This window comes from Cricetulus griseus, chromosome 6 (genome assembly GCF_003668045.3).
Source record: "Cricetulus griseus strain 17A/GY chromosome 6, alternate assembly CriGri-PICRH-1.0, whole genome shotgun sequence".
Lineage (NCBI taxonomy): Eukaryota > Metazoa > Chordata > Mammalia > Rodentia > Cricetidae > Cricetulus > Cricetulus griseus.
In genome coordinates, this window is record NC_048599.1 from 152,052,759 (window position 1) to 152,124,847 (window position 72,089).

A 72,089-nucleotide genomic window follows, 5' to 3' on the forward strand; every position below is an offset into this window, starting at 1 on the left:
GAGAGAGAGAGAGAGAGAGAGAGAGAGAGAGAGAGAGAGGTCACACAGTAATCCTCCTCTGCTGACTTCACCTCAGGCCCTGCAACTAAATAAAACTAGAAGACTCTCCTGAACCTCAGGCCCTTGGCAACCCAGCTTTGGAGCATGCAGGACCTGCTACCTAAGATGTCTGAGTTTGTGGCTGCAGAAAAGGGACAGATCACACAACCAGGTAAACCAGGCAAGGCTGTCTGAAGGGGGCCAGGGCTTCTAGAATGGAGTATTTGAAGTATCAGTTCCAGCTTGGGCTTGGGTGTAGCTCAGTGGAAGAGTGCTTGCCTAGCATATACAAGGTCCTGGGTTTCCTCCAGCAGCAGGGGTGCTTGACTCATCTGGGAATGGCATCACAGACCTGTAATTCCAGCTACTCAGAAGGCTAAGGCAGGAGGAACACGATTTCAACCCTTAACTGAGCTACCAAAAAACCCAAGCCCAGCCTGGGTTACTTTACTGAGACCTTATCTCAAAATGAGGAAAGGAAAACAAAATATGAGCAAGGATGAGGCCCCAGGTTCAATCTCTAGTACCAAGTAACAACAAAACAATAATAACAATGGCTACTATTTAAAGGGCATTTTAAAATCAAGGCTTAAAACCAGGACAGATTGTAACTGATGAGAAATCACAGCCCTACTGGGGTGTAGAAGCATAAAGGATGGGCAGGGGGATCATTAAAAAAAAAAAAAAGATGGCTCCAGTCATCTGCACACATGCTTTGTTCTCCTGGCTTCAAGGCCTGCTTTCCCAGTACAGATTCTTCAGTGCCATGCTCCTACTGTGGCCAGGCATGAGAGGTCCTCATTGGTAAGGACCAGGTCACCTTTCTGTGTCAGAGGCTGGGACATGGAGAACAGGCACACTTACCCAGTAAGAACAAGGTAGAGGCAAGGTTTATCTTATCCATATAGTACCTTGTTATCCCTGGGACTCAGGTGAGTGGGTGAATTAGCCCCTGCTCCTCAGGAGAAAAAAAGCCAAGCACTTTTATCTCCAGTCCTCTTTCCTCAAGACTGCCATTTGTTGCATTATGATTGAGATGTTTCTGAGAGGCCCATTCATGTGACTGCAGAGCCACCTTTAGGACAGGTGATATCTGTGTCTGCTCAGAGCTCTCTCTCTCTCTCTCTCTCTCTCTCTTTCTCTCCCACCCTCTCTCTACCTCTATCTCCTTCCAGTTGTCTGTGCATAGAGGCTCCCAGAGACATGAGTCAGGACCTCTGCAAAGCCGGCAAAACCCAGGCCATGTTTTACTGGGGAAATGGAAGTCGTTAGCTCCCATTTTAATTTAACAAGCCCAATTTTATAAATAAGAGTGAATTTTCCCAGGCTATTATTTCTAATTATGCATTTACATCAATTCACATTATGTGGTTGATGAAATGTTAATACCAGAGGCAATTTTCTGCTGACGGGTGGCCTGGAGAAGAGCTTTCTTCACATTACAAGTCAATATTTTTGGAAATAATTACCAAGTTGCTCACCAGAGATGGCACTGACTAACCCAGTGGCTGTGTCTACATAGTCCCCAACTCGAGATGCTAAGAGAGAAAACGTTTCATTTGGAAGAAAGGAGAGAAGAGACAGCAAGCACACCTATGCAGGTCTGGAAGGTAGCCTCTGCTGTTCAGCGGACAGGCTTAGTGTCTGCTCTGAACTACTCCTATGTCCCCCAGGGACCCTACTACATGGGCCTGGAGCTCATGTGTTCCATCTGTGAGGTGGAAGAGGTTGTGACTCTCTCACAAGCAAGTTTAAAAATGTGCCCCAAAAGGTTCGTGTTTGAACACATGGTCCCCAGGCTGTAGGAGTGTTTGGGGAGGATCTGAAACCTTTGGCACTGCAGCCTAACTAGATGAAGTGAGTCACTGAGGGCAAGCCTGGAAGATGACGTCCAATCTGTGTCTTCTCGACCAAGATGTGAACAAACCATACCAAAAATTCCTGCCACTGTGGGCTGCCCACCTTCAGCCACTATGCCTTCCTTCAGTTAAACTGTAAGCCCCAAATACCACCCCCAAGCTGCTTCTGTCAGCTATTATCTCCCAGTAATGAGATAAGCAACTGGTTCACAAGTGAATACCCATATGTGCACACTTTTTTACTAATTCAAGAATTGCTTGTTGTGGCCGAGCTCTGTCAGGCACACTATGGATGCTCCACAACAGATTATTCTGAGGGACAGTGAGCAGAAAATGCAACAGGATTTCTAATGCATCAGATAGGTAAGTCACTCTGGCCCCAAGTTACAAAGTATCTAGGAACTAAACAACAAAGAGCAGCAACAGAGGCAGAGAAATCAGAGATGTCCATCTGTAGTCACAGCCAAATCCCAGAGAAAAAAATGCTACAAAGACCCCTGCCCTTCAGCATATATCTCATTACTCCAATTGACCACTGGAGCATTGTTTAATTAATTTTTTTCATTTATTTTACATACCAATCATAGTTTCCCCTCCCTCCTCTCTTCCTGTCTCCCCCCCCCCATATCTCCTTTCTACCCTCCCCCCATCCACTCCTCCTCCTCTTCAGAAAGGGGCAAGCCTCCCATGGGAATGAACAAAGCATGGCATATCAAACCGAGACAGGAACAAGCTCCTTCCCGCTTCATCAAGGCTGCGCAAGGCATCCCACCATAGGGAATAGGTTCCAAAGAGCCAGCTCATGCATCAGGGACAGGTCCTAGTCTGGCTTCTAGGGGCCCCACAAAAGATCAAGCTACAAAACTGTCACCCAGATGCAGAGGGCCTAGGATGATCCCATGCCAGCTCCCTAGCTCTTCATCCAGAGTCCCTGTGCTCCCACAAGGAGCAGGTGTCTCTGTGGGGTCCCCGTCATGATCTTGCCCCCCTTTTTCATATAGTCCCTCCTCCCTCTCTTCAACTGGACTCCCAGAGCTCGGCCCAGTGCTTGGCTGTGATCCTCTGCATCTGCTTCCACCAGGTACCAGATGAAGGCTCTATTATGACAATTAGGATAGTCACGAATCTGATTACAGGGGCTGGCTAGTCAGGCACCTCCCCACTATAGCTAGCAGTCTTAGCTGGGGTCATCCTTGTGGATTCCTGGGAGTTTCCCTGGCACCAGGTTTCTCCCTAACCTCATAATAGTCCCCTTCTCTCTTTCATTACTCCCCCTTCCATCCCTCCCCCAACTCAACCAACCAGATTCCTCATGTTCCCATCCCCCATTTCTTTCCCTCCACTTCTTCCCCCCAACCCCTAGTTTACCCAGGAGATCTCATCTATTTCCTCTTCTTATGGAAATCCATGCATCCCTCTTAGGGTCTTCCTTGTTTCCTAGCTTCTCTGGGGCTGTGGATTGTAGCCTGGTAATCCTTTGCTTTACATCTGGAGCACCTTTTAAACAAGAAGTTCAGTACCCAGTGCCAGAGCAGTGGGAACCCTGGACAGCAACCAGCAGACGATGGAGATGGGAGTTAGGGTGGTGGCTGAGCAGTAAAAATAAAAGGATGGAGCTCGGGACATCCAAAAGGTTAAGCACAGCTTGTGGCAATGGGCCCAGGGGAGGGACAGAAAGGGGTCATGCATTCTTCCTGCTGGCCTCATGGGTATCAAGTAACCTAGTGAGACATAGGAATGTTCAGGTTGGCAGTGGATCAGGTTTGGAAGGTGGGCAGACTTGCCAGCTGTGGTGGCACATGCCTAAAATCCCAGCATTTAGTGTTCATGAGATGGAGGCCAACCTGGACTACAGAGCAAGATCCTGTCTCAAAAATAAATAAATAATAAAATCCCCCCACCTCAAGAAAAAAAAAGTGTTGGAAGACAATTCCTTATTCTGAAGTGTAGATCCTTCTGGCACTTTCCTCCAGATCCCAGGGGTATCTGCAGACAAACATCTCTGATTTCTCTGCACCACCAGTATTTCTCAATGAGCCCCACCCTTTCCCAACTAATCTTCACAGGTCTTGGAATCCAGTGTGCTCTAGGCTTCTGGACTATCTCAGACAGACAACCTTCTAGGCATCTGGAAGGGACATAGCCCCCAAACTGTATGGGGAGTTGAACTCTCTTTTGTGGCTAGGGAAAGGCCTAGGTACAGATCATTAGGCCACCTGAGTCTAGGGTTACCATCCACAATAGCCCCCCATGGGCAGCCTAGCATGGCTGTGCTGAGTGGAGGTCAACAGAGAAGCAGACCTAGAGAGTACACTACCCAACAGTAGATATGGGCTCCTTGAGGGACAGTGGAAGTTAACTGTCTTAGTGATTGCCATATATAACACGTTGGCAGCTCTCATGTTACACCTTAAAGGTTGATAAGAAATCTCAGCCACCCACCCCTCTTTTGATAAGTGAAATTATAGGGTAACTCTGAAGGTACCTTAGGCAGAATTATAATCCGTTGACTCCAAGAGCCACTAAGATTGTACAGAGGGTTTAGTACACATTTCTTCCCTGAACGTGGGGCTTCTGGTAAGATTCCTATAAAACTGTAGGTTTATATTTGGAAAGGATGAAAGGCCTTCAGCAGTCAGCAGTTAATTGAACTGGAATTGTTGCTACACTGTTAGTGAAAACAGCCCGATTCTTGGGAGAGGGGCTCCTCTCCATTCTTGTGTCCCTATAATGTTCCTTAGTTTTCTATCCCACCTCAGTCCCCACTCTTTCCTCTATCTGATCATGCCCAGTCCAGGTATACTCTGAAACTTGTGCCACATACATGGCCATCTGCCACTGGGCAGACCAGGGGATGATGCTTCAATCATGTGGGCTGGCTTCCCCCTTCCAAGGAAAAGTGAAATCTGAGCCCACTGACACATTTGGTCTAGGTCTATATGTAGTTCCTGCTGCCCCAATGCTAAGTCAAAGAGAGAGAGAGAACAGAGGCACAAGCCAGCATGACCTGGCACTGGGCTTTCCCCACAAAGAGAATCTTATTTGGTACCTTGGTTTTGCTTCCCAGAAAGAGGAAAATTGTATTTTAAAATACTGTTGAGAAAAATTAAGTCAGATCTGAAGCACCAAGACATTCTGCAGATGAGGCAGGATTTTTTGTTGTTGACAACTGCATATCTTAGACCTCCAGGTACCCCGGCCTTGACAATGTCTCCACGAGGCCAAGTACTGCATTCACCTGACCATGCTGCAGGGAAAAGCCTTGAGGAAGAGCAAAGGTGGGAATGCCGGGTCAAGGCAAACCCTCTCCCATGCAGGGTGACCTTTTGTCAGCTTCAGACTGGAACACAAATCTACCATCATCTGGATCAGCCTTGATTGGATCAAATCCCATCAGAAAAAGGGGAAGAGGGGAGGTAATAAAACCTCCAGAATTGATATTAAACCACTGACATTTCTCAAACTGCCCAGCATTGGCAGCTGCCAGTCTACCAGCAGGACAAAGTCTAAGGGGGTGATTCAGCCGTGAAGGTCACAGCAGTGCCTGGGAGCTCCTCCAGTACCTGAGCATAAGCACCAATAGAGCAGTCAAGATGACCAAAGTCTGGCCACTTACCCCAGGACAGGTGCCCTGATGTAATACTCCTGTCTGTCCTGGACTCTGTGCTTTTGCCTGCGACTATTCCAGTATAGAAGTAAAACTGACACAGCTATATCCAGCAAGGCCCTGAAGCTAGAGATGATGTTAAATCAGAGCTTAAGACTATCCCTACTCCCCATGCATAGTCTCGCAATAGAGATGGGCAAACTCCCAGAATGAGACCATGAAGGCCTAAGTTTCTTTGAGAAGTCTGGGAACTCAGTAGGGGCCACACAATGGCTTTGGCTTCCTGCCACCCATCACCCATTGAACACCTGCCACATGCTGAGCAATGTGTCTGGGCAGGTGTAAGGATGAACTGGGCACAGTTCCCACCCTGAAAAGGTTCAGGACAGCCACAGGTCTTTCACTAACAGCTGTCCCTACTAGATAGGTGAGCAGCAAGTTTCCTCAGGTCTGCTATCTCCAGGCACAGACCCATACAGGCAAGTGGAGCTGTCCCTATGCTGGCCTTGAAGTAAAGATAAAAAGACAGAAACTCATGCATTAGTCAGAATGGCCCAGGAATCCACCCCAGATGTTGGGAAATCCTGCCCTGTCACCTCCTATACCAACAGTGGACTACTAACCACTCCACCCCCATGCTCAGCCCAGATGAGGCCTTAGCGTACTCAAGGCAGAGCCCCAGAAATTACCAGACCCTTAGAGATGGACTGGCAGATGTAAGCAGACCTGGGCCTTCCAGAGTGACAACTTAAAGCTACACTGGAGGGCCCTTCTGGGTATGGGAACAAACAAGAACAGAGGAACATGAAGACAGAGAAATCACCAGGAAGGCTTCCTGACAAAAGATACCAGCCCACTGAGTGGACTGAGCATCAGGACTGTCTAGGACTGGACCATGGAGGACTATAGTTGGCTTCCAGGGCCCAGCCTTGAAGTTCCTAGATAAGGCCAGAACTAAGCCTTCTGCCAGAACTGCAGGGACCACACAGCCCAGGACAGTGCTGCTGGGACAAAGGAACCTTCTGCTTTATTACACTTTCAGAGCTACCATTGGGGCAGAAGAATGAGAGGTGCTCAGACAGAAAGGCATACCCAAGTGTAGATATGAGCTCTTCAAGGGAGTGTTGCAATGAACTGTCTAGAACCACCAGAGTGTCTCCTATTGGCCCAGGACCCTATGGAGATGCTCTGTTCAGAGACTTCTAGGTGGTGGTCCAGACCATCCTAGAAGGATGCTGCAAGCTTGGGGTCCTAGATCTGTGGTTGTCCTTTAATGGAACTGGCACATCCAGAGCTTCTCCTGAGGTCAACATGATGGAGAAACAAGAACATAATCCTGTAGTATGTATTCACCCTGGCAGCTTACATAGATACTGCCCAGACATCATTCATCCATTCCACAGAAGCTGAGAAGGCATTGTCCCAGCATCTTCTAACAAGAGCAAAGACTCAGTCACTGCTCCTGAGGAAAGACTCCCTGGATGTTCTGCTCTCAGGCCTGGACTTGTACATCCCTGGATCCCCAGTTCCATGCCTTGAGTCCTATGCTCACACTGGTTTCCTGAAGTGAGGTCAGCTCTGCAGAAGGCTGGTTACTCACACGGAGATCACAGCTGGCAGGGATGAACACTCAGGAATGCTATAGGTGCCTACAGCCCTGCAAAGCACCTCAACTGCCATGTTCCAACATCTTGCCAAGGAGCTGACCTTCAACTGTCTGTAAAAGACTTGGGAGTGAGAGCCCTGACACTCTGGCCTACTCATGATCAGACAGTGCTGTGTTTTCCAATCACTGTCTTCACCATTAAGGTGAAGAAAGCATGTGGGGAAATAATAGAGTTTATCTCAAGCAGATCGATCAGCTCCATTTATCTGGCCCAAGCCTCTTAATTCTCCATAATGTCAAAGCATTTTTTTGGTTAAGTACACAGTCTGTTCCCTACTAAATTAAACTAATAGATCTAGTGGGGAAATAAAACCCCAAGTGCACTGAGAATATTAAAAATTAAAAAAATAATTCTCTATAGGTCTACAAAGTTTATTTTGGCAAGTGATTAAATAACACACACACACACACACACACACACACACACACACACACACGGTGAGGGGAGCTAAAATCCATTAGGGGTGCTCAACTCTCCTGGTCACTTCTTGTTCTGTTTCTGCCTGTCCTCAGAACCCAGGTTCAATATTCACCAGGCAACGACTGCAATGTCCCACCCTACCTGCCCACAGCACCCAAAGCCAGCCTTTCCAATGTGGACTGTGGCTGTCACTTCTACACCAGCAGCCGAGTCTTCAGCTCTCATGGTTAGTCTCCCTCCTGCAGACTTGGGCATTGTGGAGCTTTTACACCTGAATATGATGGAGGTGCTTCTGCTTGCCAGGACCTGTTCTCAAAGGTTACGAGGAGTGGGGAGAAGAGAAAGGTGGCAAGCTGAGGACTCACCTGAGAGATCAGTCCAAGAGAGCTGTCTACAGCAATGTATTTGCCTCTTCCTCCAATTGTGACTAGTTCTGCTGATGTCCCTGCTCCTACCTAACCCTACAGACAAGCCCCAAAGTCCCTACTAACTTTTGTCACAAATCCAAAGCCTGGCCTGTCTCTCATCTCCGCCCATGATCTTCTTACTCTGGATTCCTTTCTGTCTCAGTCATATCCCTTGGTCTCTTGTCCCAGCATGCTCTTGTGGACAGCACTCAAGATAGTAACACACCCTAACTAGGCCACATAGGAAGCCATCTCACTCATGCTCTGCACACAGGCTCAGCTCTGTCAGGAAGCCTGCCCAAGAGGTCGCCAACTTTTCGCTCATGACTATCCCCATCTGGGGGCATCGCTCCATCACATGCTGATCTGTTTCCTGCAAGACTCGGCCCTGACACCATGTGCAGCTTTCAGCCTCTCTCTTCTAGGCACAAAAATCCTCACAAGGGATGGAGGTGCAAAGCCCGGGATTCAAAAACTCAGGAAACTGAGGCAGAAGGATGGCAAGTTCCAGGCCAGCTTTAGCTATGAGATTCTGTGAATTTAAAATTGGGACCAACTTCCCTCTCAAGGGCCTTGCGCAGGGCCCCTTCTATGTCTTGCTCTCTGAAGTGTTTCAGTGTTGAAAAGCAGTGAAGCAGATCCTGCCTGGGGCACTTCTCTCTTCATACCCCTTCTCTGGGCAGTTGCTAAGCCCAGTAAACTATAACTCTGATAGATTCACAAACAGCCCCAGCTCTGTAAACCCAGTGAGGGGTCACCACCACTGTAGTGAGCAAAGGCAGGTCAGACCCTGGGGCTTGACAGCTGTGTGTCCCTTCTGTAAACCAGCTGAGCACAGACTGAAAGCTATGTCCACTTTGCAGAAGGTACAAGGACAGGGCCAGGCACCCTCTGTGACAGCCCAAGGTCTGATGAACATACAAGAGCCTCTCTTGTCCTCCTCCTGGAATCTGACACTCCAAGTTGGTCATGAGGCTGGACAGAAGAGGGCAAAAGGAACACAAAATGAAAGCTTTTTCACTTGCCCTCCTCCTGGCTCAGAAGCAGTCCCCCCATCCTTTCCCTCTCTAGCAATCTTTGTGGATCCTGACCTGATTGTGTCCTTGAAGTAGGGTCCCCCCCCCCAGGGAGGGGCAGACTCCAAACCTTAATTTGCTGACACTGATGGCAAATGAATGACTATATTTCCCAAAAATAAAGGTCCCCATAAATCTGATATTTTGCTTTCAGCTGTCTAGTACCCAGAGTGTGCTGGGGTTATTGATAGAAAAGTTTATGGATGGGCTGCATCTTAAAATCAAAACACATTACCCAAAATCAATGTTGCTGCACGTGGCAAGGAAAGGACAGGAGAGGTCAGCCGAGACAAGAATATCGAAGCCTCAACCTGAAAATGGAACATTAAAATAAATAAACTTTGCAAGTGACTCTAGGAGGCACATTTGCTAAAGCTGTGTTAAAGATATTTTCAGAGATCACCATCCCCAGAACAGCATTGGCAAGGGCTTCTTGCTCAACTCCCAGTCAAGCTACAGCAAAGATAATCAGGGCATGCTAGAAAGGGCACCCAATGCACACCGGCCAGGTCTAGCAGGAACAAGCCCATGGAAACAGCCAGTTCAAAGGCCACCAGGCACCTTATGGCAGGCCCTTCAACACTGCAGCCCCACAGACACTTCAGATCTGTGACTGTAGAGAGAGAGAGGGAGGGAAACCCTGCAATTCTCCACACCACTGATGAGCAATCATGGAGGGGAACCAAACACCCATGGAATGCTCCCACAGATCCATCACAGGAAACTGCTTCTCTCATAAAACAGGATGCATGCCAGCAAGGCATTTCTGCAGGTGCTGGAGAGATATTTGCAGTGGGTAGGACTGAGTGGCTGTGTCCCCAGAGAGAAGCAACCCCTTCGAGAAGATATATACACACACTCTACCACAGTACCTGCCTCTGGCCCATCAGGACAGGTGAGGAAGAATCTGACTCCCTTTTCAGAGGTGGTACCCAGGCCAAAACAGATTAGGAGTCCCAGAGTTCCTGCCTACCAACAGGGAACTGTGGCAAAGGGGAACAAGAGCCCTGCCCAATGCTCCCAAACATGTTCCTTGCTCATTACTGTCCCTAGTGAGGACAGTGCAAGTCTCCACTCCAATCTACATGGACAGGCAAGAAGCTCCTCCAACACAGAGCTAACCAGGTGGCTCTGCCCCTTCTCAGAAGCTCCAGGTTTTCTTGACTTGGAAGAGGGGTGTGGAAGTTTTGTTTTGTTGTTTAAATAAAGACTGCTGAAGCCTCAGTCACCCACTAGCCGTGCATCCTTAGGGAAGTTCCAAAAGCTCTCTGAGCCTCAACTACCTCATCCATAAGGTAGGCTGAACCACACTGTCAAACTCAGACTCTGTGCTAGACCTCTGTGCTAAAAGCCAGAGATGCCCCAGTGATGAAAGTGGCAAAAGCTTTAGGGACTTTCAGCTGGAAAAATAGTAAGTAAAGACATTGAACTATATGATGAAAGAAGGTTATTTGAAAAGAAAAGAACTGAAGGACAAAGGAGGAGTGCTGGGGGAGGGAGCACCAGACTGCAGAGTCAAACATGAGTTAGAGGTGGGTGGGCCTAGCTAAGAAAGCGACTCCCTAACAAAAAGCAGAGGTACATCCTAGCTGGACCAAGGACAGCTGATGCAAAGGCCCTGGGATGGGCCTAGTATGTTGCATTGCACAAGAAAGGACCTTGTCCAGGGAGGAGAGTGAGCCTGGCGAAGGACAGAAAGGCAGAAAAGGCAAAGGGAGGGGAAAGTAGAGATTGAGAAGGCCACCAGTATTTGTACTGAGTGGAGTAGGAGTCACTGCAGACTTCAGAGTAGGGGAAAGATGATCTGATTGATGTTTGAGAAGGAACTCTCGTTGTCATCATGAGAACTGATACATGTAAAGTGCAGCCAGTGTCTGCTGTGTGACAAGCACATGCTGGTAAGCAGCTATTACTATTATGCTACTATTATAGTCACACCAATTTATGTCACAGGCAAAAAACAACAACAACAAAAAACAGCAAAAAAACAACAAACAAAAACACCAGGGGGAATGGGTGGAAAGAATCCACTAATCTTCAGAGTGACCAAGGTATACCTCCTTCTAGTGGCAGGAATTCCCTACAGTAAGTCTACACACTGGCCATCAGTCCTCCACTGGCTCTGGTACTAGGAAAAAGCTCACTACCTCTCCAAACAAGCCCATGCATAGTGAGCTAGCTCATGCCATCAGATCCCTGCTTGGAATCAATTCCCCATCAGCTCCCTTAGAATTCTGCTATGGCCCTGCATCTGTGTAGCATGATACAAGTCTGCCCCCTCCCTTCAAAAGCTGAGGACAGCAAGGGGCCTGCAAGGTCCTCCATTCACAGACCTATTCTGGTTTCTAAAGGTGGAATGTCCAGGGGAGGCAGACTAATGGTGATGATATGTAGAGGGAGCAGGCAATGGGGACCCTGGAGGAAAGGTCTACATGGTTTTCTGTTCCCAAGAGATTCAGTGAACGACCAGAGGGTGGAAATGGCCCACTTGTCACATAAGGAAGAGGAGGGGCAGAGGGATGCAGTGCCCATGGTCTTCACTGTTGCAGGCAAAGTTTAGAAAGGGCTGGCGGCCTCTTCTCTAGGATTGTGTCCTTCTTGTTTTGGACTAGGATGGCTACTGGGAAATTATTTTCCTTCTGGGTTTCCTTTTTTCACTAGCCGTTAGCCCACTGGCAGAGACACTAGGAGACTGGCCCCAGCCTGCAGGGAAAGTTCACTGGGATGTGCCACCATAACTTCAGGTTTGTTAAGGGACCAGACCAGACCACTATGGGAATCCCGAACCCTTTGGAAAAGAAAGAGAGGAGGTCCAAGGAGAGTTCCAGGGCTCTCCCCTAAGCCACTGTGCCTGGACTGAGCCACTCAGCCACCCACACTTCCCTTAGGAAGGCAGACAGCACTCTCTAGGTGGCTCGGGAATGTTTAGGGACACAGAAGATGCAAAAGTGGGGGATGGGCTGTGAACGCGACTGTGTATGCCACCTCTGCCTCCTTCCGCCTGGGGCGGGAGGGGACCCCTTTGCAATGGATACAGAGTTGGGCAATGTCGGGGAAGAGCTTGCGAGGGCACAGGGACAGGCTCTCCTCCGGCAAGAAGACCGCTCCCACCCAGAAACCTCCGGAGCCTTGAGTCGTGCCCGGCGCTCCCCATTCCACCCCACCCACACCGCCTCTGCCGTCACTCACGGCCGCTGCTCGCTGGCTCTCTGGTGCGCTCCGCGCCACAGGCACCTGCTCGCTGGGCGCACACATCTCTCTGACACACTGCGGACTCCTAGTCTTCACTGTCACCTGGCCTTGCTTCTGGCCGGACATTGCGCTCCGCCCTTTTCGCAGTCCCCTAGCGCCCATCCACCCGCCATGGCCCGGGTCTGGGCCAAACAGTGGTGTGGCTCGTGGCCCAAACCTGGGTAAGGAGTTGAGGCCCTGGGGGCTGCGGAGAGTATCGGGGGACACGCAGAAGCAGGGTGGAGCAGCTGTCTCCAAGGATGGACACACTGGGAAGAAGCGGGAGTTTGGGTGGGAAGACCCCCTAATCAAAGCAGAGGCGGGTGGGGCTACGCTGCAGGCAGAAAGACGGTGGTCGCTCCTAGTGACCCCGCGGAGGGATGGGGGGCCAATGGGGTGGCGGCGGGGCGGACTCGGAGGGAGGGCGGGGTGATGCTGCCAAGGAAGCTGCTCGCCGCCCAGCCACTGACCCCCCCTCCCTTCCTTTCCCCTCCCCCTCTCCCCGCCTCTCTGTGGCTGCGGGTCGGCCACGCCGGACCCGCTCTCCCCGCGCTGCGCTGGGTCGGACGCCAGGTCTGCGCGCCGCGGTTGAGCGCCCACTCGCCTTGCGGAGAGAACCGCGGAGAAACCAGCGGGGGCGGCGGCGGGAGAGCTCGGCGAGAGCCGGAGGAGGTGGCAGTCGGGAGCCTAGCCAGGAGACCGGGAGGCAGAAGCTGGTGGCTCTCAGACACTCACCCCCTTCTCCAAGGATGGGTCCTGGAGCAGCCCGTCCACTGTCCGGCCCTCCGGCCAGAGACTGAACTGCGGATCCCCAATTTCTTGTGGGCCACCGGACCGAAGGAGGTACCGACCAAAGGAGCCTCCTGGCCAGACCTCGCCTCCTGCGCCCCCAGCGCAGCGCCCCCCGCCAGACCCGCGCCGGGCCAGCCGGCAAGAAAGCGGGGCTGATTGGCGGCCGGCGGCGGCCAGGGGAGGGGGCGCCGTGCGGGGGTCATGGCAGGCTCCGAGGAGTCCTAGCCCGAGCTCGAGCCGGAGCCAAGCCCACGCTGCTGCCACCGCCGCCTCTCCGCGCCGGGCCCCGCCGCCGCCGCCGCCGCCGCAACCCTGCGGGAGATGGAACAGCGGAACCGGCTCGGCGCCCTCGGATACCTGCCGCCCCTGCTGCTACACGGCCTGCTGCTCTTCGTCGCCGACGGTGAGCGCGGGAACTTCGCGGCCGCGTTGGGCTCAGGGGATCCTTTGCTGAGGCCATGGAAGTCTGCCAGCTTGGCCACAGAGGAGGAAAGGAAGCGGCAGGTTTCACGGTCTCCAGAGATCCCGATGTGCAACCCAGGCTGGGAGTGGGTAGGGGCACGAGAGCAGAGGAGGGTCACCGCGGCGGCTGTGGCGTCCGCTTAGGGAATCTTTCTGCGGGCCCCCTGCTAAGCAGAGGAGGCCTGCAGTGAGCGAAAGTTGGCGCGCCCCTGCCCGGCTCCAATGCTGCGGCCGGGCCCTGTCTGCCCCGCACCCTGAACGATCCGGAGGGAAGCAGCCTGCAGCAAGTGGCGGGTCTCTGCTTCCGCCTTGCAGCTGCTCCCTGAACTTTGCTGGCGCCTCCCGCCCTGGGCCGCACAGTAGCTGGGGACAGGAGTGGGGGGAGTCCAAGGCCGGAGAGCAAGAGATCAACCGCCTCAGCCTCGGGTTGTCCCTAGCCCCCGCCTTTCAGTTGGTCACGCCTCTCTCTCCCGCCCCCAGCTACATTCACCGAAGTCCCCAAAGATGTAACCGTGCGGGAGGGAGACGATATCGAAATGCCCTGCGCGTTCCGGGCCAGCGGAGCCACCTCATACTCGCTGGAGATTCAGTGGTGGTACCTTAAGGAGCCTCCCCGGGAGCTGTTACATGAGCTGGCGCTCAGCGTGCCGGGCGCCCGGAGCAAGGTAACCCGCTGCCCAAGCGTCACCGGTGCTTACCCTGCTCCTTCCAGGGGAAGTGAGGGTTACCCCTACGGGGCGCCGCCCTGTCGCGAAGCCAACTCGCATCCTTTGCATCTCCACAGCATTGTCAAAGTCGGTTGCTGCCCCTAGAAACTGTCGGTTCTTTGCACTGCTTTCCTTCTCTGCAACCTCAGGGAACTCCCTTCACGCCCAGCCCTTAAAAACCTACACCTGATCCAGTTTGGCTGCCCATTCTCGCTGGCTTTCGGACTATACTCTGAAGGGTGCTGGCTGGAGAAAGATCATTTGGTCCTGTCAGGCTCTCCTCCGCCACCCCGAGGTGTTGAGACTCAAGGCCGTGGAGTTCAACTCCTCCACATTGCATTTTCATGATAGAGAACAGGGCACTAACTAGTACGTGGTAGCCGGCCGATCACCTCCAGCTTCCACAGGATCTGAGGGGCTGCCCCACCCTCAGTGGCTGGAAAACCTTTCGGGCTGCTCCGTAACCCACACTAGCACTCACACATGCACCTACCTACAGTGTCCTCAAGGGTCCCACTTAGAGTTCCTGTTCTCATCTTCCTCTGGCACATATCCACACATACCAGGCTGTCAGGCCTCAGTGATGCTGGACCCTCCATCCAGTTTTTCACAGTTCCAAATTACGTGGATGATTTAGAGAAAGTGAGTAGGAGATAAGGCTCCCTCCTTTGCATCCTCTTGGCCATCCAGTACTCCTACTCTCCCAAGCAAACAGGTATGTGTCAGGGCAGCCACTGCTTAGCCAGACAAGGTGCTAGCCCCAAAGCTGTTTCTGTCGGTACACTGCAGCAATACTAAGGTATCTGGTGTCCTCCACCATACCACACCCCAGGGGGTTCAGCTCCCAGCCCACCTGCAAAAAGTCCCTGTTGTCAAAGACAGGTCAGAGTTTCCCCGTGTACAAATGCCACTCGTTTAATCGATCTCTCCCTCCCTCCCCCTCTCCCTTCTTCTCTCTCTCTCTCTCTCTCTCTCTCTCTCTCTCCCTCTCCCTCTCCCTCTCCCTCTCCCTCTCCCTCTTCCCCCCCTCTCTCTCTCCCTCCTTTTCCCTCCCTCCCTCCCCCCTCTGCATTTTAGGTAACAAATAAGGATGCAACTAAAATCAGCGTAAGTGTGGAGCCCAGCGTGGGCCACGGGAGACCCCTTCTGGCCGCTTTGCGCCCCGCAGCTCCCTCCTCTTTAGAAAACCTCTGCCTCCAAGCAGCGGGAGCTCTGCTACCTTCCAGAAGCATTGAGGCTACTTGGCGTATTCCGGGTGCCATCTGTTGCTAGTAGAGGGATTAGGTTGTCTTTTGTGCAAATTAGCTCCCAAATCAGTCCCCCAACCCTGTTGGTTAACTCACCCGTAAAAACTCTAATTCCTTTTCACCATTTGCTGAGGCCCCTGGCCTGCACCTTCTCTTGACTTCCTTTGCTGTCATCTTTTCCAAGACCTAGAATGTAGCTTCTAGCTCAGGCTGCTCTAGCTTCCCATCCCCTTCTGCCCCACCCTGAACATGCACCAAGCTCTCCAAAAGCACCTTCTGCCCAACCATATCCTCCTCCGCGGATAGCATTGTTGTTGTCTCCTGGGGGCTGTTTCTTATGCGGTGAGGGGTTATGGCGTTTATAAAGCTGGAGCATGGAAGTAGCAGGGCCTGAAAACAACGGAAGCCTCTTCGTAGGCCCAATTCAGAGGTTGTGCCAGTGTTTGGTGAGAGTCTTAACATTTCCACTATGCCAAGAGGCCAAGAGGGCTTTGTCAAGGATCTTAACAAGTGGTCAGTCTTAAGCAAGGCAAGGACTAGAAATAAACTAGAGGGCAGGGGATGTGTAGTTATGCATGCTACAGGTAAGATGGACACAGTCCAGGCTCTCTGGGTTCTAAGTGAAAGTAAACATGATTTCCAGAGCAATTAGCTTGGACATTGAGGTACAGGAAGGGTGTGGATGGTTAGTGATACAGAGCCCCAACCTGAAATTTCTTGCAAGTTATGGAGAATTACATTCTGAAGGGGAAATATGGGAAACTCTAAGCAAGAATATATGTGAGTTGAGGCGACTGGGAACTGTGGATCCAACACAAGTGTACAAGCAACAAGATGTCTAGACAGAATTGAGAGCTGGGTGCCACGAGTTGAGATGCATTGAGGTGTTAGGAAAAATTGGGATGCGGTGACAATTGGGATGTTATTGGCACAGTGACAGGGGAATCAGGAGCCCCAGTCACTAAAGCAGATGTGGAGCTCACTGGTCAGGCCTCTAACCCGGCTGTCTTACAGACCGTGCGTGTCCAGGGCAATGACATCTCACACCGCCTTCGGTTGTCTGCTGTACGACTGCAGGACGAAGGAGTTTATGAGTGTCGTGTGTCGGACTACAGCGACGACGACACTCAAGAACACAAGGCCCAGGCGTTGCTGCGCGTGTTGTCGCGTTTCGCACCGCCCAACATGCAGGCTGCTGAGGCAGTGTCCCACATTCAGAGCAGTGGCCCTCGTCGACACGGAGCCCCCAGCGCTGTCAGCTCCAGCAACGCAGGCGCAGTGGTCCGCACCACCTCTGAACCTGGGCATGGAGACAAGAACCCACCTCCTGGGAGCCCTCCTGCTGGGCCAGAAGTTCCGGAGGCCGCCGCCGCCGCCGCTGCTGCTGCTGCCTCTGCAACCCACACAGTCACCACCACTGCTGCTGCAGCTGCTGCTGCTTCATCAGCTTCTCCGCCATCGGGCCAGGCTGTCCTTCTGCGTCAGAGGCACGGTTCCGGTAAGGGCTGGCCCCAGAGGGGTCGTGTTATTCGCGGGAAAGGGAGGGGACTGGCCAGGACATAGTAGGATAGTCTTAGTGCAGCTGCAGTTGTGCGCACCAGGAGCGCCTTTCTCCTGTTTTCTGGGCATTTTCCAAGCCTTGATTCTTAGCCTGTTGGAGCATCCTACCAAGTATATAAATGATTGTGCGGCTGCCCTGTGTGGCATCCTCTTTTGGGCAGCGTTGAAAGCTGTACTCTCAGGCCCTCAAGCTTTTCCCCAGGTGGAGTGCTGGCTCCTTGTGAGAGAGGAAGAAAACTGTCTGTCCTTGCTGATTGGTGGCATTTTTATTGTCCTGTAAAGGTTCAGGAAGTTTGGCTGTGTAGCTTTTGCTCAGTGGCTGCTAGCTGTGGCCTTACACCCATCTGTAAATTCTGTATGTACTTCATAGTGCCTGCTCTCCTTGGTTCCAGAGGTAAGAGAGTTGAGGATGGAGCTGTGTACCAAAGTTATGAAAACACACTGAATCTGATACCCACTTTTGTAGGGGGTAAAGTCTGGGGAGGCAAGGAGCTGAGGTTAGGGACTGTGAGAATAGAGCAGAAAAAATGAATGGGTGCCTTGGTATAGGGCCCCTGAAGGATGTTGCATAGGGTAGTGAGGGTTTAGGATGCCCCATAAGCTGTAACTACTGTGCCAAGTACCTCTTCTCCCAAGATGCTCCCCTCCAACCCAACTCAGAGGGCGACCATCTCCAATGCTCACTCCTAGTATCTGATTTTAAATATTTCACCCCCTGCCTCAACCCCTTTCTTCAGTCATGTGCAATGCATATCTCCACACAAAGGGATTCTCTACTGATAGTACAACTTGGAAGTCTAGGGGAGTCATATGGCACTCACTGATGGGATAGGTCACACTGTCATGCCCTAAGCCTGGCTGTTCTCAAAGTCCATCTACTGCTGCAAATTAAGAATGCAGGTTCCTGGACTGTCCTCACTGAATGTCCCCCAGGGGAGTCTGTTCCACAGAACAGACATGTATACATGTATACGCACCCTGCAACAGTAGCTTACTCTGTGTCTCATCTTCCTTGTGTGAACCTCCTGTGTCCCCATTCTCTGTGAATTGGAAGGATTTTGTCACTCTTAGCTCCAGGGACCTACAAGCCCCTGTCCCAAGCCATGGGAAAGATGGGTCAGCTTTAACGAACTCCCAGCTCTCCTGTTTAGCACGGGACTTCATACCATCTGTGTTAATTTAAGATAATGCTAGGTGCTATGACAAAACCCCAAAATGTCAGTAGCTCAACATGCTCCAAATTTATGGTCTTGTATCATATCTTGTCCTGAGTGGAATGGCATATTCTGTTCAGAATTCATGGCTGATAGACTGTATTAGCCCCAGTAAGTAGCTCCAAAAGTCTCTCTGAGAAGCAACATACAACAGTATGAAATAGAAATGTTCTTTTGAGCCAGTTCTAGGAGTGAATGGAACCTAATGCTATAAGGTATGCATGGTGCACAGTGAACTCATGTATTTTCTGTACATTCTTTTAGAATGGCTCTCTCCATGTGTGCAATATTTGGGAGAAACAGGCAAGTGTCACCCAAACCATTTTGTAGTGCCTCGTGTTCTCTGAGAAAAGTCATTCAGGAGTGGCGAGTTGGGTTTCTAAGGACCAGGCCTAGAAGGTGGCATCTGCCCTCATCCACTGACCACGGTGTGGTCCCACACAGATACAAGGGTTTGGAGAAAATGTACTAGTTATCTTGACAACTGCCTTCCAGTTTCATCTCTCTGCAATGGAAGAGGGCACAATTTCTGAAGGAATTAACAGTCTCTATGTAGCACACACTGGGTGTGTTAGAAATGTTGTCTATTGACTCATGCTATGATTGGCTTCATTGCTGCTGATTAAAAGACCCTCCTGCCATTTTCTCTTGAAAAGTAGGAAATAAGTGATATGTGGTAGACTGGAGCAAACCTCTGCAATGTTTCCCAGAGCAGTGACAAAACAGATAATATGAAAGCTCAGATAAGAGTTATATTTATGCCATCTAAGACTTTGTGTGTGACTTTAGGTAAGTGGTTTAGCATCTCTGTAAAATGAACAGAATGCTAGTCTGACATTTTAATTGCTGTGGGAAATGGAATGATTATAGAAACAGCTTGGCTTTGGTTTTAAACTTTGCAGTTCAGGTGCTTCATTGCTCCTGGGCCATGGTGAGGCAAAGCAACATGTCTAGGTGCATGCTGAGAGGGAGCTCAGTGTGGGAACTTCTATGCATACATGTTCATCATCATCGTTGAGGCCTTTAGCTGCTCTGAATGGAGAGTAGAAGAGGAGAAATGAACAAGCTGCCCACTGGAGAACAAGCTGTAGAGAGGCCTTAAGAGATGAATGGAGGCTTTGACCTAGGAATACCATGTACTAGAGTTCGTAAGAGTGAACTTAGCCACACCCATGAAGTTGTAATGAAACCAAGGTCATGGGCTCCTTCCTGTTAGAAACTCCTCTTCTTTTGCTAGTGTCTGGCCCTTGAGAGGTACACTGGCTTTGAGAACCAAGCATGGCCAGTCTGTGTGCTGCAAGCCACTGGAGTTGGCTGAGCAAGTGAGGATGCTCCGAGATCTCCCCTACAACAGAGAATTCATTCCTGGAGTGAGATGATGTAGCACATGATGTATCTTTTACACCCTAAAAGATATAGGGTCTTTGTAGTAGAGCTCTGATAGCAGAGTTGTCAGAGCTGTCACAGAAGGTGGGTACTTGAATGCCTGCCAGTCCCAGGGCCCTACATTTATGCCACAGAGATCAGGGTAGCCAACCAGATTGGGATTTCTGTTTGTCTTTTCTTTGGGGGACAGTAGTCTTTACTGCCATTCAAAAAGCACAGGCAGCTGGGCTCCCTGCAGGGCAGACCTTGCAGTATCATTGCACTGTCTGGCTATTGGTATTTCCATCATCCAATGACCTTTGCCAACTTCTACACAGGCCAAGAAGAGGCATATCCCAGACCAAGCTCTGATTTCGCTCGAGCTCCCTCTTGAAGATGAAAGGTAGTTAGATGAAGTCAGCAAGCCTGTGTACTTCCCCCAGCCCTGTGCCTCTCTGGGAAGGATTGGGAGAGCCACTTAGTTGTGGGTACCCAGTATCCCACTCTGAGTCTGGAGAAGTGGGATATGCAACCTCTAATCCGAAAATTCAAAGAGCTTTGATTTCAAGGAGGGAACCAACCCCAGCTGGTGAGGTTGAAACCTTTAGATTGTTTGCATGGTGGGAATTAACCTTTCTGCAAGACTTCCCTGGGCTCGGTACCAGCTCTGGGTGCTATGAATTCCCCAGGGAGGCAGCAGGATCAGGGATACCTCAGAGCCTCCAGCAGCAAGAGAGTACAGCATGTTCTGAACCTGCCTCCCAGCTTTTTTGCAGTGCACAGTTCTAAGCTAGAGAGGCCCATTGCTCTTGGTTAACAGGCAGGCATGTTTATAGTGTCTCTCAGTCAGGATGCTGGCGGAGCAGATGGCACAGTCAAGCAGAATCACTGAGGGGCATTGGCACATGATATTTATGAAGATAGAAGCAGAGATAGGCCAGCCAGCAGAGGAAGGTTGCAAGCCTCCAGGACTGGCAGCAATAGGAGCTGTTAGTGTCCATGAGATAGAGAATGGGGGGTTGGGCAGGCACAGTGAGATTGGCAGAAGTCAGAGCAGCTGGGGGGACAATGTTCCAAGATCAATTCTGTGTTCTCAAAGTCCCAATGGAGGGACTCAGTTGACTTTCCATGACCCAACAAGGACTTGATTCCCCTCTTGCATGTTCCTGATATGGCCTCCTATTAGCCAAACCCTTTTGAAAGCCAAAGACAAGGGTGTCTGGGGAAGCTGTCTAGAGAGGTAAACCCTAGGGCTTAGAGCACATTGCACAGTGAAGAAGCACAAATGGAGGACCCAGGGGACTGGAAGTGTCACCTAGTCTTGCTGTAGTGCATCCTAGCCTTTTCAGATGAACAACTTCAATAGTGGCCCCGGCCACCTCTCCACAAGGTTCCATATGCAGTTGATCCTAAAAGGCCTTCAAATGCCCGTGTTTATAAAGTGAGTTATTTCCACACTGCCAGGGAGGAGTAGCAGGGCAGTTTGTTCAAAGTATTGCCACATCACCCTGTTCCTTCTCCTCAACCAGGAAAGAAAACCCTTTCTCTCCCCACCTGTGCCCAACATGGCCATGCATGCATTTGCACTAAAAGTTTGTTTAAAAAAAACTCACTTGTTTCATGTCTCGTTTGTTAAGAGACATTTTAGTACAAAAGCTTAAAAATAATCATGGGTTGGATTGATAAAGCAGATTAGGCAGAGAAGGGCTTTGTGTCCCTTCCTCACTGTGTGTGCCAACCTGGCTACTTGTGTGAATTCTGATCCACTGTCTTGCACACTTTGTTGCTGGTTGCCATTGAGGGAGACAGAATATCTTCCAAACACTTCTAATGGAGGAAGGGCACCAAAGAATCCGGCCAGCGTCAGAAAAAGAATACAGTTTACTATGGAAAGACTCCCATGCTGACAAGAGGTTCCCTTCTGTAGGGACCTTGGGATATGACTGTGGTGAGTGAACCTCTAACTAGCCTAAGGACTCTAGTATCAAGAAAAAGCACCCCAACCCCTGCTGGATGTCTCCGGATTCAGAGAACTAAAGCTCCCAATATTTCAATTAATGGTGCAATGACAGCTAAGGCAATTGGTGTGACTGTGGTGTTCTGTTTTAGAGAGGCTGTTTCTGCTGGGAGCCATCCAGGGGAGGGGGAAACCATCCTTGGGTGTTGCCATGGTAACCATAAACCATGACCAAATGGGGCTGTGGTTGAAGTGAATACACTCACTCTGCCTTAACCTGTGCCCTGGATAGATGACAAAGCTGGCACAGTGGTACCACAACAGCGAGGCCAGGAACCCTGGGCCCAGGAGGATTTGTAGAAGACCATGTTGTGAATAATCTGCTCTTCCCACAAGCTCTGATGTGACATCAAGGACCTCATTTTAGGAAGGAGGAAGTAAGCCTGGTAAAGGACGTCCTCAGAAGATGGAGGGACTCACTGAGCATCCCGAGGGAGAGAGAAAAATGAAAGGACTTTATGAAAGGAGTATTGGAGGTTCACAGCTGGCAAGAGACATCTGCATCTTCCCAAATAGTGTCAAAGCCATGTCTTATCAGTGATAGGAGACTCTCTCCCTCTCAGCCAACCACTGGGATTCTATCCAGACCAGCCTCATGATTCCTATGAGTGGGAACCAGAAATAGCAGCGATGAACTATTGATGCAATCAGGAGAGGCTTCCTGCAGGCAGACTGTTTCTAGGCTTGAAAGAGTCAGTTAGGGATGATGTCCTTTTAGCTTAGGTGATGTCCAGAGAGGTTCTAGATTCTCCTGTAGCTCCCCACCCAGCTCTCCATGAGGGACTATAAAGCCTGCATGAAATGGAATGGTTTTGTCCTTTACATCTACCCACTAGTGAGTGGTCAGTCAGCTCACAATCTAATCTTTCTCTCTTGTATTACAAGAATCCCCAAGAAATACAAGCTGTTCCTGCAGTGTAATGATTATTCAGTTATAACTGCTTTTTCCTGAGCACCATATGCTTGCCGCTGTCACCTCTACTGTCTGCAGCAGTTCTAACTCAGCTGCCTTCCTTCATCCCCAAGAACACAGCCCCATCTCCAGTTTGTTGCTGTAGCCGAGACCCTTTCATCCACAGGAATAGCAACCCCCAAGAGAAGAGCCAAGCTCCAGACTTTCTAAATGTCACCAGGAGCCAAACCACTAAGGAGCTTCTCATTAAATACACCAGGAGCACATTTCTAAAGCTCTGAATGTTAAGGATTCCCCAAGCATCCACAGGGATAAACGGGGTCAAGTGCTTCTGTAATATGATATTGATTAGTCCTGCTCCATGTGGACAGTGGTGAGGGCTTGCCTGTGGTCTAAACCCTGGAGCTTTATGGGAATACTAGCAAGATATTTTTGCAGCATAGGGAGGGGAAAAATATTATCTGTTTTATTCCCCTGTGCTCTGATGATGCTTCCCAGGCATCTCTTGCAAACTCATCTAGAGAAGTGAGAAATCTCACTTTGTCTTATGTAAAGGCTGCAGGGAAGCTGAGAGTAAGCCAGTCCTGTACTTCCTCCCTATTCCTTAAGGAGGACCTTTCTCAGAGTGGTGCTTCCTGGGAAATGAGCCAGTAGCTTTGGTAGTCGGTAAAGGAAGAGGCTCATGTAAATACCAAAGAGGATCTTAACCTTTGCTTCCTCCAAGGATAGAATTTGGCTGATGTGGAGCACTGAGTGATGGAGCAGATTGAGAGAAGCATTTGGCAATGGGGAAACCTTCTGTAACTTGTTGAAGTATAAGGCTGGAGCCTGTCTATGTCCTTCATGCAATAGCCCTTGAGATACAGACCTGACCCCAAAGCATGCTCAGATGGAGAGTAGTTTTGAAGAGATTGGATTTTCTCTTCTGTCATTATCACCATCTAGGATGAAACATCAGAGGTTCTTTAGATTGGCTAACATGGGATGCTGTTGCTGTTTTGTTAGTAGACTTTCTTTGGTGCCAGGTCTGTTCAAAATAAGAAGCTGTGTCAGTGACTTTTCTCAGCACTGTGACAAGATATGGGATAGAAGCATCATCTGTGTCCAGGGTTTCAGAGAGTTTCAGGGTCAGTCATGGCAGGGAAAGTATGGCAGTTGGATGCTATGTCTGTGGTCCAGTGGCTTCTCACATGGGAATATGAGAGCTTGGGTTGGGAAGAAGGGCTGGGCTATAAGCCTCCAAGGTTTGCTTCCATTGACCTACCTCTTCCAGCCATGCCTCCCATCCCAATGGTTGCATTCCTCAACCTTAGGACAGTGTCAGCAGCTGACAACCAAGTTGAGAATATTTCACATCAAACCATAATGGAAGCCAAAATGAACATTTCAGAATCTCTTTCCCATTCCAAGCTCAAGGGTCCTTCTCCATCTATCTCAGAAGTGGTTATCCTGTCAGAGGACTGCCACTGTTCTGACCACTCAGGAGTCTTTGAAGGCTGATTGTCAATAGGACATGTCCTACAGCACCAAACTGTCCACCCTGTGCTGTTAGAGAGTAAGGGCAGGGGAAGGGCCTGTTCTCTGGCATGCCACCCACGCTACCCATCCTTGTAGATTCAAAGCACAAACCCAATAAATGTTGGGATAGCTTTGGAGGAGAGACAGCCACCATCACATGTGACTACTTCACTGGTTTCTCCGACATTTTAATCACTCCCACTGTTCAACTAGCTCATCTGCAGGCAAACCCATGTTTGAGTGCCAACAAATTCTATTTGTGGGTGTTGGAGATCCAACAACCCAAAGTCACAGTATACAATTTGCCTTTTATAAGTACCACATTTCCTCCTGATAGTGTCCACCTTTGTGGATTGGAATCTTGGCATGAGTAAGTTCCTCCTCTGTGTGGAACCAGGTCCCAGGTTGGAGGACAGCCGACTGCATCAGAGGAAGTCATCTGTTAATTTTCGTAATTAGATGAATGAAACACCTGACAGAACAAGGAAGGATTTTATTTTTGGCTTGGTTTCAAAAGCATTGGTTCATGTGGTGGAAGAATAACTCCCACAGGCTCAAATATTTAAATACCGGATCTCGAGGTCATAGTGCTGTTTGGGTAGGTTTAGGAGGTGTGGCTATGCTGGGGGAAGTATGCCATAGAGAGGGCTTTGAGACAAGCCCTTCTCCATTCTCAGTTCACTCTGTTTCCTGCTTATGGATTGAGATGTGTAGTTTCTGCTGCCTTGCTGCCTCCACTTCACCATCATGGACTCTCATACTTTAGAACCATAGCCCAAATAAACTCTTCTATAAATTGCTTTGATGATGGTGTTTCATTATAGCAACAGAAAAGTAACTAATATAGTTCTTCATGGTGGGTGGAGAAGCAGAGAAGGGGGATTCTTGTACTCAGCTGTCCTTCTCTATTTATACAATTGAGATCTGTAGCCACCCACAATCATGATGGATCTTCTCCCTCTAAGTACTCATTTTTGGAAGTCCACTCATAGACACAGTCTCCCAGGAACTTTCAAATGTTCTCAAGTCAATGGTGAAGATCAGCCATCATGGGATGTTCACCAAGCATACAGCAAGCCCAATATCTAGGAAACACTAGGAGATGTTGGTTCTTGTAATCTAAAGTTTATGTGAGAATGGCATTACGTGTTTAGATTATCCAACAAGCTAGGAACCTCAATGTGAGATTTACCTCATGAGTTCTCTCTCCCTCCTATACACCAGTTAACCTTCATGGAGCAAATGATGGTGGAAGGAAGGTTGGTGAAGCTGATGGAGCTTCAGTACAGAAAGTATGAAACATCTGCAAATGGCTCATTTGTGAAGGGTGTTCTCTCTACCATTTTTGAAGGGTGGGTAGGAAATGGGGTGGGTACCATGCAATCATCCCTGTCTGTCTGGTGTTGTTTTCTACGGAGTTGAGCTCCATAGCTGAGCAAGAATAGCTTTGCCGCAATCTCTCATGCTTCTCTAGAAAGCTGAGTCTTCAATCCTAGTAAGTCTGCTGTAGGGTTGGCTATACCAAAGTAGTTCCCTGGGAAAGCCTTACCTGTGCTTGGGCTTTGCTATCCATGCAGCCATTAGTGGGGCTCCATTGGTAAAAGGGGCCAAGGAGCAAGAAAACCAAGGTTGGAGGGATAACTGGGTTGTGCAGCAGGAGATGACTATCTCTCTGTGGTATATGGAAACAGAAGGGAAGACCCTTCATGGTGTCAGGCAGGTAGCCACAGAGCATTGAGGGAAGACCTGGATTATTGAGATAGAAAAGCCTGACATTCCCCAGGAGAGCAGCTCAAAACCACTTTTGTGTTGGAAATCACCATGCCTTGTGGTGGATGTGTTGGTGATGGGCAGGTTCCTGGCCACCTTCCCAGGCTCAGGTCTGCTTTGTATTTGCCCATGTATCTCAATGTGGCATATGTACCCAGAGATTGCCAGTAAGGACTCACAGGGCACCCAGGGACAAGTGAGAAAGCAGAATAAAGATGCTTCAGCCAGGAGGTGCTGGGAGTGTGAATGGACTACACAGGAACCACAAGGCAGGCCCCTTTCCCATGTCCCATTCTTCCAGGCCCACATCAACCTGAGTGGCACAGAAAGCCACTGCAGACACACCCAGCACAGTCTACTTTCTGGTGCTAGACAGAACTGGATAGAGAGCATTTCCTTCAACTGACCCCTGGTCTATCACCTATAGCCGAATCTTATTTTTTTTCCTGAGACAGAGTTTCACTGTGTAACAGCCTTTGCTGTCCTGGAACTAGCTGTAGACCAGGCTGGCATTGAACTCACAGAGATCCACCTGCCTCTGCCCCCGACCCCGAGTACTGGAATTAAATGCATGTGTCACCACTGCCTGGCTGTAATGTTATTTTTTTTAATAGAAACTTATTAAAATTGATTCTGTACAAATGGCCACTTAGCCCAGAGGAAAGATCTTCAGTAAGCTCAGGGAAGGAAGCTAATGTAACAGCAGGACTGGAGATGTGGCTCCTAATCTGGCACTGGGCAGGGTCAAGGGAGAGACACCCCACCTGAGGGAAGGCTATGTTCTAATGTTTAGATAACTGTAATGGTGGGTCAGAATAGCTGGTAGTTGGGAGGATGGTGTCCAAGACCTTGTAACCAAAGGCCTCACCTGAAGCTTGAGCTTCTTGACGTTTCCTGATACAGTCTCTGGGCTCCATAGCATAGCACTTCCTTTCTCTGTTCTGGAATGTGAGCCTAGCTGAGTATCCACCCAAGCCAGAGCAATAGAGGGTATTTTTCCTATATGTCCACTGTTCTGTATTTATTAGGCATGGAGCTAGTTCACTCACTCACTCACTCACTCACTCATTCAATTATTCTTTCAATTATTCTTTCATTCATTCATTCATTCATTCATTCATTCATTCAGTGTCCACCAGAATCTTTTATATGTAGAGACAGCTCTATATACCATGAGCAAAATTTGAATATAGCCAGTGAGTTTTGGGAATCCTACAGGGAAACTAACCCATGCATCCAAAGTTAAAATCCCCTGTTATGGGCATCATGTTAGAGGAAGACCCATGGTAGCTAGGAATATTGGGGGAGGTGGGCTTGATGCAGAGATAAAAGGTGTCAGGCCCAGAGTGGGTCACAGGAGTGCAGTGAGCTGACAGCTGCAAGCTACCTAGTCTGACATCTGCAGAGTGGGGATGGCGGCTTCCATGTTGACTTCTGAAGACACCCAAGGAGGAATAACTGAGGATAGTACCTGGGAGGGAGTTGTGAGCCAGGCCAGAGGGAAGTTCAATTCCCCTTCTCCTCAGGCATTATTCTTTCAAACACACAGAAGTTCCTATTGTGTTCGAAGTTAATTCTTTGGAGAGTCAGCATTGTTTGAAGGGGGTACCTGATCAAGCCCTGGAAAGCATAAAGAGAGTCACAGAAGTAGAAAGGGGGAAGTAGAGCACTGGAGTTAGAGGGTAGTCTGGTATAGCCCCCTATACCCTAGCAACTCATTAGAGAGACACTAGAGCTCAAAGAAAGAGAAAGAGGGAAAGGACAAGTGGGAGGGCAGTGTCAGATCCCCAATTCTGCTATTTCTCATTCTTGCTCCATCCCATTCTACTCCAGTGTCTTCTAAGTCCCCCTCCTTTCAGCCTGGGTGTTTCTTCAGCCACCTAAAACCCAGTGTAGGCTTACCCAAGAAGACCAAACCATTATGACTCAAGCCAGTAGCTATTGAGAGGCTAGAGTAGGTGTGGAGTATGCAGCCTGGACATCAACAGGAAGATCAAGTACCTCTTCCTTTTCCCCAATATCATGGTTCACTGACCTCATTGGAACTCAGAACTTCAAGGGTGGGGGATATCTCAGTAGGCACAGCACTGGCCTAGAAGGTAAATTAGACAGGGAGCTGGCTGGAGCCTTGTCACCATCATTGTGTGTCTGGAAAGCCCTTTTCCCTTTTAGCCTTTGCCTTCACACATGTCAGACGAGGGGTGTGCAGAGCAGCAGGATTCTGGTTCCTGTTTAAGAGATGTGATACTGTTTGAGCCAGGGTCTCACAGTCTTATCCTCCCTGGTGCTGATGTGAGCCACCATATTTGGGTTTGGTTGGTAATTTTTGAATTGAGGAACTCTTACAAGGCATAGTGGTGCACATTCGTATAATCCCAGCAGTGGGGAGGCTAAGGAAGGAGGATTTAGGATTCAAAGCTAGGGAGAGTTACACCATGAGACTCCGGAAAGGGAAAGAGAGGGAGAAAGGGAGAAATCAATTCTGAGAGATTAAGGAATCCTTATATAGATGTCTCTGGGACCTTATATGAGGATTGAGAAGGAACAGGAAGACATAACCCAGAACATTCTAGTACCTTATCATTCTCCAATCAAAACAACTCTGATTTTTCTTTGTTTTCTATTTTGGAGCTTATATATTTGAAAATTACCAAACTTGTCAACACTCTAGGTTTGTGTCATTTATGGTATCAGTTACAAATGGAGATCTTAAAGCTATGCTGTTCCCATACCCCACTTCCAGCAAAATTGAGCCTCTGGCAGCTGTCTCAATATTTGCTTGTGGTCAGTTGGATATAGAAGAACTTGAAATGGGGCTAGGAGGTCTGCTTAAGGACACGGTGGGATATGGAGAGGTAGTGTGGGTGGAGGACTGAAGGCCCACCTGGGATACAGCCATTCCTGGATGTGGGGGGCCACTGCTGGTGAAGAGGGGGTATTTTATGGCTTGGGATTGTAGATTAGTAGTGGAGTGTGTGCTAGGAGTGCCATATGGTCTAACTGAATCCCATGCCAGGATATGCGCTGGTAATTACTGCAAGTAATACAAGACACATAACTTGAGGGACACCAAACTTGAGGGACAAAGGTGACACCAAATCCATGGGATGAATTGCTGAAATTTCCTCCCACCACAAAAAGAAACTGTTTTTAAGTTGACAATGTAGGGAAGAGGGTATTGACTTCCAGGAAGGGCGGATAACATGTTCAAATGCCCTGTGGTGTTATATAGCCAGGAAATTCAAAAGCCTCACAAAGGGTTAGTCTGTCTCTGCAAAGAAGGCAAGATGTCAGAAAGAGTTCATTGGTTAAATAAGACAAACATGTAAGACTTCAGGGGATTTTGCTTTTCTCTGAAAGCTGTGGAATGAGAGCAAACAGGGTGGAAAAAGGGCGGATTCTCTGGAGATGATGGCTCCATCCCACAGTGTGGAGACAGAAAGGCAGGGGGAAGACAATGCCAAGAGAGGACAGTGTGTGGGCTAGTTAGACGAACAGATAGATGGATGCCTGCATGGGAGGTGGAGTGGGTGGATGGAAAAGCAACAGTGAGCTGAGGGAAGGATGTGTGGATGGGTGGACATGAGATAGGGTGGTCACGAGGAAATCTGAGTGGATAGAATGATGGAAAGAAGAATGGAATGAGTGGGAAGGGATGGTGAGGTGGGTGGGTGAGAAGACGGGGGTGGGTGGGTAGGTGAATGGATGGATGGAATGGATGGATACATGGATGGATGTATCAGGACTGGAAAGAAAAATTAGTAGGTAGTAAAATGTGGAAGGGAGATTTGTAAATGAATAGAAAGAGGATTTGTATTTTTCCTTACTACAACAAAATACCCAACATGGAACAACAATTTAAATAAAGAAAAGTTTGTTTGGGGCTCATGGTTCCCAAAGTTACTTGTAGATACAAAGTGGGACAGAGCACTGTGGTAGGGGTATATATTAGAGCACTGCTGTTCACTTCATGCCAGTGAGGAAATAAAGAACTAGACCTGCACAATATGGAGTCTGTCAAAACAACCCTTCAGTGGCCCAACTCTAACCGGATCCACCTCCAAAGATGTCCATCCCCCCCAATAGTACCATCAAATTATGAATCCCTCAATGGAGTAACCCACTGATCAGATCCAGTCACCTCTCAATGACTGGATCTACCAGTTCATGGCCAAACCTTCAACTTGTGAGCCTTTGGGGCAGAAGGATTTCAAATCCAAGCTGTAATAATGGGTAATGGCCTTAGAGGAAGGTAAAGGGGACATGGGTGGCTATACATGGATTGATGAGTGGGTTAAAAATGGATGGAAAAAGTAGCTTCTGGGTAGGTGGGACGAGGGATGTGGGAATGGGTGTGGCGCTGGATGAAAGAGGATAGACAGAAGGACAATCGGATTTGTGGATAAAACATTGGTGGGAAGATGGGTGAGTTAGGGACCACGTGAACCTTGCAAGAATGCTGGGTTGCGACTGTCACATGCCTAGGTGAGGAATTTCTAGAACATGTATCAGGAAAGATGCCATAGAAAGAAAGGTCCTAGACAGTGGTATAATCAGAATCATGCTAGTCCATGTTCTGGATCTGCCTCTGAACCATGGAGTAGAACAATATGATCACAAAGCTGGGGCACAACTGTCCTCAGATTGATTCCAGCTTTCTGAGACCCCCAGCCTTCTGAGACAGGTATGGAGTACCCTCCCGTGAGTGGACACTAGGTTATCTGGGGAACAGAGCCTGGCCCCAGACTTGTTGATGGTCATCAAAAGATATTGTAGGTTTGTCTCTTCAGACATTGAAAGATGGGCAGTCTCCAGGTGAGTGGATGAGTAAGTAACTATATTTACTTTAAAGATTAATGTAACAAGAAAGTACACAGGGCTGTATTTCATGACGTTTTCTATTCTAGAGTCATATTTTAATGTATGACACATCCTGGGAAGTTCCTTGATACTAGAATTTTCCAAGCATTATCCATGGGCAATTAAAATTCATTAACCATTTTGACAAAATTATATTTCTAAAGGAAAGTTCTCAGTAAGAAACAACATGCAGGTATCCCTGAAACAGAAGGCAGGGAGGCTGTTAATGGGAAGACAGGCCTGGGAAGGCTGATAGTTCTGGTCACAGGGCTAACACTCTTCTCTACCCTGGGACCAATACCACATACTAGGTAGGTCCTTGTCAGGCCTGGCTCTGAGAAGAAGTATAGGATGGTTTGGGCCTAGACCTCTTTGGTTTAGCAACTTGCAATGGAAAACCATTGAGATTTCACTCATTCTGTGCCTGATCCAGGGAAAGCTTGGACACTATGACTCAAGGTCCATGGATACAGAACAGGAGACAAGACCACCAGACAACCTGAATGGAAATAGGCTAGATGGGAGACTTCAGTGAGGGTCATACTCACTTATCCATCACCATAGCTCCATTCTCCAGTCAGTGTCTGGGCACATGTGCACAGCAGAATCCTCAAGTCCACATTTCACATTGGGAAGTAGACTCAGGAGACCTAGAGCAAGTGTTCCCAAACTGTGTTCCTTGAAAGCCTATAAACTGCTACACACTGCCAGCTTCATTTGGTTCTATTTCTAATAATTACATTTATGTTTGCATTGTTTATTGTAGTGCTGGGGATCAACACATATATTAGGAAATAAACAAGATCCACAAATGTATTGTGCAACATCAATGCACTTCCTTCTCTGGAAGGGTCTTGGAACAGCTTGCATTGCATGGCAGAAAGCATTAAAGAAGAAATGAGTGAAAGAAAAAGTTGCACAGAGTCTGAGGACATGAGCATGAGAGATGTATCCGAGTCAGTAAGTTGGAAGGTCAGATTACTGAGCCTGGCTCCCTAGGGATCCAGGACAGGTTCTTAGCCCCAGGTGGAGGCTGTGTATGGAGCATCTGGTCACTGCTGAACAGTGGGCAGCAGGGGTGTGTGAGAGCGCTCAACCATTTACCCCACAGACACTAAATCTCACAGCACAGGCAGTATGCAGAGACAGGGAGGCACACAGATGAGTCACAGTTTCCCACTCTTTGGCTCACCCTCTGGTAGAAGACAAGGGTGTCAGAAAACAAACACACCCACAGCTGCCCACATACAACCTTGCTCTGGAGTCCTTTACACAAGGGGAATCTCTAACCTGATGTCTGAAAGGAACTCCTGGGAGCAGAAAGACAGGTGGGTGAGGGGCTTGGAGGATGCAACTAAATGAGGCTGTATCCAGATGAGAGTTGGTACGGTGAGAAGCTGTGCAAGAGGGCAATATGGGGGCAATATCCAAAAGAGGCAGACCTGTCTTGGAGTCATCTGTGGGGACCTCTGGGCTCAACAGGGGAAGGGTGGTATACTCAAGAGTCCTGACAATGAAAATGGCTTTCCTGGAGGCAAGAGGGCAGGAGAAACAAATGCACACAACTAGCCTCCATATGGGAGTCTACCTTGACTAGAACTTGATCTGCTCAAAGGAAGGCAGAGGCAGGTGAAAGCCTGTCTTCTGGAGAGGGTTCAGAAAAGGTTAGGAACCCTGAAAAATTCACAGATACCAGGAAGTCGCTGGCCACAACCCTCTACCAGCACCCCACAGCTGTGTGATAGTAGGCATGTCACTAACTCTAGGACTTACAACAGGGAAAAATGGGTTCCACCTCCTAAGGCCACTGTGATCTAGTCACAGTGAGAATTCTCAAAAAAGGCAGAGTACATTTCTAGGCACGGAGGATATTTCAGGTGCCTATTAACACTCCATGGCCCCAAAGATTATTAAACCAAAGCAAACTGGGTGTGGGATCCCCAGATGAGGACTGGCCCTCACACAGAGAGGCAGCCTCAGCATGCTCAGCTGCTGACCGTCCTTCATGCCCACTGTGGTTAGGGGCTGCTGGTGGCCCACTGCTCACAGCCACCTGATGTGTAGAAAGGGCCTGATCACTCAGCACTGTAATTAAGTGATTACATCAAAGGATCCTTTGGGGCAAGATCCCATTTTGAAATAAAAATGCTGGCAAGGATCCACCAACTAAGTTGGCCATTCAAGAAAGTGTGTTATATGCATGTGTGAAAATGCCACAATGAACATGCAGAGAGCATGGCTTAGTATAGAATCCCCCAGTAAGGGCTGGGGTGTGGCAGAGTGGTAGAGCCCCTGCCCAGAATCCCCCAGTGAAGAGCTGGGGGTGTGGCTCAATGGCAGAGCATCTGCCTAGAACCCCCAGTGAGGGGCTGGGGATGTGGCTTAATGGTAGAGCACCTGCCTGTACAAGCTCCTGAAATTTCCAACCCCTGAAGTGCAAAAAATGTCAAATGAAACCTATTATTCTGTACGATTAGTACAAATCAATAAAAAACAAAGAAAATAAGTTATTGTGAATGTTAAAATTTAGAAGGAAACTCCTCCCCACTCCCACTTTGGAACCAACCTAGAGCAGGGCTCCAGTTGTGAACGGTAGGAAAAATGACTTCCCTTATTTTGGTCCTACGAGAGGCATGGGTGATGGCTGTAGTCCACTGTGTGGACAGAAGCTAGGCTGCCTGAGTTCAAGTCAGCACAGCTGACCTCAGTGTGACTTTTATCTGTATCAAATAAAAACAGAGGACACGCCATTAAACTTGGGATTCAGATAGACAATTAATTGTGCCTTGATGCAAATACAACCCATGAGCTATTTGGGGTAGGCTGACCCTAGACACTGCCCACTGTTAATGTGAAGCTCAAAACTAACTGCATGGGCTCTAATTGAATCTGTAACTCTAGGGTCTTGGGCAAGTTACTTCTCAATGGACCCCAGATTCTCCATTCTAAAATGAACGTGGTTTTTGTTTGGTTTGGTTTGTTTTTAAAGTAACACTTAGCAGGGTGTGGTGCTATATACACTTGTAACTCCAGCACTCAGTGGCCAGAGGCAGGAGGATTACCAGATTAATCTGGGCTACCTAGCAAGCTCCAGGCCACATGGATGGAGATCTTAGTGCCTGGTGCCTTGGTGACCGAGGCAGGCTTCCTGGAGGAGGCAAAATGTGGTTCAGACATAAGGGACGGATCAGTCCAAGAGAGACATAGGTACTGGTTAGTCATTTTACAGGCTCACCCTGGGTGCTGGCAAGGACAGTCGACTGTCGAACATGGCTGGAAGTGTGGAACTATTGAGACAATCAAAAGAGGTTCTCATGATGGCACTGAGCTGGTGGCTCAGTGGGGATCTGTCCAAGGCTCTGCTCTTTAGGATGTATCCCCCAAATACATGCAAGAAGTAATTCAGGCATTGGTGGCAATGAAGGGAGAAAAATGTTTCAGAATACTGAGGCCAGCATTAAACTGCCACAGAGGAATGACTCAACCACATGGCTGAACTGTGTATACCTCATTCACCTATGATAGATTTGGATACGACATAAAAAGGTTCATGAGTTGGAGGTTTAGTTTCCAGATAGTGGCAGTGTTGAGATGTCGACAACTCCATTGCTGGATTATTAATCCATTGCTGAATTCATAGCTGAATGGTTTGTTAGGAAGAGGAGGAATAAGGCTGGAGGGTATATCTCACTTTCCTCCACTCTGTTTCTGGCTGCTATGAGGTGAGCAGCATTTCCCACTGTGCCCTTCTGTCATGATGTTCTACCTCCCCACATCCTCAAAGCAATGAGTCAGGCAGGGGACCATGGCCGGACACCCCTGCAAACATGATCCAAAGGGAATAATATTTCCTCCTGTGGGTTGATTCATTCAGGTATTTTTCCACAGTAACAAAAAGTGACTGAAATACTCTGGTAGCAGTTAGGCTCCTCCCGGTGAGTAAGGTGGGCGTGGGCAGGGGGAGCTCGGGGAATTTGTTGAAGCAAGAAGCCCCATGGCCCTGGGTAGGATGAGTGAGCAGGAAGACACCAGCAAGGCCCAGGCCCACATCTCAACTGCATCCCATGTCTCCAGGCCTCACACCAGCCTTTTCTCTAAGAGGTATCTATTTCCTTGAAACCCCAACAGCATTACTTAGTTGCTTCTAGTTTTTGCTCCATTTACCAGCACACATTAATTTTATGGCAGAAATGAATTCCACCCAAACAAACTCTTTTAGTGCTCAAATTATTCCTCATTGGCTCCCTTTAGATAAATATCCATGAGGAGGCTTTAATTAAAATGTCAACAGGGGAGGCAGCCTTGAATGGTGCCATCTTCCCACTCTGCAGCAAGTTGGACCCAACAGGGTGAACTGAGAACTGAGCTTGCCAGGAGGGCCAGCTCCATGTCAGGGAAGGGACCTGCCCCTGCCCACTGCACAGCTGAGCACAGACCTAGTGGGATCCAAGCCAGACTCCTCCTTAGTTCTGAGCCAGAGCTGGCTCACATGCTGTGAACTTGGCCATCAACAAATGGCAGGGTGTGGGGGTGGGTGTGAATGAGAAGGGTTGTACAGGAATCCCCTACAGAGAGGCATTGGGGGGTCAGGCGGGCAAGGACTTGGAGATTCCTGCTGAGAAGGGCAGATAGCCTCAGTGGAAAAGTAGAAGCAGGGTTACTGGCGCCTGGGCCTTTCCAACATCTTGGTGTTTATAATAGGAGTCTCCTAATTTGCATGTCAGATTTGAATTTACTTTGTTTCTTTCTGCAACCCAGGCTCCATCTTCAGATGGCCACTTAGTGCCTCACTTTGTCCATAGGTTGTGCAGAAGGCAGGGTTTATAACCAGAGAGGCAGGAAGTGGGGGAGGTGGGGAATCATGATGAAGGGTGAAGAACAGCTTCCTAAAGTGACAGACTCAGGCACTGGCTGGGGCTTCTGGACGATATGTAGAGAAGGGATGATGTGTGACATTGACCTTGGCCAAGATGCTGCTCATGTCCTTTGTTCTCTTCTGGGGGTAAGGGATGGGTGGGTCTGCAGCTGGAATGGCAGAGACCTCAGCACATGAGAGGGGGGACAGTGGGTAAAAGCTCTCCTAAAAAAGGAGGACTCTCTCCAGCCCTCTAGGTCAGGCTCACTCCTGGGGCAGCCTTTTTGTCTACAAAAGGAGAAAACAATACTATTGAATATGAATACTCAGAGGACCCATCCAGCATACATGGCTTGACTCCCTGTTTTCATCAAGAAGTCTTTGTTCAAAAACTTCACAAAGTACACAGCAGCTTTTAGTGACCATAATGTGCTCAATAGAAGGGGCCCAGCTGCAAATATACCCTTCAGGGGTCCTCCTGACATCACAGCCAGGCGCAATGGTGCAATGGCTTTGCCCATGAGAGATGGAATAGTACCATCCTGCCTGCATTCTGTGTGTCCCCATTCTGCACAGTTCTGCAGAGGAAGGCACAAACAGGCAAATCCTGCAGAACCAACCTGCAAAATGAGCTCCAGCTTACTCAGGCCACCAGGGCCAGAACCAGCTTTCTGACCCCAAAATATCATAACTCTAGTTACACTTCTCAGGTCTGAAAAAAACAAAAACTGCAGTCTGAAAAACCGCTGGCTGAGTGGTGTGTGCGTACAAGCTGCTGAGGCCAGCCTTTCCCGGCCCTGGCACAGCTCTCAGCCTGCAGAATCAGGAAACAGGTGGCTGGGTCAGAAGTTCCTCAGCCCTCCACACAGACCAGACAGCCTAGGCCTAGGCACATGTGAGTACCAATGCCACTCTGTGTTAGTCATACTTGTATCGCTGTGACAAAATAGCCAACATGAATAACTTTTAAAAGGAGACATTTTTTTGTTTCGGCTTCATTTCATGAGGCTTCTGTCCATGTCTCTGTTGGTTGGGACCTATAGTGAGGCACAGAATCATGGTGGGAGCATGTGGTGGTGTGAGACTCTTCAATTCATGGTGGACAGGAAAGAGAGGGGCACAAGACACATTACAAATGCCTACTACCTTCAACCAGGCCCACCTAAAGTTTCTAAGACCTCCCCAAGTGACACTTCTACCTGGGAACAAAGCTTTGATTCTGTGAGTCCTCACAGTCTCCTTTTCTTTCTCAAAACATTAAATGGCTTCAGCAACTACCTGCACTTTTCTTTCAGGGCTGTAGAATTCTTCTGTTGCTGGATAAATCAGAATGGTCAAGCTACTTGTACTGAGATGTGTGTGCATGCACATGTATGTGTATGTGTGAGTGTGCACATAAGCATGCACACATCCATTGCATTCTTTCCAGTTCTTAGTTATTATATTTTATTTACCTGCATCTCCCAACTGTCCTGTGTTTTCCTACTTCTTTTACTCCCCATTGCTCACCACCTTTCTTTCATTCCCATCCCCTTACCCAGACATGGTCTCAATTCTCAGTATGTGGCCCAGGCTGACCTGGAACTTGCAATCTTTCTGCCTAAGTACTGGGGTTATGTGCCACCACACCTGATTTGTAATCTCAGACACTTCAGTTTCATCAAGAATGATCAGTAAGGCAGCAGTTTGAGCAGGATGGAGGTGAAGATGAATCAGCCATTCTTCCCAGGGCTTCCCTCACCTCCCAGGCTGCCTGAAACTCATGCTTTATCATGACTAATACACTTGTGTGCACTCCAGCACTATTCTTGGTTCACTTCCACAAGGGAAGAAACAGATGAAGAAGCTGTTAGCATTCTGATCTGTTCAGCGTGCCAGCCTATTTGTTCAGCACCATGCTCTAGGAGTGTCAGAAAAGAGACCGCAAGGTAGGCCAGTGAGCCCATCCCATCTGAGCCAACCATATCCACCCAGCATTGTCCATCTGTATCCTACAGAGTCAAGCTGAGTTTTACCTGTAAGACCAGACCGCAGTGAGCAGTCCTGGCTGCCTCTGGGAGACAGAGAGGTAGGAACTCAGGCCACAGATGCAGAGGAGGCCCAGTGCTAGACATCACACCAGAGCTCTCTCAAAGAATGTGACCCCATTTGTCATCAAGATCCAGAGGTGTGTTAAAAAGAAGTAGATGAGGAGACAGTTCACCCATGTTGGAAAAATTCCTTCTTGGGAGGACATTCACAAAATTAGCTCTTCAGCCCTGTTCAGATAAGACAGTCCTTTTAGAGTTTTGCTTGTGGAGTTGGTGTTCTCCTTCTGCTTCTACTTGAGTTCTGGGGATTGAACACAGGTGCCCAGGCTTTCAAGTAAGTGTTTCTGCATGCTGAGCCACCCAGATAGCCCTAAAATGTTATGTATGTGTTTATCTATGTGGTGCTGGGGATTAAACCCAAGGCCCTGTACATTTGAATAAGTGCTGTCTCTCTAAGATATATTCTTAGATCTGTTCTTTGTTTGTATTTGAAACAAGGTCTCATTATGTAGCCCAGGCTGATCATCTTTCCTCAACTTCCTGAGTACTGGGACTGCAAGTGTGTCTAACACTAGTCTTTTCTGAAACCTCTGCTTTCGTGGCATTGACTGTCTGGGATATCTTTTGCTGTGTGACAGACAGCCTTAAAACTCAGTGACTTTGGTGTGACATTATGGTCATTATCTTTGGTTTCTATTGCTGTGAAGAGACAGCAACTCTTATAAAGGGAAACATTTAATTGAGATGCAGTTTCAGAGATTTAGTCCATTATCATCATGGCAGGGAGCATGGTGGCTCAGAGTATGGCAGTGTGAAGGCAGACATGGTGCTGGAGAATTGTACATCTTGATCCAAAGGCAACAAAAAGTGAACTGAGACCCTGGGCACCTATGAGACTTCAAAGCCTGCCTCCACAGTGGCACACTTCCTCCAACAAGACCACACCTACTCCAACAAAGCCACACCTCCTAATAGTGCCATCCTTTTGGCCATTTTCTCTTAAAGCACCGCAGTCATTTACTCAACATGATGATTTGTCTGGACTCATCTGGGAAGTTTCTCACTGGCTCTCTGTTGGGCTTATCTAGGCAGTTGGTGTCAATTCACTTGGGGGTTGATTGGTCTAAAGGGACCTTACCTAGGACATCTTATGACCCTCATTCTTCAGTAGGCTGACTGAGGTTTAGACAGATTCCTTCCTAAAGTTCACAGCCATCTGTAAACTTTTATCTTACCTGATGATATTCCACTGTCTATAACAGATCATATAAGGGGGCATTATCACAAGATGTGCATGCTGGAGAGGAGGAAGGCTTCTTGTGTCCATTTCTGCAGCCTGCCTCTATGAAATTGCTTAAAGCCTAGCCTAGTGACACCAGCCAAACATACTATCTTTATGAAATTTGCTACAAGACCCAGAGAGGTGGAGGGGTCTCTTAGCAACAGGGATAGGCTTAGGAACCCCTGTGGCCCCCAAGCAGGCATCCAACATTGGAGATCCCACAGGCATTGATCTCTACCCTTCATAGGCATTGCCTTAGGCAGCCACCATGTGGTCCTCCTGTCCCTGATGCTTCCACCTCTGGCCTAGCACAGAGTATCAAGCTGCTTTTTGTGTAATAGGGATTGAACTCAGGGTTTTGTGCACACTGTGGACCACTGAGCTATGTCCTCAGCCTGCAAACTTAACCTTAAGCAAGTGAGACTGTAATAGTGCCAGTACCAGTCAAGGGGGTACTTGAAGACAAGTTTAAAATCTCTCTTTTCCTCTCCTATGCTCACAGTTCTACCAAGCCTGGCTTACATGCCCATTGGCCACTTCTCTGGCTGTTGCATATCTCCATGGTCTGAAATTCTGTGCACGCCTGCTTTTAGAAACAAACCTCTCGTGTTTGTTTCTGCCACCTGAGCCTGCCTCAGTTTTAGGGTTTGCAAGAATGTAAAGAACCAAGCCTAGGCATTGAATGTCTAGTCTCCCAAGCTTTATGTGCTCAAGAAGCACCACTCTGTCCTCCGTCCTTCTATTCAGTCTGTTTTTTTTTTTTCCCATGTGCCCAAGAGCCTCTGTGCATTCCATCCAGACCCACAGCCATCCATTAACTCACCCATCACCTCATCCATCTTCCTAGCAGCGTGTGACAATGAGGACATGCAAAAGAGGATTGCAGTCTTTGGAGCAATCAATGCACTGTGATTCTCTCTGCTAGTGATGGCCAGAGGCAGAGTGGCCAGATTGTGGGAGGGCAAGAGCAAAGACTGGGGAATTAAGATCTGAAGGCTACTGTGTCTGGATAGGGCCCTAGATGGATGCCTTAGCCGGAGTCAGAGCTGTGTACAGAAATAGCAGCTCTGGTGAGATTGAACACATGAAGAGCCTGCCTTCTTCTCACTCTGCTCTGTGAGCCAGCACCAGTCCACAGATAGGCAGCTGGAGTTATGGAACTTTTGACTGGATCTTTTATAAAGGAGAGGAGGAGGCATGAATCATGAGTTCTATGACATACACAGTTGCAGACAGGGCAAGTTAGATTATGGAGTAGGGTAAATGCTTTGGACAAAAAGAATAATGGTTGGATCTGTTACAACATGCCTAGGTATGCCCCTGAAGGCCAGTGTACCACACCCATGCATCCATGTTTACTGATGTACTAGCCACAATTATCAAGATACAGAAATAGTCTAAGTGCTCAGATGAAAGAGGAAAGTGGATATATATATTATATATATATATATATATATATATTGTGTGTGTGTGTGTGTGTGTGTGTGTGTGTGTGTGTGCGTGTGCACGGGCATACTCATGTCTGATGAAAATAGAAGAGGTACTTTTAGGAAAGGAGACCAACGATAGGAGTGGAGAACAGGGTGAAGTGCAATAATGGGACTGTATATAAGCAAAATCTGATGAAGACATGTACACATGTATGGAGAAATTTTAATGAAATCTATTATTTTGGATGCTAGTTAAATGAATGGATTAAAAAAAACTACAACACAACGCTCAGGGAACATCTCAGAAAAGAAGGCAGAAAGATTGTAGGACCAGGATGCCTGCTTGAGAGTGTCTTCTATATATGATAAGGAACTGCACCCAGGAAATCTCAATATGGTTGCCTAAACAAGACCTGCTGCACAATGGCAACACCAGCTGACGTGCTAACAGAGATAGGGAAAAAACCTCACAGGGCTTAACCTCTAGATAAAGAGCTATAAGCAATTAATTGATGCAAGGAGAGGGAGAATGAATCTCCACCAAGAATGAGCCCACTGATACCTATCCAATCCCAAGTGGTCAGCCCTAAACACATATACATATGAGCAACAAAAAGTGGACTCAGGTCACACACACACACACACACACACACTCGCACACACTCGCACACACTCGCACACACACACACTCGCACACACTCGCACACACACAAGAATAGTAATAATTAAAGAAGTCATGAATTTGAGAGGAGGAAGTGGTTGCACTATAATGGAGGCGTTGGTGGGGAAGAAGGGAAGGGTAGAAATGATCTAAATGCAATTCTCATTAAATTCTACAAAGGGATAATATCAAAACTAACAAGAAAGGAAAGGATTGACAGGACTTCTTCCCATTCAGATTGATAGTACTACAAAAAAGGCCCAGCCCTGTTGGAGAAGCCCCCATCTGACCTAATGGAGACAAGAGGACCAGCTGCCCTGGCAGAAACTGGGGCTGGCAGCTTTGCAAAGTCTCTGCACTCTCTGTAAATATGGTGTTGGCCAATTGAAGAGCCTCCTACAACCCTCCTGGGTGTAGTGTCGCAGCCCAGCCTTCTGGGAGTCCAGGGGACATGTACAGGAGAGCAGTCCGCAGTGGCATCCCCCAGCATCCCATTCAGCAGTGGTGGCCCCAAGCAACAAGGCAGAAGAGCATGGAATCCCAGGAGAAGCAGGACATTTTGCATCTCAGGAGCCCAGGGCTCTTGGGTGGGCTTTCCCTGGCTACATAGGGAGATCTTGCAACATCTGGACACTTGGAGAATAGGCGAGGAGCCAAGCAGAGCCCCAGAGGAGGCAGGATGAAAACATGCATGGGGTTATGGCCCAGAGGCAGACCAGGCATCCAGGCACTGGAGAAGGAGGTGGATGTGACACAGACAATGTGGGACCATATGTGTGGGATATTAGGTACCCACCCACACCAGCCTGAGATTACTGAGCTCCCCAACTCAAGGGGAGTGGCTTGACAGCATGGTTATGGAAGGAATGCTCACACACAAAAACCATCCCTAACAGGGCCTGTGTGGATGCTGAGCTGTGCCATTTAGGCAGGAGTGTAGAGAGGTTTTATGGAAAGTGGAACTATGTGTAGATATGGCATCTTCACAGAGGAGGTAGGAGATGTGAGCCTTCATTTCAAGGACACTTGGAAGAATTGTGCCAAGGACAAAAGAAGCAGGTTGTCTTTAGTGAAATAAGGCAATGACTTGGACTTTTGAACTAGCAAATCCACCTCAGGGCAAGGCCACTTGTGTCTGACCACAGTTGGCTCCATCCTTAAACTGAAGCAGCCTTTGCAGCCTCCAGTGGGCTAATGTGGTTTCAGAAGCTTGGGGAAGCCTCCCTCGGCTCTGGTCTGCTTCTGGGTTCCAGGTCTCAGGAATTCAGTTGACTGACTGTTTTCTCTTTACCTTCAGGTACTGGCCCTGGCTATAGTGCGGACCCTCTGCTGTCTCTGCTCTTGTTAGCACTGCATAAGTTCCTGCACCCACTGCTGGGGCACTGACAGCCATAAAACCTCAGCAGGCACCCCAGGGAGCATACCTTGTCTCATGGACACAGGGACCAAGGGAAGCATGAAGAAGCCCATGCAGAAATAAATAAATATTATTTTTGGGGAAGTAACACAAATCTAGAAGACTTATAATAACGCATCGAGTTTGCAAATAGGATGGAGTGCAGGCTGTGCGGTGTGCATGGGGCGTTGAGTACTCCACAGCAATGTACAATGTATTTTTCCTTTCCTTCACATTCCCTCCGAATCTTCATTTTGCACGAACTGTTGAGCAGGTACTTTGAGGATAATATGTAAAAAAAAAAAATGTTGGGTCAAAGCCTTTCTGACAAAGTAAAATATTTTTAGGAGATTATTGTGTTTAGAATTTTTTTGAATTTACATTTTCTTTGGGGGCTTTTCTTTATTAAATTATTTCTTTGGAAACATTTTGATTAAAAAGAAACATCGTAATTAAAACTCACTGTCAACAATATTTATTTTTAAATAAAGATTGGAAACAAGGGTATAGTTGTTTATAAACTGTACTGTATATTGCTGAATAACAGTTGAATAATAATAATAAAAAACATTTTAAATAGACTTTCTACAGCCATGTATGACTATCAAGTTTCAGTGCCTGCTGCAGCCAGACACTGTGACCTCCTCTTCACAGACACCAGCTGAATGTCCCCCAGCATAGAAGGCAGCCCAGAACACCTGGCTGAGCCACAATAAGCAGACAAGAATACCTGCCTAGCCTGCCAAGAAAGCAAAAAAGGAATCCTGAAAGTGAGAGGTACGTTGTAAGCCAAGAGCCGTCTTCCCCTCTGGCCTTCAGTAAATCTGAGGTGCACTTACCTGCTGTGAGCTTATATATACCAGCCTGTACTGGTCCTAGCTTTAGTAGTCCTCAAACAGAGAGATGGCTAGTTTCCTGTACTCTTGCCTTGTACCTACAGATGGCTTTTAGCTTCTGAAATCTGAGTTTGGGGATAGGTTGCATGTTTCAGACACTAATATACCCTGGTAGCTATTTACTCAGTTCATGACAGGACTCCATTAAATACCCAGACCTGTAGTTTGTTAAAATATAGCCAGACTTTTACAACTTTTGTTTATTTTGTTTATTTAGTTTTGGACTGGTTTATTTGAAGGTCATGTTTTTCTTTAAATGAAAAGATCTCACACTATAACCTTGGTTAGCCTGAAATTCCCACATAGCATAGGCTGGCCTTGAAGTTACTGGATGAAGGTTCTATGATGACAGTTAGGGTAGTCACCAATCTGATTACAGGGGAAGGCCAGTTCAGGTACCCTCTCCACTATTGCTAGGGGTCTTAGCTGGGGTCATCTTTGTGGATTTCTGGGAATTTCCCTAGCATCAGGTTTCTCCCTAGCCCTGTAATAGCTCCCTCTCTCAAGATATCTCTTTCCTTGCTCTCCCAACTTGACCATCCCCTTGACCATCCCGTTGTTCCCTCATGTTCTCATCCCCATCCCTTGCACTTTACCGCCCCCACTCCCAGTTTACCCCAGAGCTCTCATCTATTTCCCCTCCCCAGAGTGTCCCTCCTAGCTGTAGATTGTGGTCTGGCTATCCTTTGCTTTACATCTAGTAATCCACTTATGAGTGAGTATATACTGTGTTTGTCTTTCTGGGTATGGGTTACCTTACTCCTAACGATGTTTTTCTAGTTTCATCCATTTGCCTACAAATGTTTTCCCCTTTTTAATTTAAATTAGAGACAAGCTTGTTTCACATGTCAATCCCAGTTCCCTCTCCCTCCCCTTTTCCCCTGCCCCCCACTGACCCTCTATTCCATCCTCTTTCTGCTCCCCAGGGAGGGTGAGGCCTTCCATGGGGGAATCTTTAAAGTCTGTCAAATCATTTGGAGCAGGGTCTAGACCCTCCCCCATGTGTTTAGGCTGAGAGAGTATCCCTCTATGTGGAATGGGATCCCAAAGTCCATTCGTATACTAGGGATACATACTGATCCCTAGTGGATAAATACCCACTACCAGAGGCCCCATAGATTGCCCAAGCCTCCTAACTGACACCCATGTTCAGGGGGTCTGGGTCGGTCTTATGCTGGTTTCCCAGGTATCAGTATGGGGTCCATGAGATTCCCCTTGTTCAGGTCAGCTGTCTCAGTGGGTTTCTCCAGCCTGGTCTTGATCACTTTGCTCATCACTCCTCCCTCTATGCAACTGGCTTCCAGGAGTTCAGCTCAGTGTTTAGCTGTGGGTGTCTGCTTCTGCTTCTATCAGCTACTGAATGAATTGCCTACAAATTTTAATTTGTCATTTTTCACTTTTTATTAACTTATGTTTTATACTCCAATCCCAGTTCCCCTCCCCTCCTCTCCTCCTGCTCCCCCTCCTCCCATCTGCTCCATGGAGAGAGTAAGGCCTCCCCTAGGAAGTCTGTCTGTCCCATAATCTAGTTGAAGCAGGACCAAGGCACCTCTCCACCCCCACACCCCTGTGTCTAGGCAAGGTATCTCTCCATATAGAATGGGGTCCACTAAGTCAGTTTGTGCATGAGACTTAGATCTTGGACCCACTGCCAGTGCTCCATATATTGTCCCAGTCACACCATTGTCACCTATATTAAGGAAGTCTAGTTTGGTCTTACGCAGGTTCTCCATTTGTCAGACCTGAGTCAGTGATCTCTCACTAGCTTGGGTCAGTTGATTCTGTGGGTTTCTCCATCATGGTCTTGACTCCTTTGTTCATATTATCACTCCTCCCTCATTTTGATTGCACTCCAGGAGCTTGGCCCATTGGCTAGTTGTGAATTTCTGCATCTGCTTCCATCTGTTTCTGGAAAAGGGTTCAAGCTTCTCTGGGGTTGTGGATTATAGGCTGGGTATCTTTGACTTTATTCTTTTGCTGGTATCCACTTATGAGTGAGTAATACTATATTTGTCTTTCTAGTTTTGAGTTACCTCACTTAGGATTTTTTTTTCTAGTTCTGTCCATTCGCCTGCGAATTTAGGATGTCATTGTTTCTTACTTCTGAGTAGTACTTCATTGTGTAAATATACCACATTTTCTTTATCTATTCTTAAGTTGAGGGGCATCTAGGCTGTTTCTAAGATCTGGCTATTACAAATAATGTTGTAATATTACAATGTTGAGCAAATGTCCTTGTGGCGTGACTGTGCCCAACAGTGGTATTGCAGGGTCTTGAGGTAGGTTGATTCCTAATTTTCTGAGAAGTCACCATACTGATTACCACAGCAGCTGTACAAGTTTGCACTCCCACCAGCAATGGAGGAGTGTTCCTCTTTCTCCACATCCTCTTCAGCATAAGCTGTTATTGGTGTTTTTGATCTTACCCATTCTGATCAGTGTAAGATGGAATCTCAGAGTGGTTTTGATTTACATTTCCTTAAATGTCTTTCAGCCATTTGAGTTTCTTCTGTTGAGAATTCTCTGTTTAGATCTGTACCCCATTTTTTAAAAAATTGGATTATTTGGTATTTTGATGTCTAGTTTCTAGAGTTCTTTATATATTTTGGAGATAATCTCTCTGTCAGATGTGGAGTTAGTGAAGTTCTTTTCCCATTCTGTGTTCTGTTGTTTGTCTTATTTACTGTGCCCTTTGCCTTACAGAAGCTTCTCAGTTTCAGGAGATCCCATTTATTGATTGTTGCTCTCTGTCTGTACTGCTCATGTTATATTTAGGAAGTGGTCTCCTGTGTCAACGTGTTCAAGGCTACCTACCACTTTCTCTTCTATCAGGTTCAGTTTACCTGGATTTAGGCTGAGGTCTTTGATCCACTTTGACTTGAGTTTTGTACATGGCAACAGATATGGATCTATTTGCAATCTTTGACAAGTTGAAGAGCCTTACTTACTTCAACCTAGTGACTTTGGGGGATCTGCTTGTTACTGTACTACAACTCTGTCTATCTTGACTAGTTCAGCATTTAGATTATCAATTGCTTAGGTAAGAGAAAAGATAAATCTCATGTTTGGAAAGTCCCACATGTGCAGAGACCCTGGCATGAAGTTGGATGATGGTGAAGAAATCCTTTGGACCACTGTTTCTGGTGGATGTATCAGGCTATTCTACATTTCATTTTTATTGATAAGCACCAGCTGAGCTGTAAATTTAATCATTTTGCCTGGTGGATAGTGATTCTGTCTAGAAAGATCACCTGTTTTTATAGTGAACTCAACACTCTACTTTGCTAATATCACTGAACATCTTAGCCCTCTGTGCCTGGGAAGTGAAAGGTTGATGCCAGGTTGAATGAAGACATATGTTAGAGACAGAGTGCCATGCCAAGTGACCAGTGCAGAGGTTGGGGTGCAGAAAATTTCTGCCCCCATCAACAAAGCCATATCTGGCTGCACAGGTGAAGGAATCCAGGTGCCTGCTGAGGTTCCCACTTCAGTGTAATGGGCATGAGAAAGAGAGGTAGGTGGTCTGTTGAGACACTGCTCTCCTGGGCTCTCAAAGCACCCCCAGAGATGAGTGTGGTGATGCATGCCTTTAATCCCACTACTCAAGAAGCTGAGGAAGGAGGATCTCTGTGAGCTCAAGGTGAGACTGTCTCAAAAAAAATAAATGAACAACAATAAAAAAAATGGCACCTGGAACACAGCGATAAATACTTCATCTCCTAGCACAGAGAACAACCTGGACACCTGGACAAGGCTACAGTAAGCAAACAGGGGCAATTGTTGGGTGATCTAAGTAGTAAGTGACAAGAACATGGAGGAAGTGCACTCTGACAACAGGACAAAAGAGCTCACACAGAAGCGCTTGCAAATCAGGAAGCACAAGAGAAGACCCCTGGCCTTGGGCCCTGTGTATTGGTTACCAACATTCCTGCTGATTCACCATGGGCACAAAGGGAGAAGTGTGCCTCTGCAGATTGACAATGCAGACATGTGAGCTATGTACCTCCTGCAGCCCTCCAGGAAGACAGAAGCACAGCCTGCACTGAAATGGACACAAACCTGGAAAGACAAGCATTCACCCAAACTAGAAAAGTGCAAAATTCATTGCCCAAACTCCCTGTCCTTTTCATATTTGGTTTTTAGACAAAGACAGGCATGAGTAGGGTCCAAGGACAAGATGACTTATTTCTATGTGAAAAGCACACAATGGGTTGTGGGTGCCCTGGTGTTAGCCTGTGAGCAATCCCCAATCTGTTCAAATTCCAGGATTCCAACTGGAACTCCGAAAGTTGGTAAGACAGTTACTTTACAATTAGAACTCGAGGAAGAATGAGATCTACAGGTTGAACCAGGGAGAGGAGACAAACAGGAGAAGGATGGGGATGTCTCCATGACCCAGGCCTGGGGGATGCCCTGAATCCTGCAGTACTGATAAAGGTGGCATGCTGGTTGGTAGTGCCTCCCAAGAGCCAACTTATTCATGTTCTTAGGCAGTAATCAGTCTTTAAAAGCTTGTCCTTGATGGGAACGACAGAAATTCTTGGAGTTTGACAGGATGTGATATGATCAAACACATTAGCATTCCAAATTCTACTCTCATCCCAAGTCTGTGCTCCTAGATGCAGCTCTGACCCAGGGGACACAGGGTCTGCCTGACCTGTTTCAAGGTGGGCCTTTGTTTGAGTACAATAAACAGAGCCCCTTCAGACTGTTCTGCTCAGAGTTAAGGGGCTTCTGGATGAGGCCCAACTGCTATGGTTTTGCTAGGAACCCTCCCCACAGTACATTTGTTGACATTTACAGCCTCTGCTTTTCCTTGACAAGACATGGCAAGAGGCATATCTGCACTGTGCTCATGCACAGGGAAACTCCAGCCAGCCCGAATGCCCAGACTGTGCAATCACACTGCTGCTCCCCAACCTCAGGGATCCCTCCTGTCATCAGTCAAGAACCAAGACAGCAGGGCATTGGTGGCACAGTCTTTAATCCCAGCACTCAGGAGGCAGAGGCAGGCAGATCTCTGTGAGTTCGAGGCCAGCCTGGTCTCCAGAGTGAGTGCCAGGATAGGCTCCAAAGCTACACAGAGAAACCCTGTCTCAAAAAACCAAAAAAAAAAAAAAACAAAAACAAAACAAAAAAACAAAACAAAAAAGAACCAAGACAATCCACTAAGAATAAGAGAAAGCCATTTCCCTTATCATCAAGACCTTTATTAGAGACTTGTTCCATTTTGTGGCTGCAGACACAACTTGAGGCAAAGTATAGAAACACCAGCAGTAGTGAGCTCTTTTAAATGACAGAGACCCATGGGCACCAAAAGCACATTTCAAGTAAAAGAAAACACAACTTCACACCAAATCTAATTTACCAACTATCAAAACATACAAACAAAAACCACAAAACCCCAAAACAAAAAACCCCACATCACCACCAACATACAACAGCAAACCAACTAGGAGTTCAATGTTGCCTGTGCTCAATGTTTTCAAAGGGTTGAAACGAGAAAACTCTTAGCAGAAAACACAGATGGTATTCAGGAGGCTGAGGCAGGAGGATCTAAATTTTAGGGCAGCATAGGCTATATAGTAAGACCCTGTATTAGAAAGAATTTTGGAATTAGGAAGGGTTGCTTATAAGTGAATAGGTTTTTGTTTGTTTATTGTTTTTGAGACAGGCCTAGGGTGGCCTCAAACTTGAAATGATCCTTCTTCCTGAGCCTCCTGAGCACTGGGATGTGCTAACATGTCTAACTAGTGGACAGTTTTGACTGGTTAGAGCTAAGAGTGTTAGTTTATTCACAACTACTATAAAGAAAGCCAAAAGTAGCTGGGGGCTGTGGATGATTGCAGTCCCATCACTTGGGAGGTAGACAAGATGATCATTATCAATTCCTGACCAAACTGGTCTTTCTTGGTGTAGCTGAGGCCACACTGACACACACACACACACACACACACACACACACACACACACACACACACACAGAGAGAGAGAGAGAGAGAGAGAGAGAGAGAGAGAGAGAGAGAGAGAGAGAGACACAAAACAATGGGAAAATATATAAGACATATGAATCACCATGTCATGGAAGTAAAAACATTGCCAGGAACCATAAAATTATTCAGTCTGAATAGTGATTTAAAAATAAAAGCAATCCAGAACCATAATGACCATGGCCACTTAATTACCAAAACTTTAAAATTGTGACAGTGCCAAGTGTTAGAAAGAATGTGGGTCCACAAGATCTCTGAGATTCAACTGTTGTATGACTTGGTACAGACACATCAGGGAGAACTTGGACACTGATTGTTAAAACTGAACATTCAGATACCCAAAGATTTCATGTCTGAGTATCAAGCTTTGAATATGCATACTGGAATCTAATAGAAGTTTTTTTCATATAAAATGGAAATAAGTCCCTCTAAGCAGGACAGTGCATGGATGTTATAGAATATTCTCATGATTGATTATCACATGGGTCAGAGTAAATGAGCCACAAACAATAAGGATATAAACACTGAGCCTCAGCATCTGTTAACTGGAAGAAAAAAAAGTAAGTCCCAAACACTACATGCAGTACAATGCCCTTTAAATAAAAAGTCAAGTCTGAGCTAAAGTCAACAGGTACCTGATACCTCCTGATGGCTGGAAGAAAGGATAAGACTGGTTGTATTGAAAATATAAGATTGATAAGTATCATACATAGATGATACATACATACATACATACATACATACATACATATTACATAATGCTAGATACATGATTGATAATAGATAGATAAAGTGATGACTGCTGGGTGAGCAGGCAGACAGATATACAGACATAGATGAAAGATAATAAATAATTGAAAAACAGACAATTAAGGATGGGTGGATAGACACATAACTGATAGATGACAGATGATGGATGGTAAAGAAAGACGGATCAAGTGAGGGGTAGATAGATAGGCTGGCTACATGGATCAGTGGGTACAGGTACTTGCCACCAGGCCTGACGACCAGAGTTCTATGGTATTAGAAAAAAACAACTCCCAAAGGTTGTTCTCTGATCTGTGAATGTGTGCCATGGGCGCACACACATGCACATACACACACACGCATACACTAAATAATAAATGAAATAAAAATATTTTTCAAAAAACTATGTGACTAAGATAAAATTGTCTTAAAAAGCAAGTGGTGGTGATGGCCACCTAGATGTGAGAGACACAGAGTGACATGGGGGCCCACAGGTAGACACAGGTGACAGCCGAGACCTTAATTTTTTGGCTGAGAGGTAGATACTTACTGTGTTATCAAAAATTACCAAGTGAAGGAATGAAGTCGCAGGCAGAGCAACAGCAGGAGGTCATAAACATGACAGCGAGTGATGGATCTTGTCTTTACAGATGAACCTAAAACAAAGCAAGAAGAAAAAGCCTTCTGTGGGGCCTTGTATCACACACAGTAACAACCCTGCATGCCCAAGACAGATTAACCACCAATTCCATCTCCCACCAGTACCTGAAAACTGGCCATTCTCCTGCTGCACCTGACCCACAGGGCATTTTGTTTGGCCTGCAATAGCATGTTTTATTACTGTCTTATCACACCAGGCACTTTCATGTAAAAACACAACTCTTTAGCTTATAATACATAGGCACATAGAATCTACATTCCTACTTGGTGACAAGTAAATGCCAAGCAACACTCACCCCCAGACCATTCCCTGGCTTCCCTGAGAGCTTGCCACTCAGGGTGCCACCCACTTGCCTCATGCAGGCACATGCTTCCAGAACCTGTGAGCACTAGAGCTTGTACTTTGACCATTTTCCATTTCATCTTTCACCTCCAGAGCCCATGCCTGGTTGTGGTCTCTCCAGGACCAGAAGACAGGGCAGCCAATCAAAATTCTCCAAGAGGGCTGAAGTCAAAGGTTTGTTTAAGTTAACTCCCAGCCTGAACCAGGTAATTGATGCTTCCAAAATAACATAGTCCTGTTTTTCCTTTAAGAAGACATCAGCAAAGTTGAAGTGTATGGAAGATGACCTAGGTTTCCTTTTTTCCTTGAAAATGTTGACTCATTTTTTTTCCCTGCATAATTCTTTGGGTAAATTACAGAATACAAATTTTTCTGTTTGGCTTTGGAAAAAAGACCACAATAAGCATGTCTACAACACAATCTGCTAGTTTATCTATCAAGCTGGTGGACTTCCCATGTGCATCTCAACATATTTCTGTTCTCTAAATAGCAAGACTAGGCAGTGGCTTCCTCAGCCCTCAGCCCCACCCACCACCACATCCTGCAGCTTCTCTAAACCCCAAGCTAATGAATGGGTGCTTTTAGCTAAGGCAGTCCACACTCATGTTTCAGAATGCTAATTCCCATCAAATAGGATGCCGTTTTACAAGCATCTCTCCTTTAGCAGCAGAATCTGATACCATCGGACTGACTGGACTTAGAAGTGTCAACACTATCATACTAGGGGTGGTGGCTGGAGACATAGTAGCTGTGCAGTGTTGCACTGTGGGGCACTCCTGGACTGGGGAAGCCAGGAGAGTACAAATTCACAAGTAATTAATTCAGATCAATACAGCAAGAGGTTCAGGCTGAGAGGTATTCAATTATGTTGTTCAAAGAGAAGATGCCTGATCTTCAGCTGGCCTGCTCCATGCTGCAAACAATAGAGCATTTTTTAATTTGCGCAGTAGGGATGTTAATCTTTTACTGTGTAATCCAGTCCTTGGTGAATGCCATAAATATGTGCACTGCATGTGAGAGACTCCCTGAGGAGGCTCTCAATCAGCCAGCTTGCCTTTTCTCATGGAATTTTCATGTCAGTCTTGCAATACTCAATTAGGAAATACATGATCAGCTAATAAATGATAAATAATGGATGAATGTATGCATTGATAGTATATGGGTAGACTGATAAGAGCAATTGATGGCTGGAGGACATGGATAGATGCATACATGCATCAATAGGTGGGTGGATGGGTGGATGGACGGGTAGGGAGGTGAGATGAGTAGGGAGAGATTAATGGATGAGGAAAGGTGGGTAGGGATGGATGGGAGTAAACAGATGGGTGAATGGAAGGAAGAAGAGATAGAGATAGAGAAAATTTCAGATCGTGAGGCACTCTCAACCCCAACCCCATGCAAAATTAATGATTTCAAGATCTTACTTAAACCAATAGCACAAATAAATCTAGGGTGTGATTTATTCCCCTCCCAAAGGACTTACTCCACAGTTCCTCTGAATAGCAATCTTCCACAACAGGTTTTAAATAGGACCTGAATCTCCAAAGAGAAGTGTGTGTGCCTACCCATGTGTGCAGTGCACACATGCGCACACATGTACACACACACACACACACACACACACACACACACACACACACACACACACACACAGAGAGAGAGAGAGAGAGAGAGAGAGAGAGAGAGAGAGAGAGAGAGAGAGAGAGAGAGAGAGATCAAAGATTTGCAAGTCTATACACCAAGGTGTTAATTTTTTTTTTTTGTCTTGGGCTGGGAACATTGGTCAGTGGTAGAATACCTGCCTAATACAAGTCCCTGGCATCTAGCCCTAGCACTGCAAAGAAAATAAGTTATGTTTTGCAGGCAGATGGGATCATGTGAATTTTAATGCCTGGTTGAGGTCTGTCTATTCTGTAAAAAGCATTTGTAATTTCTGTAATATGAAAACAATAAAATTAATTTTAAAAGACATTATCACATGCCCCCAATATAAGATCTGATCTGTAAACCTGCCCCTCCCCACCTTCTGTCAGAAGTATGCTTACTCTATGGAAGACATGGTCTAGGGACTTTCAGTCCCACTTCCTGGGTGTCTCAGTGTGGCACCAAGCATATCTCTTAAGTGGGGAGGTAGTATCTGTGATGAGTGATCACCTAACATACCATCCTTCCAAATTGTGGCCCAAGAACTAGAGTGGTGGCAACCATGGGAGACATGGGCACACAAGGCTGTGGAGAGCTGGGGCAGAGCCACGCGCATCCATCACACAGTTTATGACTTCCTGAACAGGAAACATAGCTGACTTTGAGACAACTCCCCTCTCCTCCATGAAAGAAGGAAGACGGGGAATCTATGAAGAGGAATAAACACAGTTAAGTAGAATCAAAGATGAACTGCAGTGAACACAGTAATGAGTTCAGAATGGAATTCAGGAGAACTAATTCATTGTGATGGGATCCCTGGGGAGGAAGGACAACAGTGCTCATGCTTAGCCAAAGTGGCATTTGAAATGATGCGCCATCACAAGCCACCATTCTCTTCCATTTTGAGAGTTTTGTTAGACACACAGGCAGCCAGCTTTCCCTACAACCAAAGCTGCTGTCACTTGGGTAAAACCCAATGCTTTTTCACAAGTGGCTGTCACCAGAAGTGGCAGCCTTATGGATTGCTTTCTGAGGTGTCTTGAAATGTGGAGACAAAGCCCAAAAAATCTTGAGTTGTCTGAGCCAAAGGCAGCCTGTGTAGGAGTCTAGGAAGCAAATCAAGAACATGAATAAACTGCTGGACAAGGGCTGTGACATGTAGCATATGCTCAATTGAGTCAGCCACAGAGAGTTGTGTGGGTTGAGTGGTTCCAGCATACTGAGAGAGATGGTGACACACAGGGCACCTGCCATGGCAGGCAGAGACATGTGTGGATACAGAGGGTATACCACAGATTAGAAACAGCAAGAAAAAACTCCAAAACAAATGCCAGGTCTTCTTCCTGCCAAGGCCAGGCTGCTCTGTGTACAGAGACCCACAGGAGACAAGAGAACAAGGCTGCTGCATAGAGATTCCACAAAGAACCAGGGCAATCCAGGTCTTAAGGATGCTTTTGTTGATTGTGTGGAAAACTAGAATCAGTCAAGAAAATGAGATGTTTGCCATTTCCTCTCTAAATTTTATTATTAACAACAAGGAAAGAATCTATCAAATAGGAAGTATTTTCAGTAGTTGTTTTTTTATTTCTTTATTAAAGATGTGTGTGGTGCCTGAATGCTACAATGATACTTGCTACAAAATAAAAATCAAGAGAATGAAACTAGGGAGTCTCTGTTCTGGTTTAGTTCTAAACTGTCCAGTCACCTCAGGTATTCTCTTGAATAGAAGGGAAGGCTAGGTGGGCTGCAAATGCTTCTAGTTTCAGCACTTAGGAGCCTGAGGCAGGAGAATTGTTATAAGGTCAAGGATAGCAGAAGCTACATATACATAGCAAGGTCATGTCTCAAAAATTTCGAAAATAAAAGAAAGATTCATTGGGGAAGTTCAGATGGAAGGTCATATGTAAATGACCTTGAGGTAAGTACAGCCCTTCAGGGCATCCACTAAATTCCTGGATGTTTATATGACTCTGGTACCTGGAAGGTAGAGACTTGACCTTGAGATGTGCTGTAACTGTGTCAGATGCTTCTTATGCCATTCTCTTAGGCATCTTTGACTGTAGTCTTGTGGGACAGCCTAGACAATATATCTGCAATTAGCTTTATTCTTCCAGATCACATTCTCTCTTCTTCTGGATTCATCCAAAAAAAAAAAAAAAAAAAAAAAAAAACCTTGTTCTGGGACAGATCTTTGCAGGGTTTAGTGTCCTGCCTCCATTCTTCCTTCAATATGAGATAGGGTTGGTGTTTCCTTGAGCAATTACCATGATTTTTTTTTTTTTTGCAGCTAAGTCAGGGATGGGTGCACAATGAGGGAGCCAGTGTGACCATACTCCCTTCTGCCATCTCAGAGACAAGTAATCATAAAAGCCTGAGTTACCAGGCACTGCTGGCGTTCGCAAGAATGAAGAGAACTCCTTGTAAATACTCCCTGGTAAAGAACAACCCATGTACCAAACTGTCCTTCTCTATGGCTTCTTCAACCCTATTCACTTGGCTCCCTTAGTGCCACTCCCACGAGCTCCTGATTCTGACTCCAATTAGCAAATATTCTCCCTAGCTTAGGATAGCCAGAGTCAGGCTCTGTACAGGGACAGTGAATGCCATCCAACAACTGTCAGTTATCTTGCTCTTCATCAGAACTGTGGCAGCTTCATGACAGCCTAGGGTGAGATTTCTTCTGACCTAGTATGGTGGGAGCCGGAGAGAAATTCTGACTGCCTACTAGGATCTGGGTGTTTGGCATTCTTCCAAAATTCAGATGTGAAATCCTAAAACTTCAGGTGATAGTTTTAGATAGGAACCCTATGAGGTGAATAGATCATGAGGACTCTCTTAAGATTTTACTCCTATAGAAGTCATCTGGCAGAAAGGTTTGTACTCCTTGCTTCAGGTGAAGGTCCTATCTCTGAGCCAGTAAGAGATTCACCAGTCACCAAATCTTCCACTGTCTTTTCCTTGGACCTTCCAGCCTCTAGAAGGTGAGCAATCAGTTTTTGTAAGCTGGACAGACTTGGTAGATGCTCTCTAGGTCTATCACTTGCTGTAACTGTTCAGATTGACTAAAACATCACCATTGTACTTTGAAAGATGTTTCTGGGAAGAGCTGGAGGAATGGCTCTAAAGTTATAAATACTTATTGACATCATAAAGGATCCAAGTCCAGTTGCCAGCACCAACCTTGGGCAGCTTACAATTACCTGTAACTCTAGCTCCAGGGAATCTGACACTTCTGGCCTCCTTAGGCACCTGTACTCGAGGGCATATACCCACACAGCTGTACACACATGATTAAAAACTTAAATGATTTTTAAAAAGACTTTTTACAAAACATTTCAAAACAACTTTTACTACACTCATTTTGGGGAGTTACATACTGCAAGTATGTGGAGGTTAGAGAACAACTGGTGGGTGTGGGTTCTCCTCTAAAAGTGGGTCCCAGGAATTGGGCATCAGGCTTGGTGGTAGGCACCTCAACTCACTGAGCCATCTTTCTGGCCCATTGCTATCATTCTAAACCACACCCCTCTCCATAAATCCTCTCTCTGGGTCCACTGCTTCCCTTTGCTTGGGGTCTTGCAGGCCTAAACAAAGCATGCTTTTGTACCTCTTTTCTCCCTCTGCCATCCCTTCCTCTTTTCCTCATTCCCCCTCCTCTTCTCCCTTCCTAGCCCACTTTTCCATAACAAAGGCACCAGCTCCAAGTGCTGATACCCATAAAGGCATCCCGTGGTATCCACTTTGCCTGGAAGATGCTAGAATGTGCACCCATCCTAGCAGTGCTTCTCCAGTATCTCTATACATGCATCTCTCAGTATTGTACTGAGATCCTCTTCAGGATTAGGCTGGAGAACCTGCATCTCTAATAGATCCCAGGAGGTACTAATGCAGCCATGCAGGTGCTCAGTTGCAGGGTATTATAAGATCCCCTAATAAGAAAAGGCTTAACCTCTCTTTAGGTTTCCTGAGTAAGCTACCCATCCCTCCCTATGCCCAACAAGAAAACCTTTTTGTTTAACAGCTAAGATTAAAAGGAAGACTTTGTTCTGGTTGAGATGTGATAAGGAGTGAGTTGTCAATGACATTTTGATGGGGCTTTTTTTAAATACAAGGACATTTACCACAGCCTACAAACCAAACCAAACCATTAAACTTGCAGCCAAGTATTACTTCCAGAAAGTAATGATCAAATCAGATCCCAGCCCTGAGACTCACCCCATCATCTGCCAGAAAGCATGATGGTAACATCACTGGTTAATTAAAAGATGCCTTTCTGCATCTTGACACAGCACTTCTGGCTCAGTGTCTTCATTTGGTCACATCAGCGTGGGCTGTTTCAGCTAACCCCTCCTTGCCTAGTCACCAGGTGGTCATCAGCTTTCTACCCCGAACTCCCAGGCTCCTACATATCTCACTCCCGTGCCCAGTCTACATCTTGTGATGGGTTCTGGTACAAAGTCATAGCCATGCCTTATATTCTTGCATACTCACCTTAACCATACTCCTCACCTGTTATGTTTTATTCTGTGTTATCCACTGCCTCAACTGTGCTATCCACTGCCAATGACTGTCATGGATGTGGCCAGTCATGTCCTTCTGAGCATTTCTGTTCTTATTAGTCAAGGGACCTGCTCAATCCACTCTTGGGGTATACACAGCAGTCATTTGCAGCAGCAGTGCAGTCTCAATGATATTTAAAAAAACATGAGGCTGGCAGACAGTAAGAGACCTTTTCTTCAACACTTAGAAGCAGTCATTGGGCTTAGAGAGGGCCACACAACATTGTTTCAGAGAAGGGGTGACACCTCAGAACACAATAGCTCTGATACTGATTATCCTGCATGCCTTTGGACCCTACCTTTCTGTCTAACCTCTCTTTACACATCTCTTCTGTGAAAGCAAGCTTACAACACCATCTAGACTCAGCACTAGGACCCAGGCAGAGCCTGTAGTCTCCCTGAGTTTAATTTTCATTTAAGCTTGATTCCCAAACTGTGGCATCCTTCTCAGTATCCATACTCCTCAACAGCCACATTTCTTAGTAGCTTCACTGCAAATTCTAGTAGGCGTGCAGCTTCTGAGAAGGGAGACCTGTGTTCCTGAAGAGCCTCCCTTGAACTTAGCACCTTTGACAGGACAAGATCAACTGGAAAAACAGAAATACAACTCACATGGCTGAGGAATTCGGACATGATTGGATTACAGCAGAACCAATTTTATCAAGACTGATTCTTCTTCCACCCCCACCTTGAAATTAATGGCTTATAGGCACATCCCTTGCTATGTGGCTCCAGAATCATCTCCCATTGGTTTAGGAGCAGACAGAAAGAGGCCACTTCTTCCCGGAAGCTCTACCTAAAGCTTTGAGATTGACATATGGTATGTGGTTTGGTTTAAATTTGAAATGTTTTCAGGCTCACGTTCTAGTGTTTATTCCCCAGCCGATGGTGCTATTTGAGGAGGGTAGGGAGTACTCAGTAGGTGAAGCTTGGCTGGCCACTGGAGGTTTACCTAACCAGTAATCCCATTTCCAAGCTCACCCAGCCCTGCTCTGCTGTGAAGCCAGAAGCCTCTGCCACAGGCTCCTGCTGCCTTTAAGTCTATTCTGTGTCTTCATTACTTTTCTATCACTGTGATAAAATATCATGACCAAGGCAATTTATAAAAAAAAGTGTTTAATTTGGCTTATGGTTTCAGAGGGTTAGAATCTGTGATGGCAAAAGGAACACCTGGCAGTTCAAATCTTAATCCACAGCCATGAGGCAGAAAGCAAGCACTGAGAATGACAGGATCTTTTGCAACCTCAAAGCCCACCCCTGGTGGCACACCTCCCTCAACAAGGCCACGTCTCCTAAACCTTCTCAGACAGTTCCATCAACTGGAACCAAACATTCAAACGTATGAGCCTACAGGGGTGAGTCTCATTCAAATAACCATACTTGATTTGTGTATCAAATGGAACCACAGTAGCCATGAGACTGTGGCACTCTTACTCATAGGCCTGGTCAATAGGATATCAGGAGAGCCAGGGACCGAGGGTGAGAGAGGAATGTTCCCAAAGGGATGCTGAGGAGCTGCTAACTGAGGTGTTTGCAAGCAGTGAACTGCTCTTGCTAAAATTACCATGTCATGCTTAGTCTTCAATGCCAACCTGCCAGGCTTTGCAGTCACCTAGGAGACTAAGGCATGTCTCTGGCCTGTCTGAGAGAGCACTTCCATCGCATAAATTGAAGTGGGGGCTTGACATTCTAGATGTGGTTGGGACCATCCTATGGGTTGGGACCCCAGAAAAGAGGAAAAAGAGAGCTGACTACAGCATTTCCCCTCATGGCTTTCTAGCTGCCATCATATGCAGTGCTCCACTCTGCCATGCGTTGTCCACAGGATGAATGGGAACCCCTAAAGCCAAGAGCACAAATACATCTTTTCTTTCTTAAGTTGTCTTTATAAAGTATTTTGGCCACAGTGGCATAATAGCAAGTGGTAGCTTGTATAAAATATTGGGCCAGGCAAGCATGCACATGCTCACAGAATAACATGCACTGGGTAACCCTGTATTTCTAGCTAATATGAGTAACACTACACACTATAGGGAGCCCCATTTTGGAAAATACTATTAGCAGAGGTTAGGTATGATGGTAAATGAAGTCACTTTACAGGATTTCAAAGGTAGAAATGGGAAGCAGCTGTCTCATCAGTTAAGAGCCCTTGCTGACCTTTTAGAGAACCTGAATTCAGTTTTCAGCACCCACATGGTGGCTCACACATATCCGTAACTCCACTTTCAGGGGATCTGACACCCTTTCATGACCTCTGTGTGCACCTCAGGCACACACATGGTGTGCAGATCTATGTTTTAGCAAATCACTCAAACACATAAAAATCTTTTTGTTGTTTTTTTTTCTTTTTGTTTGTTTTAGTTAGACGGGACTGTTGTGACTGCTCAATGAGTAACATGTTTGATTTGAATCCATGAGGACCTGCAATCTCCCAGAACCTATATTTTAAAAAATCTAGATATGATGGCACATAATTACAATCCCAGTGCTAGGTAAAGTGGGAACCATGGAAACATGCCTGTAACCCCAGCATTGGCAGAGACAGGGGATGCTGAGAGCTGTCCAGCTTAGCCAAAATGAGGAGTTTCTAGTTCAGTAAGAATCTGTCTCAGGAAATCAGGTAAAGAGTAAATAAAAGAAGACACCTGACAGCTTGCCTTGGCCTCTGCATGGGTGTACGCAAGCCTATATACTCACATACCCATGCACTGTACACATACAACAATTTAATACACAGTTAAAATTTAAAAGCAAAGTGGACAGCTCCTGAGGAAAAACAGCCAAGGTTGACTTCTAGATGCTGCTTCTTTTTCTTCCTCTTCTTCTTTCTCTTCGTTCTCTCATTCTTCCTTTCCTCTCTCCCTCCCTCCCTCTCACTCTCCCTCCCTCCCTCCCTCCCCACACACAGCAACAACAGCAATTTAAAAACCCACCAAATATAAAAGAAATAAAAAGTCATAAGTTTTTGGAGACTGTTGCTTTATTTGCTTTTAATATTATCCTTAGTGTCTCAAAACATTTTAGTAAATAACATGGTATCTAAGCTAACCTGAGAAGTGAAAACTGAATTCCAATGTTTTGGGGATTTTTGTCATTGTTTGTGTTTTAAGTCAAGTTCTTTTTTATGAAACAGTCAAACTGGTTGCATAATCTTGTAGAGACAGAGCCACTAATAGACTGATTTTGACTTTTCAACTCTTCATTCAGTTTACATGGTGTACATGTCACCACAGCATATGCAACATCAGGATCATCTCAGTTGGACCCTATAGCTTATCCCCAGTAATCTGCATCCCAAAGGTCTTAAAACTGGGGTGAAAGAAGGAACAGTTCCTCGAAGAGGGTCCAAGCCAAAGCCTGGGTCATTGTGCATAAGGCCACTCATGCAACCTTCATTGCTTAATTAAGTCATACAGAGTGGTCATGAGTGTCACTCCATGCAAAGGACAAAACCTCATTTAGGCAAGAGAAGACACTGAGGTCATTGGAAGGAAGAGTAGCAAGTCAGGCTCTACACCCAACAATTCCCGTGGTAAATTAGCCCTCTCCACTACATTCAGGGATCCCTGATTTTAGCTCATGAATTAGTAAAGTCATTCAAGAACCCACTGATACAGCCATTTTTTTACTGTCAAAATGATAAAGATAACTACAGTCTTCCTGTTTTATGAAGTAAAAAAAAAAGTTGAGTATTAGCAATTTCACATGCTTGACCTAATACAAAACACCAATTTCCCTTAAGAACACTAAAGATGTGGCTCCATCATTGCAGCCATTTCAACAGGAAGACACAGTAACTACCCAGGTTAAAATAAAAAAAAAAACCAAAAAACATCATCTCAGAAAGCAGGACACTGCAATTTACAAAGTGCTCAGCAGTGAGGCTCACTGGACCAACTTTGTGGAGTTAGGTAGACATGTCCCTCTAATTTCTCCTGTCAGGTCAAAGAAATGTCAGGAAAGCCAATCCTGGGGCAACATCCAAAGAAACTCTGTGCTCCAGGAATAGGGCTCCAATTATGCACCACCTTGACTCAGAAGTCTTGTCCTGGCCCCAAGAGGGAAGACAGTGGTTGTTACAAGGCAGCTGTCATCTGGTTCTCATTAAGGCATGGAAGAAATCAGCATGTGGAAAAGTGATAGAAGGAATGATCTGCCTGTAGAATCAATCCCACTACACAGTGATGAGCAGGGTACCACAAGAGAGAGAAGATCTTGGATGTAGCTCATGGCAGAAAAGAGCAGGCTGCACAGAAGTGATGACTCACAGTCCACAACTGTTCTGAGACAATTCCTTCCAACATTAAGAAATAGAAACATGTATGTTTAGTCTTTCTCAGCAATGAGCTCAATATTTAAGCAGCTCATTTTCAAGAAGAGACCCCACAGAGCATCATCTTTGCCATATCATTTCTAATTACATTATTGCTTAATTGCAGAGCAATAGAGTGTGTAATTCTGAAGCTGTGATTCATGCAGTGGGTAGGGGGTTTCTGGAAATGATTTAACTTTCCATGCAAAGTGAACAGTTGGGAAAACTGGCCTAAGGACAATGGCAAGGATCCAGACTCCTTGTCTAGCTGTCTTATTGGGTAGCTCTTTTCTTTCCACATTAGATGGGTAGCAGAGAACAAAAGCCTCTTGGATTGCATCTCATACTACTCTCTCCATAGAGAGGTTCAATGTGTCAGTGACTGTATGACTAACATAGAGCTTCATGAGCACCAGGGTGAAGAGAGGAACCTGGCTTCATTCCCAGGTACAGGACAGCCAGGGTCTACTGAGTGGAAATAAGCATGTCCAAAAAGCCACATGTATGACATAAAGAAGACAAACAAATGAACAAAAACCTCCCACACCATCTGCACCAAAAGCACAGAATTGCAATGTAGAAGAGGTGGCATCACCTGATTATAAAGGAGGCTGACATTAGCCAGATTGAGCATGATTGGCAGAGTTGGGTGATCCAAACTGGCTGAAGGCAAAAGAATTTGTAGAGCTGAATTCCACTACAGCTATTCTACAGCACTCTACTTTTGCCACTGCCTGTGCCTTACATGGAGAGGGCAAAGTAGTACCAACCAGAGTGTCTGGCATGCTCAGGAGAAAGGAAAGAAACAGTGGTTTGGAGGATGTTTCACTACCCCCACACTAACCTGTTCCCAAAATTGTACCCTACAGTTCTCACCTCCTGTCATTATTACCTTCCATGATGAATAACACTGGCTATGTCATCAATAAAATATTTCAGCAACAATACTGTCCTTGGAGGGTAGGTCATAATATTGTAGCTTCTCCCTTCTACTCTCAGATCTGACTCCGGAGGAAGTCATCTGTCAGGTTGTGAAGACACTCCAAAGGCCTCTGGGGAGCTGGGAGGTAATTTAGTGGTGTAGTGTTCTCATAGAATACACAAGGCCCCGTCTTCCATCTCCAGCACCAAATATACATGCATGTACATATGCACATACACATGTATTCACATAGAGACACAAATAACAAGAGACCAAGGCTCCTGCCTTCATGAATATGCATGGGCTATCCTGTGAGGATATGTTTCATCACAGCCAAACTTTTAGATAATGAATACCTGGATTGACACCAGGTTTCCATGTAAGAGCCTGAGCCACTCAGGAAAGCCACTTTCAATTTCCCGATTCATGGAAAAGCTAACACCTGCTCCTTTAAGCCACTGTATGATAAATAATGTATTTATGATGTATGATAAATAAGTAAATAAATAAGGTCCACTTACATCCATTGCAGGCAGATAGTTCTCATACCATTATCACCTGTTACAAGACCTGATGTGACTTTGTACTCTGATCCCATGAAATGTCTGGGAGCTGCATCCTTAATCCTTCACACACTGTAAATGCCTGATGAATACTGAGCCAGAATTTGCTTCTTTCTGATTTTGTTTTCTGAGACTGTCACACTATGTACAGTATAACAGGCTAGCCTTGAACTTGCTATATAGCTCAAACTAACCTCATACTCCCAGTCTTCCTGCTTCAGCCTCCTCAGTGCTAGGATTATGAGAACATACCACCATGCTGGGCTAAATGTCTGTTTTTTTATACATGAGAAACCTCAAAAGCCCAAAGGTGTTCCCTTCTCTTAGAAATAATTCTCTCCCTCCATTTAAGGTAAAATGCAGCCCAGTGATTAACAGAAACCAGACCACCACAGACTTCAGTTCACTTGGTGGAATCCAGGGGATGCTTTCTGCAAAGGCAATGGTTACTTGCAAACCAGTCACCAAGTCAATGAAATCTATTTCAGGAGATTGTGTCTATCAGACAACTTCGACATCCAAGAAGGACCCTCACCATAGCACAGACCAGCAACACACACACACACACACACACACACACACACACACACACAGCCATGACTCTGAGGTACTACCTACCACCAGACTTGGCATGCCTCCCAATCTGCTGATATATCTAATCCAGAGTCCTGTGAATGTAAGGGAGATGCTCAAATGAGAAATAATCAGCCACATCTAAATCTAAGTTTGCCAAAGTTCAGTTGGACACCTGTCAGTTGTAAATGATGTTGGAAACTGAAGGAATCTGCACTTGGGAAAAATTTAACATACACTCTTCTCAAGACATTTGAGGAATTATTAGTCTAACAAAGAAGTTTCCCAAGGGGCAGAGACATTTAAGCAATTTTAATGAGTAGATCTGAAGTGGTTCAGAAGGAAGAAAGGACGGCCTCATCTGTGGAAGTATAATGTACAATGTGGGACTACAGACAGTTTGTCGTGATAGCATGAGGTGAGGAGGCTGGAGGCCAGAGGTCATGAAGACTTAGAAATGGTGCACTGGGTTTTCACCTGTCTGCTTGTCTTGGATACACTGCCACTCTCTTTTATGGATGGATATTTTCAAGGATACGTATATAGTGAACAGTCTTGGGAAAGAGATAGAAAGGTCCTCCCTTTGCAACAAAGGGAAGGTGTGCTGTCTGCCCATTATAAAGAGAAAATGTCTCTACGCAGTGACTTGGAACAGGCAGCTTTTCATCACTGTTACAAATATCTTAGAAAACAAGTTAAAAAGGAGATATTTATTTAACTTATGTCTTAAGGTTTGCATCTGTGATCATCTGACTCTGATGTTTATGGACCCATGGAGATGGTGTACCATGCAGCAATGGGGGAGGGCAGAGCCGCTTACCTCATGGCAGCCAGGAATCAGAGAGCAGCCTGCCTGTGCTAGCCAGCTATTTCTTTCCTCCCCTTTGTCTCATCTGGGTTGCCAGCCCAGTAAATAGATGGCACTACCAACTTTCAGGGCAGATCATTCTCTCCCTGGGGTAACTGCCTCTGGAAATGCCATCACAGGCACATCTAGAGGACTGTTTTACTGTTCTCCTGGCTGAAGTTGACTATCACATGAACTATTTCAGCAGGAAAAAGCACAAGAGAACACTGGCACTCCTGGCTACTGGTATTGCTGTGAGAATATGCCCTTTACCTCTGACCAAGTAGACTTATGTTTTCTATCAGTATCCATGAAGCTAACATATTAGCCTGTTCACTGGAGAACAGGGAAAACCTTTCACATCCCACTTAGACACCCCAAATTTCAGGTTCTATCCAGGGTTCTTAAGCAGGAAAATAGTACATGCCATAGATAAGTATCACTGGGCACATAGGAGACTGTTGTGATAAACAGTTGTTAGGTTGTTTTGAGTACTTTAAGATACACAGAAATAGCTTATGAAAATAGTTAAACTCTTCTGATCTTTTCTAGCAGGAATTTAGTAAGAGTCTGAAGCAGCTTGCCCAACCTGCAGCCTAAAGGCTGCATGCATCACCAAACAGCTATGAATGCAACCCAACACATTTGTAGATAACATACTACATCACAATGTTAAGGATTTGGACATCACTGGTAGAGGAAAGAGGGGGGAAGAAGCCACTGTTCCTAACCAAAGTAGAAACTTCATGAGGGTTTCAAGGTTAATTATGGCTTGAAAGAGAAATGTTATCCAACTCTTAAAGGTGAGGTACTCACCTGGTAGGACTATTCTGACAAATTCTAGAAACCATCACTGAGGAAGTAAGTAGTCACTGGAGGTGGGTTCATGGGGTATCTTGCTCCTGGCCCCTTCCTGTGTTCCTCTCTTCCTGTTCATCATGATGTGATAACCTCTTTCTCCACACACTCCACTTTCTATGGTATCCTACTCAGGTACCTAGGGACAATGATTATAGACTGAACACTTTGAAATAATGAGCCAAAATTAATGCTTCTTCCCCTGAATTGTCTCTGCAACAGAGGCACAGAAGTAACTAATAGAAGGGTTGTCCATCTGCATTCCACCTAGAGCTGAGAGCCTTCTGCCACAGTCCATCGCATCCTTCTGCAGATAAGCAAGCTAAGTCTCCTTTAAAATATCTCAGTTGGCCCAGGCTACCATAACAAAATACCATGGATTGGAAGGCTTCAACAACAGGGAATGGATACTCTTGCATTTGGGAAGCTGGAAGTTCAGTCAGGAAGCCAGAATAGTTCTCTCTTTCTGGCTCACCAGCAATTGCTTTCTCATTTTCCTCCACTGGGAGTGAGACTAACACTATGGTGTCTCTATTTATAAGGGCACTAGTCACATAAAGAGGGCCCACCCTCATGAGCTTTTCTAAGCATAACTTCCTCCTTAAGATCCCACATCCAAAGGTCATCACATTGTGGGTGAGGGTTTCAAGTGAAGGGAAGCTTGAAGACCAGTTAGTTCAGCCCTCTGCTACTCACAGCATTATCAGAGGCAGAGACTGTTTTTTTTTTTTGTTTTTGTTCTGTCTAAAGCCTCAGTGACACAGAAAGGCCATTCACCCCTTTCTTTTATCACCCAATGTACCAGGAAGCCAAACTGGCCAAGTCAGCATCACATCTTGGGGGTTCATTTAAACTCCACTTCTTCTGCAAGGAACCTGGCACTATAAAATAACCTTTGTTGGAAATTTCCCAAAGTTGTTTCAAAGCCAAATGGACAACTGGAAATCTGAGCAGAGAAAAGCTACTAGAGCAAATGCTGAACTGGAGTTTGTGAGCCATGCTGGGTCCTGCCCATCGAGGCAAGGCCTCTGCTGCTGTGAAATAATCCTTTTGTACACTGTGTGAATATATGTCACTATGATTGGTTTAATAAACAAGCTGACTGGACAATAGCTGAACAGGATAAAGTTAGGCAGGAGAGCCAAACTGAGAATGATGGGAAGAAAAGGGTGGAGTTGGGAGTGTCGAGCAGACACAGAAGGAGCAGCAGATGAACGTGCCATGCTAATAAAGGTACCTCCACGCGGCAGATCTTAAATAAGGAATATGGGTTAACTTAAAATGTAAGACCTAGTCTCTGAGTGATCATTTGAGAACAGCTGCAGGGCAGAAAACCTCCTCTTACACTCTGCAGAACATCTTGGCAAATAATGTGGGGACTCTCCAGCTTCACAGTGCAGGGGTTGAGGGGAGCAGATGTGACAGCTCGGAGTTGTTGTTCAGCTTCCTGTTACTACAATGGCAAACCTGAGATTGAGATTGGAAAACACAAAATAGGGACAAATAGCAAGTACCTATAACCCTACCACTCTAGAGAAGACACAGAACCTATGGCTTCATGAATGAGAAGTATGGAAAGACAAAGAGAATGATAGTGTAAACAGTCTGAGGGACACAAGATAAAATACAGAAAAAGTAACTTGACACTCATAAAGCAACCCAGACTCTATCCACCCCAGAGAACACAAGAAAAGTGGTGATGGGGAGGGAGAATCCTTCGTTTCACTGTTCTAGGTCTGTAAACAAAAGAGAAACATGAATCAGTCAGAAGCAAAGACATCAAGGACTAGCCTTAAATGGCAGTTCCTTAAGTTGGGTTAGGCAGATGCTGGGAAAGCAACCAGTCCTTTGGACCTACCTCACTATAGTGCTGGGGCAAGGAGCAAATAGAACAGAGAGAATTTTCATAAAACCACTCTGCTAGGAGAAAAGTCTTTGTGACTACATCTCCAAATTCCAAAGCACCTTCTCCACATGCTGAGAGGATACCCATAGACCCATAGAACCATGTGCATAGTGGACAAGTGCTTGATGAAGCAAGCGAACTCAAGACCTGGTTGCTGGCAGCCTGGGCCCTATGAGATGAAAATAGCCAAATAAAGACAAACATAGGCAGGGGTGGGGGCTTGGGGGTTGCATCAAAACTTAGAATTAAAATCCAGTAGGGGAGAGCAGAACTGTCCAGCGCACTTACATAACAGTAACTGGTCCAGTGGCAAGTACTTAAGAGGTGATACTTCATGCTGGTTGAAATGACCATCCAGGTTCTAGGAGTTAGTTAAGGGAGGACCAATCCTGTGACACAGACAAGTGTCTCTCCTATTAGCAGAGACAAATCCCTAAGACAACTCAGAGATGGGGGAGACAATTTCTGATGCTGTTAAGCAAGGAAGAGAATTTGACTCAGGCTATGTTATTGTTTATCTTGCTTTTTAAAGGTTGCTTTTTTGCTTTCTAGTGTTTTGTTTTGTTTGTGTGTTTGTCTTGTATTTTGAGACAGGGTTACACTGTAAAGCCTTGGTCCAGAATTTGCTATGTAGATAAAGCTGACCTCAAACTCACAGAGATTCTTCTGCCATGATTAAAGGTATATGACACCGCCATGCGTTGGTGGCGCACACCTTTAATCCCAGCACTCGGGAGGCAGAGGCATGCAGATCTCTGTGAGTTTGAGGCCAGCCTGGTCTCCAGAGCGAGTGCCAGGATAGGCTCCAAAGCTACACAGAGAAACCCTGTCTCAAAAAACCAAAAAAAGTATATGATACCATACCTGCCATATTTTATTTTTATTCAATGCTGTTATATTCTTGAATCTTGTCTAAATGTTAAATAGTTTTGATTTAGTTTTTATATTGCTCACTTAGGCTTTATGATAGTACAGTGTCAGCACTGATATGGCTGTATTTTCTCACCTCTAACCAATGTACCTCTCAACTGTATCTTACTTTCCCATTTTCAAACCCCATCACCTCCTTTATGTGATTCTCACATTACTTTCTACAGGTTTAATAGCTGTCATGCTCTGTCTACCCCCATCTCCCAAATTCTCTTCCCTTCATGTTTTACTCTGCTACAGAATCCCTGTTTTACTTATACCAATTTATAGTCTTGCTCAGTGTGTTCTTTCAACTTTTACAACTTGTAACTAATATTCTTGCATACAACATATTATCATTGTTGTGTTATTCCTAAAAAAGATATGTAGGAAGGGCAATTATTTTTTGCTTCTACTATGTTTTGATAGCAGGGCTATCTATCAGTTCTGGTTGCTTCTGAGGTTAATATTCTATTCTCAGAATGTTGCTAGGTATTTGCTCAATGTCCTGAATGTAGGCTTCAAGTGTATCTATTGATCTGCACCAGTGGTCCACAGGAAAGAAACAATACCTCAAACCCAATACAACTAAATCCTAATTGAATATTTCAAAAGCTTCAACTGGAGAACATGGGTAATTTATTTAAGGGTCCAATCAATGATCCAAGTCCAAATGCTAAACACTAATATAAAAACATACACATGGAAAAATCAAGTACATCAGCCGGGCATTGGTGGTGCACACCTTTAATCCCAATACTCGGGAGGCAGAGGCAGGTGGATCTCTATAGTGGGAAATTACCAATATGGAGCCAAGTAGAAATATAAGGGTATTTAATAGGGAAAAGCCTTACTTACAGAGCGACCTAGCCAGCCGGCATGGCAGCAGTCTGTGCAAGCCGAAAAGGGAAAACGAAACTGAAACAAAGCCCTGACCCTCTCACTCTACGTCAACTGACCATGCCCTCAAAGGCGTGGACAGGCAGACCTGTAGCCAGCCCCTAAGCAGGCGTGGCTACAGGTTCCCCTACAATTCCCCTTTTAGTCTAAAAGAGAATTAAAACTTAACAGTATAAAGTATCCAAAATTACAATCATAAAGGTGAAATATAAGAAGACACAATAATCTGCTTATGTCAGTCAGACCTATAGCCAGCCCTAAGCAGGCATGGCTACAGGTTCCCCACAGATCTCTGTGAGTTCGAGGCCAGCCTGGTCTCCAGAGTGAGTGCCAGGATAGGCTCCAAAGCTACACAGAGAAACCCTGTCTCGAAAAACCAAAACCAAAAAAAAAAAAAAAGAAAAAGAAAAAGAAAAATCAAGTACATCTCCTAGAAACAAATCAGTTCCATATAATGGATCTGATTGGAGTAAAGGAGATTAAATATCAGGTCCAAAACTCAAAAGAGTGAGAAGAATGATCTAAAAAGTAGTGACATTGAGCCCGTGCAGTGGTGGCACACACCTTTAATCCCAGCACTATGGATGCAGAGGCAAGCAGATTTCTGTGAGTTCGAGACCAGCCTGGTCTACAGAGTGAGTTTCAGGACAGCCTCCAAAGTCACAGAGAACCCTGTCTCTAAACCCCCCTCAAAAAAGTAAAGACATCATGACTACCCTCCTAAATGGCTTCAGAGAAAAGACAACCAGCTGACTGACAGTCAGTGACTTAGTCAATGAATCAAGAGACAAGGGACTCAGAGATAGAAGAGGGCAGAAATCTTGGAAAGAAAAGGCCCAATAAATTGAATTAAAACTGCAGTGTGTACCTCACAGATAGAATGGAGGAAAGAGTATGAGGGTGCGAACACACAAAAAATGAATTCAAACAATTATAAATAATACAATACCAAGAACATAGGGACAGAGTGTGCATGACCTATAGAGCATCTTAAAGGACCAAATTACTGAATCATAGGCATAGAATAAGGAGAACAAGCAAAAGCCTCAGGAAATAGATTCAATACAATGATATTTTCCTTAATTTATGTAAAGAGATGACCAAAACGACATGAGAAGAAAGCTGAACACATAGGACCCAAGGAGAGCCTCCTCTGGTCACATAATCTAAAACACTACCATAAAGAACAATAAAAAGATAGTGAAAACTGCATCAGATAATACTAAGTCGCACAAAGAGAGAAGCCCATTAAAAGAGCAGATTTCTCAACAGAAACTTTAGAAGCCAGGAAGTTGTGTGATAATACATTCCAAAATCTTCAACATATAGAATACAAACCTGGATTCTGATATCCAGAAAAGCTATCTTTGAAAACTGAATGGGAAGGGGTTTGAAGAGATGGCTCAGAAGTTAAGAACATTGGCTGCTCTTCCAGAGGTCCTGCGTTAAATTCCCAGTATCTAAATGGCAGCTCACAACTGTCTGACTGTAGTCCCATTTGACTCTCATCCCATAGGATTCAATGCTCTCTTCTGATGTGCATATTTGCAGACAAAACACCTATATACATGAAATACATACCTAAATAAATCTTTAAAAAATGAAAGAATTGAAAGAGAAAAGAAAACACTAAAATTAAAGGAATTCATGACCATGAAGGAGGACAACAGAAGATACCTGGAGGAAACCTACCCTGAAGAAAGAGATAAAGATGTGAGTGAGGACAAAAAATATGAGCTTCACAATAAGAGTAGGGGATCAACAGAGGATTAGGAAAGTAGCAAACATTACAAAATTGTTGGGAATTAACAGAAGCCTGTCAGAAGCCTAACATAACTGCGTGAACAATGGCCTCAATTATCCAACCAAAAAACAGATTAGCCTGTTGGGTTAAAAAACAAAAAGACAAAACAAAACAAAAAACCCAAAACAGGACCCAGAACCCAGCTCCCACCCCTTTGTTTCTGTCTCTACCTCTTTTCCTTCCTATATTCCTTGCCTCCTCAATCACACACTCCTGACTTTCCACTTAATCTTGGTTTCAGAGCTATGTATCCAGGTTGTAGTATTCAAAATCCCCGAAACTAGTAGCTAAAATAAAAAATTCCCTCCTTTACATTACTGCCTCAAGCATTTCACCACAGCAGTGAGGGATGACTAACATAGCAGCTTTTGTGGAGAGACTAGTGCTGGGACCAGAAAGAATGAGGAAAAGTAAAGGACAGAGTATTGAGGAAAGGGATATTGACAGTGTTTTACTCATCACTACTCAAAATTAAAACATCTGTACATCAAGAAAATGTAGTAGAGTCAGTTGTCTAACACTAACTTGGGGTGCACGAGGCCATGAGGTAACTCTCTAGGACTTCAAAAAATGTGTTCAATGATAAAGTTAACTTGCTTGATAACTGTTCTTCAGAAAAGAGAACTAAACATTATTATATGTGTTATTGCAGTGGTGAGTCAGCTCCAATGTGAAATGTACATGAATATATATATATATATATATATATATATATATAAATGTGTTCAATGATAAAGTTAACTTGCTTGATAACTGTTCTTCAGAAAAGAGAACTAAACATTATTATATGTGTTATTGCAGTGGTGAGTCAGCTCCAATGTGAAATGTACATGAAATATATATATATATATATATATATATATATATATATATACATATATTCACTCTCTCTCTATATATATATCACAAAATATGATTCATAGTCTACAAACATACTAATGCATGGTGATGTAAATGAAATATTTGTTACATAGAAAAATGACAAAATAATTTAAGATTTTTTTCTTCAGTGTGAAACATTTACAACATATAAAGTATTGAATTATCTGTTCTCTTACAATAAAATGAGGCAAAACTATGTTGAATTATTTCTCACAGAAATAAAAAAGTCACATGAATGTCTTCTTTTCTACATTATCACTCCCTACACCCATGAATGCCTTCCCCATCCTGTTGTTCTGCTCTCTATTTAGCTTGGTCTTAGTTCCAAGCATAGCAGATAACACTAGAAGCCCAGGATTCTACAGAGTCTGTTGCAAGGAGGAAGAAGT

General features: G+C 46.0%; 2 protein-coding genes across 2 annotated transcripts in view; both read left to right on the forward strand.

Moving 5' to 3' along the window:
- Positions 1–13,419: 13,419 nt before the first annotated feature.
- Vstm2b (V-set and transmembrane domain containing 2B) lies at positions 13,420–42,566 on the forward strand. The gene is made up of 5 exons (XM_035446547.1): positions 13,420–13,501; positions 14,041–14,225; positions 15,345–15,374; positions 16,529–17,012; positions 42,287–42,566. Exons 1-5 carry the CDS (start codon positions 13,420–13,422, stop codon positions 42,373–42,375), a joined length of 870 nt encoding a protein of 289 aa, XP_035302438.1. The 3' UTR covers positions 42,376–42,566.
- Positions 42,567–70,667: 28,101 nt separating this feature from the next.
- The window catches only part of LOC100753093 (uncharacterized protein C2orf78 homolog), a 12,532-nt gene continuing 11,110 nt past the window's right edge, over positions 70,668–72,089 (forward strand). The window contains exon 1 of the mRNA XM_027423621.2: positions 70,668–70,764. Coding sequence (XP_027279422.2) covers positions 70,668–70,764 — 97 coding nt within the window. The remainder of the gene's footprint in view (positions 70,765–72,089) is intronic.

Bases quoted from the DNA above. Each gene is read 5' to 3' on its own strand.
- Vstm2b (XM_035446547.1), top strand. From the start codon at position 13,420: ATGGAACAGCGGAACCGGCTCGGCGCCCTCGGATACCTGCCGCCCCTG. The intron at 15,375-16,528 runs GTAAGTGTGGAG...GCTGTCTTACAG, and splicing joins AGGATGCAACTAAAATCAGC to ACCGTGCGTGTCCAGGGCAA. The intron at 17,013-42,286 runs GTAAGGGCTGGC...CTTTACCTTCAG, and splicing joins GCGTCAGAGGCACGGTTCCG to GTACTGGCCCTGGCTATAGT.